A 72089-nucleotide genomic window follows, 5' to 3' on the forward strand; every position below is an offset into this window, starting at 1 on the left:
TTTGAAGATTTGAGTAAAAAGTTATGCTCAATCTACAAAAATGTATCATTGTAGGAATAACGATACACACCACACAATTCGGGGCATTGTTGGCTTGTCTTCCACAATGATTTGGACAAAACCCAAAACATGAAAGTTGTAGCTCTATGTCTTGGCTAGCTTTTTCAATTGGTCTCGTGTCGTTTGAAGATTTGAGTAAAAAGTTATGCTGAATCTACACAAATGTATCATTGTAGGAATAACGATACACACCACATATTTCGGGGCACTTTTGACTTGTCTTCCACAATGATTTGGACAAAATCCAAAACATGAAAGTTGTAATCTTATATCTTAACTTTCTAAGTGTTGTGGCCTCACACAATTTGGATCAATATCTAAATCATTATGCTAAAACCGTAAGAACCGACATATTTTCATCTTATTTCCTGGCAGTTCCATACCAACTTTCATTACACTATTTTACATACACATATTACTATCACTATTTAGACATATATTCATTCTCAATACACCATGGACAATATATAAATCATATTCAATCTTACTATATATACCTTAATCAAAACGTGAAACATAATGAACCAAATAACAATATAATAAATGACATAAACGCATCATTAATAATTTGTATGAGTAACCGGGAATTACAAGTAGTATCATGTATGGTATATTATCAACACGTCCTGATGTTGCTTACGCTCTCAGTGTTATAGACATATATCAGGCGAACCCTGGTCTAATGCATTGGAAGGCTGTGAAAGATATTCTTAAGTACCTAAGGAGGACTAAGAACTTGTTCATGGTCTATGGGGGTTGAGAATTAATATTGGAAGGCTACAGTGATTCTAGATTCAAAAGTGACGAAGATGATTCGAAATCGACCTCTGGTTTTGTATTCATGCTCAATGGTGCAGCAATCTCTTGAAAGAGTTCCAAGCAAAACACCGTTGCGGATTCCACCACTAAAGCTGAATATATTGTTGCATCTGCTGCAGCAAAAGAGCCATTTTGGATGAGAAATTTCGTCCAAGAGTTGGGCGTTATTCCTAATGGAGTTGATCCAGTCTCGGTGTACTGCGACAACACTTGTACCGTTGCACAAGCAAAGGAACCACGGTCTCATCAGCAATCCAAACATATACTGAGGAAATTTCACATCCTCCTGGAGATTGTGGGAAGAGACGATATATCAGTCGGGAGAATAACCTCTACAGATAACGTTGTTGATCCACTTACAAAGCCCTTTCCAGAACAATTGTTTAAGAAGCATCGCGAAGCAATGAGATTAAAGTTTATTGATAGTTGGCTCTAGGGCAAGTGGGAGATTGTTAGAGTAGATGTCCTGCAAGCCAATGGTTGGCTATGAAATTTATTAACTCAAGTGTAATAAACAATCTTTATTTTAATATAATTTAACATTTTTATTGTTTCATTTTGCTTTATCTGTATACCCATGCAATCAGTATAGATAAAGTCCTTGATTATACTTTAATACAAATGAATCGTAATTCGATGTTGAAACTCATTTGTAAACACTGCATAATCTAAATTCGTTCCTATTCGATTCAAATGCCTAAGACGTGGATAAAGATCGCTTGAGCTCGAGACTAGCATCTGTGATGTTGTGTACCGCGTTTCTTGGTAAGGGCATAGAGATGTCCAAACATGCAGATGGATAGTCATATGATGATTATACCGAACTACTCTCCCTTAGACTTTCCAAGTGGTTATCATTCATCGAGAGGATAAGTCTGTGGTTATGATTGTACACCATTAGTCCTTATGACTAAGGACAACACTGAGGCTCTATATACTTGGGTTGTGCTTTGACTCGTTTACCTACTCCATGAGGGTCATCAGGTTGGGAGATTTGGTACAGTTGCGACACATGTAGGAGCCAGTGCATTGTAGTTGATATTTCACCGCTCACTTATGGGTGTGGATATCCTATGTGATCAAACGAAATTATAGTGCATGGAATCTCTTGCCAAAGTATGAGATGTACGTTAGAGAAGAAGTTCTCCAATTTTACATGTGATGCCACTATTTATTCTCAAAGATGTGTCACATAGCTATCGAATTAATATACAACCCTCGATGTCGATCGGGATATATGTGATGAAGGGACCGTATTGTACGTTAATCATAAGCGACTGGTTCTTGCAGGCACTATCAGTGATACCTAGGGAATCATGTGGTGATGCTACTAGACGCTCTTACCATGATTCGATGGGTTTAATCAGAAAATGGATTCTGACATTCTCATGATCAAATGTTGGTGCATGGAATGTGGGCAAATTATGGTAAGCCCGAATAAAGGAAATTTTCCTGAATCACAAAGAGTTGTGAAGCCACGGCTAGCTGTATCCCTGAACCATTGAGGGTCACACAAGCACTGATTTGCTTGTTCCCGTTGAGATAATAAATTTAATGAGTTGAATTTATAAGAAATAAATTTGATATGATCAATCGATAAGCTTATAAATAAAGTTTATAAAAGCTTATAGAAATTTTGAACCATGACTGCTAAAACAGTCAAAGGGAGTGCACCTGCATTATTTAGACACTGGTGAGCTCGAAATTAAAGTGTGTGTCATAATAACAAACAAGTTGAAATTGTCACATCGATGATATTGAATCATCGATCGGGATTATGATGAGATTAATGTAATGGGAGCATGGATCATGGGCTTGTAAGAGTATAAACCCATCATGCAAATTTATAAAAGTTCAAATGGACTTTAATAATTAATTATATTTTAATTGAGTTAAAATATAGCCCGTTAAGTTTTTATAAAATATGATATTGATTTATGTAATATAGAAATATTCATGATACCATAATTTTAAACTTACACACAAAACAAAATAAGATTGATGCATAATATTCTCAAAATATATGTATTGATTCAAGAACCATGATTGGCATGTAATAAGAATATTTCATTAACTTAATTAATTGGATTAATTAAGTAAAAAAATAATTAGTATAAAATTAAGGATTTTTTTTCTTTAATATATAGCATGCATTCGGTGGATTTTTCTTTAAGGCAAACAAAATTTCAGCTCTCATATATGAAGTCTTCGACGACTCTAAATAATGGGTATTGAGTCTGTAAGGATTATTTTGTCCGACAGATGCCCAAAATAATAAAAGTACCAGTATATGTTGTAAAATAGAAAATTTTTGTTTTGTCAGAATTAGGTGTTGTTCCAGATGTTACAACATCTCGGACAACATGCAGCGGAAAATTATATTTTGTAACACAAATTGACTTTAAATAAATGCGATGGATGAGATTAAATTTGCACAAGTATAAATACTTGTGCGATGCCTTATGGCGAAAATTAATCACTAGAAAAACCAATCGTTCACAAAAACCTAACACTAGTGATTATGACAAAAATCAATTTGCTCAACAAGTTGAGAAAACAAATGCTTTCTAAAAACAAACAACCAGAATAAAACTAAAACAAGAAAGCAAAAACGTATTGCCAAACAGTAGATCCAAGAGAAGCAATCTTCGGCCAACTTCTTCCCATATGTTGTCTGAAGATGTTCCCAACATTCACAGCAACACGTGATCACCACCCTTCAACCAACGTTGGCTTCTCAATTTTTATTGCTCTGAAAATCTCCACTTTAAGTATATGTGTATGTTCAATATTGAAGCCGCTTTTCCCATATGCTTGACCTCTTGTTTATAGATGAAGAATCCTATCTCCATAAGGAAACCTAGCATCATAAGGAAAGTAAGAGTTTTATTAAGAGTAAACTCTATTTAAACATTGATATCATATCTCTTTAAATCATTCCAATAAATATCATATCTAGACTACTTTTGAATGATTATATCATTATCTAAGAAAGGCAAAATCACATAAAATATTATACTCAAATAAATCAATAAGGAAAAGATATTGTTAGGGAAATAATTTAAAATCCAAGGACTTATATCAATTAAATTCCGAAATAATATTTCCCTTCAATCTCCCCCTTTTTGTCTTTCTTGGACAAAAATGAGATCAAACACAATTGTCAATGTTTAGTTCACATCAACTCCCCCTGAGTTAATCAACTCCCCTGAGTTAAAGCACTTTTCTCCCCCTGAACAAACTACACACATTAAAGATGTTGTTAGAAATGTTGGCAACACTGGAGACAACATCTGCATCATTTGATTAGTAGTTGCAAGATAAACAAAGAGGCAAAATCAACACATAGACAGAACCATTAGTAAAACAAAAACAAAACTCTTAACCAAAACACTTAATTCCCCTCATCTACTTCATCCTTGGTCCCGGAAGGTCCAGCTTCGGTTTGATCATCTCCAACTCCCCCTTTTTGTCCAGGAAAGACTGCTACATCCAAAATCATCCGAAAGTGTCTAGCCAATGCTTCATAGTATGCAATATCCGCCGTGGCTTGTTCAACAGTTTGCATAGCATGAACAACAGCAGCCCTTGGCTTGCTCAATCTTTGCCTCAGCATGAGCAATGTGAGCATGTGCGTCTGGGACAGAGATCATTATATAGTCAGTGGACTGGGATGGAGCAGGAGGACTTGGCGGTGGCTCCGCAACAGGTGGTGCTTTGGGAGATTCACACCACGGAAGATCAATTCGGCGATTGCCCTTGAAGAGTGCAGGAGCAATCTTGAATTGTTCACCAAAGTCAGATAAGCGTTCTCGGACATTTCTAACAAAACCTTGGGAGACAAGAAGCCCATAGATCAGACTGGGAAATGGGAGTTTCGACGATCGCACACCACCCGCAGCATATTGAAGCACTGTGTTGAACACCAGTTGTCCAAAATCAAACACTCCATCTTGCCCGATGGAATACATAACTAGAGTTTGATGCCTGGTGACGGTGGTGGTGTTTGTAGAAGGAGTCCAATTTCGGATGGCCAGCTTGTGAAGAACGGAATAAAATGATGTCAAATTTGCAGCTGAAAGCTTCTGTGGATGGACCGGAAAGTGACTAATAACACCTCCAGTGAGGGTTGAAATAGCCAGATCAATGTCAGGGGCAAGACCATCAATGTCCAATAATGGGGTCTGGTAGAATTGATTGATGACAGTAGGGGTGAACTCATAAATCCTATTTCTTACAAATACTTTCCCATACTTGGCAGAGCGTTCATCACCAACGCTCAGGGACAGGTTGGCATAGAATTCTAACACAGGCAGTCGGGAAAACGGTGTTACCGCTGATACAGTGGGAAGAAGATGGCAGTGCTTCAGAAAGGCGAGCAAATTTTGTCTTTCGAAGAAAGCCTCATCAATATTCTTTTCCTCCAAAAATAAGTGGTGTGCATACATATTCCACTGATCAGAGGCTTGCACAGTGTAGAATTTGTTTGAGAAAGCAGTAGTGAGATCATACTCAGAACCGTCTGTGTTGTCCACACTGTTGGCAACATCTTCCGCAACATCTTCATCAGCAGAGGATTTTGCAGAGACATCAGGGGCAGATGAGGCAGCGTCATCAGGTGAATCATCAGTATGGTGAGAGGGGCCACCACATTCAGTACTAGTAGAGAGGCTTGCCGAGGCGTCTTTGATCTCGTCATTACTGGAAGCAGCTGGAGGAGTGCGAGGCGTGGGCCGAGTATACTTTTTGTTTTTCTTCAGTGTGGCCATAAATTGAGCCAGGGAGACCTCATCTTCATCTGCTTTAGGTGCAGCATGTGTTTCCTGTGGAGTGATGGGTACATTAGCAGAAGAAGAAACTGTGGTCTTACCAATAGTAGCAGTAACTACAGGGACAGGCCGTATGCGAGGAACCAGCTCAAAATCAGCATCGACAGAGTCATCCCCCGAGGTGCTATTAGGATCAATCAGTGACGGCCGAGTGGATGGCTGGCCCTTGTAACGGAAACGCTTCCCAGGTGTCAGATCAGGATTATATCCTGCCTGTCTTTTGGATTGTCTTCTAAGAAGAGAGGGTGGATCGAAAACCCTGATGATTGGTGGGTTATCGATATCCAGTGCATTTCCAGGCTCACCGGGGGCAATGACTTCCAGAGGCTCGGGCATTAGCACAGCAGGAATAATCTGCAAATTTTGAACAGGGAGTGTTGTTGCAGATGTTGCGGGAGGCGAGGGAACATCCTCTGTATGGCCCATTTCGCTTCGGATATCATGGGGATCAAAACTCTTTCCTGCCATTTTAGAGAGTGAATTACGTGAATTTTAGAGAGATTAGCTCAATTTAAGAAAAAAATCGGATAAAAATATCAGAGAACAGATTATGCGGTGAACAGTGCTAGGGTTTTCAAGGAGTTTAAATGAAATACCGATGATCGGAATTGTGAGAGAAATGAGTATAAAGTAAACAATAATAATGCACAATCCCGACAACGGTAAAAAAAATTGTAACCATCCTAATCTAACGGCTAGAAAATTAAACGCTGAAATTGAACCGTTAACCCATCCAGGTAATTACAAGGATGATTTGTGTAAAATATATTTTCAAAATTTCCAGAAATAACTCCACATCAAATTTTAGCGCCAATAGACATCAACGATCACATGAATTCGAAATACTGCAAAAATTGGATTTTTATAGAATTTTTCTTTGTTTACATACGAATATCCTTATGACACGACAAAATTCACACTGTAATGTTTATGCATGACTTATGGATGCCTAATAACAGAGTGTAACATAAATAAAAGCATGTGAGTAAATATGAGATATGTGTACGAATGAAGTGTTGTCACACATGTTGGCAACATCTTCTGACAACACGCACAATTCCAAAAACAATTTCCAATTTTTCTTCACACACAATGATTCAACAATTTTCTAAACATAGGAGTGGTAGCTCCCACACTAGAAGAACAGTCTTCATTGGACTCCCCTAGGTAGCCTTTTCCATTTTCTCCTATTTCTGTGTTAATATTTAGAAGGGGTAGCTCCCACACTTAAAGTCCAGCCTTCATTGGGCTACTTTAGGTAGCTTTTTCCATCTTTCCTGCTAAACACAGACCCATACCCATTATTAATGATTGTATTTCAATGTCTCGGGTAATTTGTCACCTTGTTTAGAGTCAAGTGACCATACTTCGAATCTTTTGTGACCAGGTTTACATGAATATGTGTGAAGTTTCTTAGAATATAGCAAGGAATTGTAAGTGCATCAGAAAATTATGCTACACAGTTTCAACACACCATATCACTGTATGAATGCAATGCAGTATGTCTAAATCCTAAAGATGCATATGAAAATGAGATGTTGTCTGAGATGTTGTAACATCTGAGACAACATCCAAGAATGATTAGGCAGAACACATGCTGAGAGATTTACTAAGGTTGGAAAACCTCTCAAAATCCAATGCTTTGGTGAATATGTCGGCCAGTTGGTTATTGGTATCAACAAAATCCATTTGAACCAATCCTTTTTCTACAAGATCTCGAATAAAATGATGTCTTATGTCAATGTGCTTTGTTCGAGAGTGTTGTACTGGATTTTTTGAAATGTTAATAGTACTTGAATTATCACAGTACATAACTAAGGGTTCACTTTTAAGCCCATAATCTTCTATCATTTGATTCTTCCACAAAAGTTGAGTGCAACCACTTTCAGCTGCCATATATTCAGATTCAGCAGTTGAAAGTGATACACAGTACTGTTTTCTACTATGCCATGATATCAAATTATTTCCAAGATAGAAACAACCACCAGAAGTACTTTTTCTATCATCCAAGTCCCCAGCCCAATCAGCATCTGAGAGCCCTACTAGATTTGTGTTGGTTTCGTGTGTATACCATAATCCTAAGTCAATGGTTCTCGCTATGTATCGTAAGATACGTTTTACGGCTTTTAAGTGAGAAATCTTAGGATTAGATTGGTATCTAGCACACAAACAAACGCTAAACATTAAGTCAGGGCGGCTAGCAATTAAGTACAAGAGACTTCCTATGATGCTGCGATATAAGGTGTTGTCAACATTTTTGGCAGCATCGTCTTTAAATAATTTTTCATTTGAGCCCATAGGTGTCTTCATGTGCTTAGAGTTCTCATTAGCAAATTTCTTTATCAGATTTTTGACATACTTTGGCACAAAAAGATGCCATCATGCATTTGTTTGATCTGTAGGCCAAGAAAGAAATGTAATTCACCAACCATACTCATTTCAAAAGTAGTAGACATGCATTCAACAAAATTATTAGCATGCTTTTGGGATGAAGAGCCGAAAATGATATCATCAACATAGATTTGACAAATAAGGATCTCACCTTTGGATTTTTGAATAAAGAGAGTTTTATCTACCTCACCTCGTTTGAATCCAATTTAGAGTAGGTATTCAGTCAGTCTGTGAAAGGATCGGTTAGAAGGATGAAAAATGTTTAGAAGGGGGGGTTGAATAAACACTTCACGAATTTTATATTCTCTTCAAAGATTTGGATTCAGTTCGGTTACAAACTGACTCTAGGTATCACGTCAGTCAATGACAATCAGTTAAACTGAAGAAAACAATTGCGGAATATGAACTGACTGAAAGAAATAATATCTAACTGAAATATAATAATTGAAGTAAAGAACACAATTGTTTCTGGATGTTCGGAGACTTGAATAACTCCTACGTCACCCCTTCTATCACGAAGATAGGATATCCACTAAAAGACTTTGATCAAATACAAGACTTGTACTGACCCACTTCAGTTTGGACTTAACACTGCCAAAACTGAAACTCTTAGTTACAAACGTTTTTACAGTCCTTGACTGAAATTAGCACAACTTAAAAGAATTAGCAGATATTACAAAGTGCTATTAAGCTCAAATGTATAGCCTGAATGCTACTGATATAACAAGTAAGCGAGAGCTTTCGATATTTGAATGCAAGTAAAGAATTTTGCATCGTAACAGCAAGCTTCAAAGAGATTGGAATTTCGTTGTAGGTTCATTCTTTTTTTTTCAGCTGCTCTCTTCAACTATTTATAAGCTTCCATTTCAACGGTAACATTAACTGTTGTTTGAATATTATATCCGTTGATATGCCACGTCGTTATTCTTCTGAAATCTGTATTCTGTGACCTCTGAAATGCGGCGTCCCACTAATAGTTGCAGACTGTAGTGGTACTATCTGTCGGTTGTTAATGACGTGTTCAGCTGAATTAATCAGCTGCTGGGCAATAAACTGGTGAGGAGAATAACTGAGTTGCGTTTCAGTTGCGTAGATCAGTTTATTATATTCAGTTGGTTCGCATAATCAGTTGGCAATTTTTCAAACGCCGTAATTTTGATTCCAACAATTTCCCCCTTTAAGGTGTTTGACAAAACTAAGCACAAAATAACTGAACAACTGAACTCATCGTAGATAACATAAAAGTTTTGATATAGAATTGAGTAACTGACAATGACTCAAAGATTGCTCTTCTTTTGTTGATCTAGCATCTCTTTAATCTCTTTCCTCTTTTTGTCAAATAAACCCATCTGAAGAGATAATTTCCGAACATCGATTGATAAGAGATTGACAGAAGAGGATATGTTAGAGACGGCAGAGAGCATTGTGGTTTGCAACGAGTCTATTTTGCTTGTTACAAGCGTCTCCAGATTTTCAACGCGTTTGCTGATAACGTCTTGAGTGATGGAGAGACTCTGAGCCAAACCTTTGTTCTTTTGAATCGCGTTCACTGACTGAGAAAGAGAGGTTAAGGCTTCTTGAATTGCTTTCAGTTTCTCTGAGTTGAATGCTTCAGAATGTTCTAGCTTCAGAGAATGTTCTAGTTGAGTATGCTGAATTTTGTACAAATCATTAATCACTCTCTGTATATTATGTTGAATGTCCTGAATCTCTTCAAGAGCAAACTCAAGATCCTTGGCAGAGTGAGGATTTGGCTGATCCGACGCTCCAGTTTCCTGAGAGAGTCGATCAAAAACCACCATGGTTCTTTCAGATATCATTGTTGCAGCAATAGTCGATGCTGGAACATCTGTTTCAGTTACTTCCGCTTGGACCAGAGGAGGTGAAGACTGAAGTTGATTAGCATTTGATCTTTCCTGCTGAATGTGACAGTTTGCAGGGTCTTCAACTAGAGGGTCATGAACTGATGCTTCTGCCTGATGATCACCTGAAATACGAGCTGACACAACAGTTGGAGGATTTTCAGAAGTAGTCAATAGATCCTCCAGATTCTCAGTAATGTGGTGATCTGGTGATTGAACAGACATCATAGCTTAATCATTTGGTTCAGAAATGACAGCTTGAACTGGCTCGTCAGTTAAGATGGGATTCTCTTCAACTGCTTGATCAGCGGAGTGATCAACTGACAAGGGCTCATTGGTGGAAGTTTCTAGAACCACTGATTGAATAATTTCATCAATATGAGCTAGTGTCAATTCAGCTTCTGAATACATCTTGGGATCATCAATAGAAGGTGATGACAAGAGTGAAGGTGGAGCAATTGAAGATGAGGAGACATCTGCTTTCTGAGAAAGGGTAGCAGTAATGTCCTTATCAGGCTCTCCAGCTGATTGTTCAGCTAGATCTTCAGTCACAATTTCTTGAGAAAATTCTGGGATGATCAGTTCTTGATCCATTTCCCACTGTTTAATTTCTGCTTGTAGTCCAATTAAATCTGCTTCTAGTTGAGCATAGACTGCTTTATCATTGAATGCAGTTGGACTTGTGGGATTGAAATTTTGCCGAAACTCAGTAACAATCTGCTTCAGCTTCTTTTCTCTTGAAAGATCAAAGAAATACCTCTTCCTCTGCAAAGCTTGATAAATTGAAGAAGCTTTGACCATCTTCAGCACTACTCTTTCTAGAGCAATAAATCTTTTCATCTTAGATTTTTTGTTGAGGTCCTTGGCAAAAACCCAAACTCTGAAATTTACCCATTCTTCAAAAACTTGGAGCTTCTCTTCAGCAAATTTATTGACCTCTTGTCAAATTAGATCAATGTGAGTTTGAATGGCATTCGAAGGTCTGGGCTCTTCTTGTATTTTACCTTTGCCCTTGGAGTCAGTCAAAATATGAGGAATGGTTAATCCAAACGTAGTTGCATCAATCTTTTCTCTGAGCACAACCCCTATTGGTCTGGCAAATGGTAAAGGGGAGTAAGGAGAAATACTAATAAGTGGAGCTTTGACTCCAGCAAGTCTGGTTTTATCATTAGATGTAGTGATTATACTCTTTGGAGGAATGGTGAACAAGGGTAACTGATCCTCAGTTGAGGACTCAGTTGGAATTGCCTTCAATGGAACAGCCTGGATTGGCTGTTGAGCTCCTGATTTCATCACCTTATCAGTTGGTATGACTTCAACTGTAGCAGTAGGTTTGGTTTTCAGTGTCCGTGGTTTCTTGGCAATTGGAGGAGACGGGGTCTTCTCTACATTAGAATCACTGATAAGCAGTTTGCCCTTTGAAGTCTTCTTCTGTGGTAGAGTCTTGGCAATTTTAACCGATTTGGGAGCAGCCTGCTGCGTCCCAATCTCTGTTTTGATCTTAACAAATTTTTCAGGAGAGATGTCCAACTTAGTTTTTGGTGGCAAAATATTCTTGGCATTGAACACCTTGAATTTAAATAATCTCTCGGAATCATCAGTTACTAACCCTTTGAATTTCATCAAATAGCTCAACTGTATTGCAAAACCTTTTGACTGCTTGGTGGAAGAGAACATATTCTTCAAGATGTTGAAAAGGAGGTGCTTCCAGTTGAGTCTTTGTCCAGCCATGATGACAGTAATGGCTTGAAATTTCTCCAAAGTTAAAGCAGCAAAGGATCCTGCTTTTGCCAATAGCCCCTTGGCTACAATGTCGGCCAGTAACTGAACCTCATGCTTCAGCTCCTTCTTTGGATCGGAAACTTTGATTTTCCGTCCATCAGCAGAAAGTAAGATTTGCATATCTTCGACATCAGATGCTTTGACATCAGCAAGTTGTGCTAACCCATCAGAAGGCAGCAAAAATAATTCTCCAAGATAATCTTCAGAGATGGTCAACAGGTGATTGTTGACAGTAGAGATGATGTTTCCATCAGAGTTGATAAATCTATTTGAGTAGAAATTTTGAAGTTCCTTTGGATAGATTTCTTGAGAGAATTGCCCTAAGAAAGTTTTCAACCCTGCTGATTCAAGCTTCAGAAAAACATTATTCACATCGGCTTCTCCGATTGATAGGGCTGACTCAAAATTGATAGCCATAGCGTTCAATAAGTGTGCAGGAATTTGATTTGCCATTTCTGGGATTTAGAAAACCTGAAATTTCACAAGACACAAGCTCGGAGTGTATGAGTTTTCTCTTGAAAGGTGATGTACGCGTAAGAAGAAACTGAAGTTAAGCGGGGAAGGGTACTTATGTACGTGACTATTCAAATTCTGGACACGTGTTAGTCCATTGAAAATTTTGAATGAAAACATGTGTACGTGTGCTGTAAGCGTGTGTACAAATTAAACGGTTAATATGCGTCCACGTTTTAAGATAAAATTCATCATGAGATAGCAGACAGTCACGTCACTTGATTTGGAATATTCATATGGTTAATTAGATAACTTATATGAGAAGATTAGTGAAATATCCAACTGAACGATCAGTTGTAAGACCGAGTTCTTTCAGTTGAGAGTTGACTAACATTTGTCTTCTCAGCTAACCTCTTAAAACCAATATTCCCCCTTAACAGATGCATATAAAAAAATTATAAGCAAGATTACTGATAAAGATTAACTGAAAAAATTAAGATAAATCAATTAATCCAAGTATATTGCAAAAATGAGAAAACTTAGTCTCAGCCAATGGTTTGGTGAAGATATCAGCTGCTTGCTGATCAGTTGAAACATATTCCAGTCTGATGTCCTTCTTCAAGGCATGATCTCTGATGAAGTGATGCCTCACATCTATGTGCTTGGTCCTGGAGTGAAGAACTGGATTGTAGGTAATAGCAATCGTGCTTGTATTGTCACAAAATATGGGTGATTATTTTGCGTCAATTCCATAATCTCTCAGTTGTTGCTGAACCCAGAGCAGTTGAGCACAGCAGCTTCCAGCAGCAAGGTATTCTGCCTCAGTTGTGGAAGTTTCTATGAATGTTTGCTTCTTGCTGAACCAAGAGATCAGTCTGTCTCCTAGAAACTGACATGATCCACTTGTACTTTTACGATCAAGCTTACATCCTGCATAATCTGCATCTGAATATCCAACTAAATTGAAAGATGAATCTTTAGAATATCATAACCCAACATTTTGTGTGCCTTTTAGATATTTTAGAATACGCTTGGCAGCTGTAAAATGTGATTGCATAGGATTTTCCTGAAATCTAGCACACATGCAAACAGCAAATACAATATCTGGACGACTAGCAGTTAGGTACAATAATGAACCTATTAAACCTCTGTAAAGCGTCATCTCAACTGATATTCCCCCTTGATCTGTGTCCAGTTTTACTGATGAACTCATGGGAGTATTTGCAGCTGAACACGATTCCATGCCAAACTTCTTCAGTAATTCCTTTGTGTATTTAGTTTGACTAATGAAAGTACCCGACTCCAGTTGCTTCACTTGTAATCCAAGAAAGAATGTCAGTTCACCCATCATGCTCATTTCAAATTTCTCCTGCATCAACTTAGCAAATTTCTCGCATAATTTGGGGTTAGTTGACCCAAAAATGATGTCATCAACATAAATTTGAACGAGTAGAATATGATCATTCATGGAGAATTTGAACAAAGTCTTGACAACTGATCCAACAGAAAAATCGTGATCAGTTAGAAATTTTGAAAGAGTGTCATACCAAGCTCCTGGAGCTTGCTTAAGACCATATAAGGCTTTGTTCAAATGGTAGACATGATCAGGAAGGTGATGATTGATAAAACCTGGAGGTTGTTCAACGTAGACTTCTTCCTGCAACTGGCCATTCAGAAATGCACTCTTTACGTCCATCTGGTAGACTTTGAAGTTTTTGAATGCAGCATAGGCAAGGAATATTCTGATTGCCTCCAGTCTTGCAACTTGTGCATATGTCTCATCGTAGTCAATTCCTTCTTCTTGCCTATAACCTTGTGCTACTAGCCTTGCTTTGTTGCGCACAACTTAACCATCTTCGTTCAGTTTGTTCCTAAAAACCCATTTTGTACCTATAACAGTTTTTGAAACTGGTCTTGGAACTAGGTTCCAGACATTGTTATGGATAAACTTATTTAGCTCTTCTTGCATTGCATTTATCCAGTTTGGATCAGCAAGAGCTTCTTCAGCTTTCTTTGGTTCTAGTTGTGATAAAAAGCTGAGTGAATGAATAGATTGAATATCTGATTTCTTGTTCTCACTGGATCAGATGGATTACCTATCCTCAATTTTGGAGGATGTGATTTCTTCCATCTGAGTTCAGCGTTTATTGCTTCTGAGTCAGCAATTGCTTCTGTGGGCAACTGAATGTTTTCAGTTTCAGTTGGAGCGGTTTCAGTTGGTAACCGAATATCATTTTTTTACTCTATCAACTGATCGTTAGGAACAGCTTCTGGTTCAGCTGGTTGATCTAATACTTCTGGTTCAGGTGTTTGGAGGCTGTTTTGATTGATATAATTGTCTTCTTCATCATCATCCTCCAAACTGATATCTGTAAATCTATCCACTAGCTCAACTGGATCAGTTGGCTTATCAGTTAGTACAGTTTCTTCAAAAACAACATGGATAGATTCTTCAACATTCAAAGAGTTTTTATTAAAAACTCTATAGGCTTTGCTCACCGAAGAATATCCAAGAAATATTCCCTCTGCAGATTTAGCATCAAAAGTTTTTAAATAATTTTTGCCATTGTCAAAAATGAAGCATCTGCAGCCGAATATTTTGAAATATGAAGCCACACTTTTTCTTCCATGCCAGATCTCATAAGGTGTTTTCATATGATTCTTATTAATCATTGATCTTTTCTCAGTATAACACGCAGTGTTTACTGCCTCTGCCCAAAAATCTTTGAGAAATACCCGAATCAGCAAGCATTGTTCTAGCAGCTTCTTTAAGGGTCCGATTTCTCCTCTCAGCTACACCATTTTGCTTAGGAGTTCTAGCTGCTGAGAGCTCATGCTTAATTCTAGTATTTTCTAAAAAATTTGAAAGAATTTGATTGATGAATTCAGTTCCTCGATCGGATCTGATTCTATCCATAACAACTGATTTTTCATTTAATAATCTTTTGAAAAGCTTGATCAGTTGTGCAGCAGTTTGGTCTTTTGTCTTGAGAAAAATAACCCAAGTAAATCTTGAAAAATCATCTACAACCACCAAGGTGTATTTCATTCCCCCTAAGCTCATGACCGGTATTGGACCAAATAGATCCATGTGCAACAGCTCTAAGCATCGGGAGGAGGATTTACGGCCCTTGTTTTTTAAAGAAGATTTTACTTGTTTACCAAACTGACATGCTGGACAAATTTTTTTTTTTGATAAAATCCATTTTGGGCAAACCAGTGACAAGATCGTGGTTACTCAGATATGCAATAGATTTGAAATTCAGGTGGTTTAATCTCTTATGCCACAACCAGTTTTGAGAAAATTTTGAAGCAACTAAACATACTGGTGCATAAGGTTGATCATTCCAACTAAATTTGTATGTATTTCCACACCGTTTGTCAGTTAGGATAATCTCATTATTTGAGCATTTGACTGAACAAGAATGTTTGTCAAACTGAACTGAGAATCCATTATCGCATAATAGACTGATGCTAATGAGATTATACTTGAGATTCTCAACTAATAAAACATCATTAATTATAAAGTTATCATGGATAAGCTTACCCTTACCCACAGTTTTACCTTTGGAATTATCTCCAAAACTGATGTTTGGTCCAGTGTACTTAACCGGTTGAGATAACAAGTTTGACTCTCCTGTCATGTGTCGTGAGCATCCACTATCCAAGTACCATATTGATTCAATGCTTGTACTTGTTACCTGCAATCACACACAAGATAAGATTCTGGTACCCTTTTCTATTTGGGTCCAAAATTGATTAGTCCTTTAGGAATCCAGACTTGGATCAGTCTAACTGACCGTCCGATTGCTGTATTCCAGATGGTCTTTCCCGATCTGTGTGTGCTTGGTGTATAGTGTGCAGAAGATACAACATGTGATTTGTCCTTTTTCAACTGATTGTTCAGCCAGTATCTTTTCTGAACTGGCTTCCTGTTATAGTAATTGGAGTAGCCATTTGAATAATTTTTGCTAAAGTTTTTTGGTGGCTGACTGCTTGAATCAGTTACCACTTTTGGGCTATAACCAATACCACATCTTTTGCCCTTGTTCATACTTTCAGTCGGCTGTTCAACCAGTTTACTTGGCTCCGGTTGTTCTTGTACCATAACTGATTTGACAAAGTGAATGTATTTCCCTTTATTCATATTCAGTTTTGGTCGAGTATCTTTGGGAGACATTTCATCTTGGTTACTGAACCCTAAACCAGTTTTATCAGTAACTGATTTCTGTGAGTTCTGTATATCAGTCAATGCAACAGATGATTTGTTCCAAGCCTGAATAAGCTCAGTTTGCTTTGATTTCTCAAGCATTAACTTTTGAATCATTAATTGATCCTTGCTTCTTTCAGTATTGAGTTCAGCAATCTCCTTTTTCAGACTTAACATATCAACTTATTCATCAGTTTTAGTCTTATTGTCTATAGGATCAGTTTTCTTTGCTCTAGCCTTTTCAAATGATAAGGCAAGCTTATGATACTCACTAACCATATCATGCAGAGTTGAAATAAGTTCTTCTCCGGTAAAATCAGTTGAGCTAAAGTCAAATACCTGTTGACTGCTGGACTCCAGTTCTGTATCACCAGCCATCAAACATTTCACTTCCTCTTCATTGTCACTAGAACTGCTTGAAGTTTCTAGTTCTGACCCCTCGCTGTCAGTTTCTGCCCATTTTGATTTGCTCTCTTCAGCCAAGAGCACTTCATGCTTCTTCCTAGAGAACTTCTTATCATCCTTGGATCTCTTTTTGTGCTCATATGGTTTCTTTCTTCTTTCAGTTGAGCCTTGACTGTCTTTCTTTGGTTTGGTACAGTCAGCAATGAAGTGACCTGATTTGCCACAGTTGTAGCAAGCGTTTGATTCTTCCTTGGAATTGCTTCTTTGATATTTATTCTGAAAATTTCCTTGATTTTTCCTCATAAATCTTCCGAATTTTTTGATGAACAATGACATGGCATCATTGCTTAGTTGATCAGCAGCTTTTTCAACTGAACCAGTTGGTTCTGTTCTAACAGCAGCTAAGGCAGTCGTGGCTGCTGGAGTAGAAGATTCTCCTTCTCGAGTTTGCAGCTCAAACTCGTAAGCTTTCAAATCAGTAAATAGATCATGAAGCCCAACTTTGTTCAGATCCTTGGATTCCCTCATTGCCATGGTCTTCACGTCCCACTCCTTGGGAAGACCTCTGATTACCTTCAATGCAACTTCTTTGTTTGTGTACACTTTTCCAAGTGCATTTAATTCATTGATGATGTAGCTGGTTCTTTCATCATATTCGTGCATCGTTTCACAAACTCTCATTTTGATATTGTCAAACTTCTGAACAGCAACAGAAAGTTTGTTTTCTTTGGTTTGTTCGTTCCCTTCGCAAAGCTGGATCAGCTTCTCCCAAATTTCTTTGGTTGTCTTGCACATTTTGATTTTGCTGAAGGTTACTTTATCCAGCGTCTTGTATAGTATGTCCTTTGCCACATTATCCAAATTGGCTTTCCTTTTATCCTCTGTCGTCCATTCTTCTCTGGGTTTTTCTATGCGGTGAGGTGCCCCATCAGTAATGGCAACAGCTGTGTTGGCTTTCAAAATCTTCATGGGTCCGTCAGTTATAACGTACCACATATCATCATCTTGTGCAGCTAAGTGAGCATGCATTCTTATTTTCCAGTCATCAAAATCCTCTCTGGAAAACATTGGAATCTTGTTAAAAGAAGACATACTGAAAAGTTTGAGTAAGATATTCTGAGACGAAATACAACTGCTCTGATACCACTTGAAAGGATCGGTTAGAAGGATGAAAAGTGTTGAGAAGGGGGGGTTGAATAAACACTTCACGAATTTTATATTCTCTTCGAAGATTTGGATTTAGTTCGGTTACAAACCGACTCTAGGTATCACGTCGGTCAATAACAATCAGTTAAACTGAAGAAAACAGTTGCGGAATATGAACTGACTGAAAGATAGAATATCTAACTGAAATATAATAACTGAAGTAAAGAACACAATTGTTTCTGGATGTTCGGAGACTTGAATAACTCCTACGTCACCCCTTCTATCACGAAGATAGGATATCCACTAAAAGACTTTGATCAAATACAAGACTTGTACTAACCCACTTCAGTTTGGACTTAACACTGTCAAAACTGAAACTCTTAGTTACAAACGCTTTTACAGTCCTTGACTGAACTTAGCACAACTTAAAAGAATTAGCAGATATTACAAAGTGCTATTAAGCTCAAATGTATAGTCTGAATGCTACTGATATAACAAGTAAGCGAGAGCTTTCGATATTTGAATGCAAGTAAAGAATTTTGCATCGTAACAGCAAGCTTCAAAGAGATTGGAATTTCGTTGTAGGTTCATTCTTTTTTTTTTCAGCTGCTCTCTTCAACTATTTATAAGCTTCCATTTCAACGGTAACATTAACTGTTGTTTGAATATTATATCCGTTGATATGCCACGTCGTTATTCTTCTGAAATCTGTATTCTGTGACCTCTGAAATGCGGCGTCCCACTAATAGTTGCAGACTGTAGTGGTACTATCTGTCGGTTGTTAATGACGTGTTCAGCTGAATTAATCAGCTGCTGGGCAATAAACTGGTGAGGAGAATAACTGAGTTGCGTTTCAGTTGCGTAGATCAGTTTATTATATTCAGTTGGTTCGCATAATCAGTTGGCAATTTGTCAAACGCCGTAATTTTGATTCCAACAATCTGCCATACCAAGCACGGGGTGCTTGCTTCAAACCATAGAGAGCCTTTTTCAACTTGTATACATGATCAAGATTATGTGGATCTTCAAATCCTTTAGGCTGTCTAACATATACTTCTTCACACAAAATCCCATTCAAAAATGCACTTTTAACATCCATTTGAAACAATTTGATTTTCATAAAGCAGGCAATAGCTAGCAAAATTCGGATAGACTCAATGCGGGCAACAGGTGCAAAGGTCTCATCAAAATCAACCCCTTCAACCTGTGTGTACCCTTGAGCAACCAACCTTGCTTTGTTTCGAATGATGTTCCCTGACTCATCAGTTTTATTTTTAAAAATCCACTTTGTTCCAATTATATTGCCATGGTCAGGAGATGGAACTAAAGTCCAAACATCATTTCGAACAAACTCCTCAAGTTCATCATGCATAGCATTTATCCAAAACTCATCTTTTAAAGTTTCGTCGACATTTTTTGGTTCAAATTGAGATACAAAGCACGAAAATCTTACCTGTGAGTACATGGTACTCATACACACTAGTCCAACCATTCTTCTATAATCGACTTTCTCTTTCTTTCTGGTTTGGATGTCTTCACGTATTCCTCCAATGATTTGAGATGATGGATGGTTCTTTTGAATTTTTCTTGGAATACACGGTCCATCATATGCTGCCTCATTATTGATGTGAGCATCTTCTTGTGGGTCGGTGTCTTCAGTATCACGTGTTGTGCCAGATGTTGCAACATCTGGGACAACATCTGTATTTTCCAGTGAGGTTTGAGTTTCCAGAAGGTCTTCAACGTCATCTTCAGCAGTTTTCTTCTTGAGATCTGCACAATCATCAAAAACAACATTAATAGATTCCATAATAGTCCTGGTTCTTAAGTTAAACATTCGATAAGCACGACTATTAGTGGCATATCCCAAGAACAAACACTTATCACTTTTTGAATCGAACTTAGCAAGTTGATCCCTGTCATTCAAAGTGTAATACACACAACCAAAAACATGAAAATATTTAAGGTTGGGCTTCTTTCCCATGATAATTTCATAAGAAGTCATGGTTGATCCACTTCTTAAATACACCCTATTTGAAATGTGACAAGCCGTGTTAAGTGCCTCCGCCCAAAAACGCTTTGCTATGTTTTTTGAAGCTAACATTACTCTTGCCGTTTCTTGCAAAGTCCTGTTCTTGCGTTCGGCAATGCCATTTTTTTGTGAAGTTTTTGGTGCTAAAAATTCGTGTGAGATACCTTTCCTGTCACAGAAGGATGAGAAAGAAACGTTTTCAAATTCTTTACCGTGATCAGTTCTGATCCTTCTTACCTTCAGGGCATGGAAGTTGGTGATTCTTGTAATCAAATTTTTGAACATCGAAAGTATCTGATTTCTCTCTAATAAAGCTAACCCATGAAAAACGTGAGCAATCATCAACACACACAAAAGAATATTTCTTACCTCCGAGGCTTTCCACTTCCATAGGACCCATAAGGTCCATGTGAAGTAACTCCAGACAGCGTGTTGTCTCAGATGTTGGCAACACTGGATGCGACACGCGAGTCTGTTTACCTTTTTGATAATCTCCGCACACATATGGTACACCAAAAGAGAGATTAGGCATACCTCTAACTGCATCGTACTTACTCAGGTTCTTTAAGGTTTTGAAGTTTGCATGGCCAAGTTTTTGATGCCAAAGGTCAAGTTCGGTGATTTGCACATGTTTTCATGAAAGTTCTTCACTTATTTGGTAGCAATTGTCTGAGGACCTTGTACCTGTCATAATGCACATGTTAGCTTCATCAAAAACTTCACAATTATGTTTATCAAACTTAAGCAAATTATCATCACACAATTGGCTAATGCTTATAAGATTTGAATTTAATCCTTCAACATGAAGCATATTGTGGAGCTTTGGCAGTCCTTCAACATTCAAAGTACCCTTTCCAACAATTTTTCCTTTAGCTCCCCCTCCATATGTCACTCTACCACATTTTTGCTCAACATAATCGGTGAGATATTCTCGTGATCCCGTCATGTGGCGTGAGCTTCCACTATCAAAGTACCAATGACCTGCAGTGTTAGTTTTCAACGAAGTATAGACAACATTACAGTGAGTTTTTACCTTTGGTACCCAAATTTGTCTTGCTTGTAGGTCGATGGTGGGAGGTGTTGCGGGAAGTGTTGGGCAACATTCGGGGCAACATCCGACTTGACTTTTGATTCATGCGATCATCCCTGAGTTTAAAACAGTAGGGCCTGATATGACCAGGCTTAAAGCAGTAATGGCATACGTACCTTCGTTTTCTTTTCCTAGGAATAGGTGCAGCAAGTTGTTTTTTCGGTGGAGAGCTTTTGGTCGAAGATGTAGTTTGTGATGGTGTACATGTTTCAGTTTTTTCTTTAACAAATACCGTAGATTTTGAAGATTCACCAATCTCAAACACGTTGTCTTTGAAACCTAAGCCCTTTTTGTCATCTCTTCCCATCAAAAGTATGGAATCAAGCTTGGATGTGCTTGAATTAAACTTGGACAAGGTTTCAGTTGCCTTTTCAAGTTCTTCTTTGGTCTTACCAAGTTCCAAATCCTTTTTACTCAAAATTACCTCAAGCTTGGCAACTACAGCTTTTAGATCAATGTTCTCCTTCATAAGACTTGAGTTTAGCTTGTTTCTTTTGGTCCAATCTTCAAATAGCTCTTCATATGTTTTTGAACACTCTCAAGAGTGATCTCTTCATCATCTTCTAATTCATCATCTACACTTGAATTTCCAGAATCTGTAGATTTCAGACAGATTGATTTTTCGTAGATGTTGCGGCCAGGTGTGGCAACACCTAGGGCAACACCTAAAGGATTCACCTGCAGGCAGTGTCTCTCTGTCAACAGTGCTTTCAAGGAGGTGTGGTTATCTTCATCATTGGATTTCTCCTCCTCATCAGATTCTTCATCGCTTAAGGAAACATTGTAGCCTTTGTTCTTGCGTAATCTGTTGGCACATTCATTGGCATAGTGACCGAAACCTTGGCACTCTCTACACTGCACCGACTCATAATTCCTTGCATTAGATTGTCCCTTGCCATCATTCCTTGGTTGAAATTGTTGCTTGGTAGGAAACCTTTGTGGCCTTTCAAGGAGTGGAAGACTTGGAGATTTCGATGGTTTTGCATGCTTCTTCTTTTCTCGGATTCTTTTCAAGTAATCACCGAATTTCTTTGTGATAAAGGAGATAGAGTCTTCGCAAAGATCAGAATCATTAACTTCTTGGGAAATTTGAAGGAGTTCATTGTATGAGTCATTCGAGGCTTGTAATGCAATTGTCTTCCCTTTGTCCTTCTTTTGCATGTCCATGTTCATTTCGAAGGTACGAAGTGAACTAATAAGATCTTCCGAAGGCATTTGAGAAGTTTCCTTAGCCTCATCTATTGCACAGATTTTTATGTTGAATCTTTCGGGCAGGGAGCGAAGAACCTTGCTAACCAAACGTTCATTGGAGATAGGGTCTCCAAGGCTGAATGCCTCATTAGCAATTTCCCGTAGGCGACGATCATAGTCTAGTATATTTTCAGATTCTTCCATCCTCATCATCTCGAATTTGGAAGTGAGCATCCTCAATCTGGTTCGTCGCACACTTTCAGAACCTTCACAGTGTCTTTGGAGGATATCCCATGCACTTTTAGCAGAAGTACAGTTTGTGATCAAACTGAACATATTCACGTCAGCAGACGTAAAGATAGCATTCAAAGCCTTTGAATTGTAATTCGAACTTTGCACTTCATCAGTAGTCCATTCAGTTTCAGGTTTTGGCAAGCTGTCACCATCTCGGTCTGTCATGCTTGGTGAAGTCCATCCATTGATGACGCGCTGTCATGCCCGTTCATCTATGGATTTTATGTAGTATCTGATTTTGACCTTCCATAGGCTGTAATTGGTACCATCTAGGACTGGTGGTCGAAGTGCTGCGCTTGCAAGTGATGTGTCCATTTGATTTATTTTCTGTCAAACAAAACAAAAACCAGAATCAGCACTTAGTATATCAAGAGTAGGCTCTGATACCACTTGTAAGGATTATTTTGTCCGACAGATGCCCAAAGTAATAAAAGTATCAGTATATGTTTTAAAATAGAAAATTTATGTTTTGTCAGAATTAGGTGTTGTTCCAGATGTTACAACATCTCGGACAATATGCAGCGGAAAATTATATTTTGTAACACAAATTGACTTTAAATAAATGCGATGGATGAGATTAAATTTGCACAAGTATAAATACTTGTGCGATGCCTTATGGCGAAAATTAATCACTAGAAAAACCAATCGTTCACAAAAACCTAACACTAGTGATTATGACAAAAATCAATTTCCTCAACAAGTTGAGAAAACAAATGCTTTCTAAAAACAAACAACCAAAATAAAAATTAAAACAAAAAAGCAAAAACATGCCAAACAGTAGATCCAAGAGAAGCAATCTTCGGCCAACTTCTTCTCAGATGTTGTCTGGAGATGTTCCCAACATTCACAGCAACACGTGATCACCACCCTTCAACCAACGTCAAGTTCTCAATTTTTATTGCTCTGAAAATCTCCACTTTAAGTATATGTGTATGTTCAATATTGAAGCCGTTTTCCCATATGCTTGACCTCTTGTTTATAGATGAAGAATCCTATCTTCATAAGGAAACCTAGTATCATAAGGAAAGTAAGAGTTTTATTAGAAGTAAATTCTATTTAAACATTGATATCGTATCTCTTTAAATCATTCCAATAAACATCATATCTAGACTACTTTTGAATGATTATATCATTATCTAAGAAAGGCAAGATCACATAAAATATTATACTCAAATAAATCAATAAGGAAAAGATATTGTTAGGGAAATAATTTAAAATCCAAGGACTTATATCAATTAAATTCCGAAATAATATTTCCCTTCAGAGTCGATTCTTCTTCGTATTTCATCTTTACGCAAAATATCTTCTAATTTTCTAGTGCAAGTTAGAAGAAAAACAAATAATCCGGTAGTGGACCTGATTCGAAGATTATAGAAGGAGATTTGAAGAAAGTTCGTAAGGATTTTCACAAGAGCTATATCCGCTAACACCGGAATAGTTGGACCTGAGGGAATTAATTAACTAAAGGTATATTACCAACTCCCTGTGTATGTTCTTTTAATTTAAATCATACAAGTGTCCAAAAAATATTTTGAATGTCAAAATAACATTTTTAAACTTCCGCTGCGATTTGAATACGAGAAAACCGATGTCCCAACACATGTGTATGGGCCGAGGCCCATGTTGTCTAATGACCCATGATCGTTAAAAAAAACGTCTTTTTTGCAACGATCATGGGCCATTAGGCTGAACCTGGGCCACAACCCGTATTGGTTCAACCTAATGGCTCATGATCATTAAAGTAAATAATGGCTATGAAACTGCAAGGCTTACGTCGTTCGAAAATGCTGCAAATGTTTTTATTGTTGCGTTGTTCTAGATTATATTGACTTCATCACTAAGACATGCGAATAATATTTTCCTTACAATGAAATTCTAGATATTATTACCAATTGCTAATAAAATCTTATTTATTTATAAGAAGGAAATACTTCAATATATTATATGGTTTTAGAGACACTGAATAGAGATGAATATAAATTTCTTTTCAAATTGGACAAGAATGTTGGAACAGAAAACAAAATGTTAACATTTGTTGTTGAATGCATTCAAAATTCCAATAAAATTTTCAAAGACGAAAATATTGCATGCACAAAAATATTAGTAGATTACGAACAACAAGAAATTGAGAGACAACGACGTCCAACAAAGGTATCAATGAAGAAAAGTAATAGATGTTGATAGCTACATGAGAATGGATACTCTCTTGCTAAAAAAATATTTTCAATTCGTCCAGCAAAAAATTCAAAGGATGAAGATATGAAAATACAAAAATAGATGATAACGTCACCGCAAGATTGAATATTGAAAATTATGAGAATCTTGTTTTTTTCACAAAGAAGAAAAAGCGGACGACGGAGGAAAAAACAGGTTTATTAAAAACAAGATATTGTTTTGCTAAGTTATATATGAAATTTTGATAATAATATTTGAAATAATTATCTCAATTATTTGGTCTCTAAAATTATATTCAAATATTAAGATCTAAATTTTGGAATAAAACTGATTTGATAAATTTGGATAGCGGAGTGTTCATTTGAAACATATTATGAAATAACATATAAAAGATATCTAAGACGAGATTATTGTGAATTGTGATGAAGTCAACCACAATATATATTGTGAAAATATTTTTTCTTTATTCAAATTTGAGAAAAAAGAAGGTGTCTTAACAAGAGAAACAATCCACATTTTTGAAAAATTTCGAATGAATTAAATTTGAAAACGAGTGGTACTTATTGAACAATCATCAACTAAAATTGTTCAAAATTTAGGCATTGAGGGTCGTCAAGTAAAGCTAATCATAATTTTCAATAATCGTGGAACAAAAATCAAAACTAACAAAATCTAAAACTGTGCACCATTAGAAAAAAATTCAATTATGATTTGTCAACTTTTGTCTTTATTTTGTATATATTTCTATAAACCCTAAAAATTGGTGGGAAGGTGTTTCTACAATAAATTACTATGACAAAAAAATAGAAAAACATATTATATATCTTATGTCTCTAAATGAATATTTATTAGATAGATTTATATAATAATTAAAATAAAAAAAATTATTTAATTAAAAATCATAAAAATTATCGTTATATTTTTAATTTTCATTATTTCAATTGCATCATAAAAATTTTGAAAGTTATAAATTAAATGTATCGTAATTTTGAGTATAATAACAAATTTATTAAAATTGTTTTAATATTATTTAAAATAAAAATAATACTCCACTAAATACTTAATATAGACTCATCCATTATATAGAGTTTATGAAATAAAAAAAAAATCAATTATACTTAACAAAATGTAGAGATAGTTTTATTATGAATTGTCAACTTTATCTTTTAGCGTATAAATTTTATAAAACACTGAAAATCGACATGAATATTTCTTTTAACAAAATAAATTATTAAAATATGACAAATTACAAACGCTCAAAAAAAAAAAACAAAATGAAAATATGGTTTCATATCATGAGAAAATAATAGATAAAAAATAAGAAAATAATAAAAATATCAAATTAATAAGAGAAGTAAAAAGAATTAAAAATAAGTATATGCTTAAAAACATATCCAATGTCTCATAAATAAAATTTAATGTGTTAATATACATATACAAACATATTTGTCATATTATCGTGAAAACAAAATAAATAAAAAATAAACATGACATTTATTCACATGGATAATTAATTTTTTTCAAAACGACTTTTTTCAACCCGTTCCTTTTTCCTAGTAAACATAAAACAAGTGAAAACTGTGAGAGATGAAATTTCCCACCTAAAATCATGCAAATCCAACAGTTCCAAGGCCCCCATTTTCTGAGTTTCAAGGACGCAGAAACCGAGAAGTACTCGAAGATTCGAAAATTCTTCTATTAAAAACAGGGTAGTGTGTATCCAACTCAAGCAGTTCTAAGATCTGTTCGGCGCACCATAGATAAGAAGAATGTCCCTCTATAATTTCAGTCACATCAACCTGTTAAATCAAAGTGAGGAGAGGCAAAGGCAGCAAAGTCAAAACTCGTGCACGGATTTGTGTCGTAGCATAATTAAATCAGTGTCATTGAACGGCATTTACATTTTCAATGCCGGGCACATCAACTGGTTGAATCCCCGCCAATCCTTGGGTGAGAAGGCTGTTCAAATATCAGAAGAATCGATACGAAATTAAAATTGATAGGAAGATGAGCCAGAATATACACCAAAAAGATAATTCTTCGTATGAGCCAACAAGTCGACTCTGCACGGTGAAATATTAAATTGTGATATCAAAAGCTTCATACTTGGCACGGAATACGATTCCGAGCATCCAGTCATTTGTAGCATATGCATTCACGTATCTCCCAGCCACCACCTGCAGAATACAGATGGTTTGATTAACCTCAAACTACAGTGAGGCACGAAGAAAAGTCACTCCTAGTGAGAAAGGTGATGTGCTTTTACCTTTCTAGTGAATTCCCAATTCACGTCCTTAATTGCTATAGGAGCTCCAAGAAGAACAACTCTTTCCACAAGTCCAGCTGACCAAATTAGGGAAATAGATATGCTTAGAACTTTAATCATTAGTGCGCAGGATACAGAAGAATGCCGAAAACCTGTGAACTTTTCGAGTGGGACAAATATATCTAATAATTAACTGTTTGGTGAAAGTCAATCATTTAAATCGCTAGCCCATATCAACTATGCTTCTGGAAAGAGAGGCCAGGGGTAGGCATGGAAGGCCAACAACTTGAGGCCTTGTTTTTTTCCATTCTGAGTAACTGTTTTCCTACCCCCACCAATAAAAAAAACGAACACTATTACTCTTGTTTATTCCCTTTTCAAAAACAAAATTCCCTGATTATTATACTGTAAACGTCCAAAAAACCAACCCACGTAAATTGCATGTATGTAAATGATTTAAATTGCATATTTATTTTATTTAATTGATTTTAAATACTTAATTGATATGTTTTTTATGCTTGAATGTTTATTAAAGTACATGATTTCATGAAATTGAATGATTTTACCCGAATATTCGATAATAGGCTGGGGAAAAGAGACTGAGGACGACCAACACAAAATAAATATTTTTTAATAAATATTTTCGAGACTTATTAATATGATTAAATTTTTCTAAAAATAATAGAGTTTAAATTATTTTACGAGACAAGTTCCATTCATCCGGAAAGCCGGTTTTGGGCAAAGAGATACTTTTAAAATATCAAATCCACTATTTTGGAAAACTAATTTTTATAAACTTTTATTTTTCAATTAAATAGGTGTTATTGTGCCTAATTTATCTAGGATGAGTAGGCTCAATTGCTCCTAAACTTGAAAGCCCAAAACTCAAGCCCATTATCATATAAATTAAAATTTATAAAAAAATAAAAACCTAGGTATTGTAGGCACCATACTAGCCGAAACACTACACACACATAACCACATACTTTTGAGAATTTAGAGGAGGAAAAACAAGGAGTCTTCGTCGACCGTTCGTTCTTCCTCGCACCCCACACCGACGATCGTATATTAGAGCATTTTAAAATGCAAAGGCACGTTTCTAACTCCCTTTGATGCATCATTCAAACTATATTATGCATGTTTTGATTATTTTTGCATGAAAAATATTGGAGTTTGAATTGCGTAACCTTTTAACGATTATTTTTAAAGTTTTGAAAATGTTTACGTATATATGAACATGATATGATTTCCAACGAGTACGCTGTCAAAATAAGATGTTTTATGGATATAACATGGACGATTTAAGGTGGAGTCGAGCCTGGCTAGCTGAGGGGAGTCCTAGGGTTTTCATGACACCTTGTCTTGGAAGGGTTCGGCTAAGTGGAAAGGGGACTTGCGGCTCGACCTGGGCTTGAAAAGGGGGTCGTACTGGCAGGGGCGGAGCTAGAATTTTGATTCAGTGTAGGCTATGATATGCTATAAGTAATAAAACAAAAAAAATCTTTTAATCATAAAACATCACGAAATAACTACTTTACAATTGTTCTTTTCGAGTCTTCATATTTTGAAACCTTTGTACAATAGATTCATTATCAACGGTCAGAAATATATCTTTCTCTACATAGACAATGAGACTATCATTCATCCAATCATCACTCATTCGATTGTGCAATCTGTCTTTCACAATTCTCATGGCAGAAAACACCCTCTCTACTGTCGTCGTTGCAACCGATAGAATTAATGCCAATGTCAAAAGCTTATAAACCAATGGGTACACCATATTTTTCTTTGACATAACTAACCTCTCTGAAAGATCACCAAGTCCTTTCAATCCTTGAAATGCTTTGTTAGAACGCATATCACATATATAAGTTTCAAGTTGATCATCAAGTGTGAGGAGATCAAATCTTGAAAAATCTTGTGGATAAAATTCAGCTAGTTGCATCAATTTTTTCTTGTCAAAAGCATAAAACAAGTTTTGTGGACACAAACAAGCTACACAAAGGAGTAACTTTGTACCTGTCTCTGAGAAACGATCATTTAACTCTTCAAGTTGCATGTCGATAACACCATAGAATAAATCCACACGATAATGATGCAAATTTGTCACTTCTGGTGGGTGCCCAACGTGTGAACATATCATCCATTTTGAGAACATCAATGTAATGTTGCTCACAAAACCGGTGAACCTTTTCTAAAAATGAATCCCAACCATCATCTCTCATTTTTTGGAGTCGGTGTTTGCATATTTGTACCAAATCCATTGCATTCACAATATCCTGATCTTTTTTTTTTGCAATGCTGTCGACAATTCACTCGAAATTCCTAAGACATGTTTCATCAAGTGTAGATTGAATGCAAAATCAAATAAAAGTACTGACTCCAATAAATTAAATGCTTCAGTTTTTTGATCAGGAGAACTTGAATCATCTTCTGAAATTATTTCAAACACATCAATGACAGCAGAGAACATGGAAATCAAGCTTATCAAAGAATTGTAATGTGACCCCCAACGTGTATCCCCAGCACGTTGAAGGGTAGTTTCTTGATTAAGTCCCCGGCCACTTGAAATCTCACCCCTCTCCAATGCCTTGACAATAAAATCTGAATGTTTCTCTCGAAGAAGATCAGAACGTTTGCAAGATGCTCCAACAACATTTAACACATCACCAACAACACGAAAGAAATTAGAAATTGGAAGATTTTTCTTGGCCACAGCTATAAGAGCTAGTTGAAGTTGATGGGCAAAACAATGTATGTAAAATGCACATGGGTTCTCCTTTAAAATGAGTGCTTTTAAACCATTAAATTTACCCTGCATATTACTTGCTCCATCAAAACCTTGTCCTCTCAACTTAGACATGCTCAAATTATATCTAGAAAACATCTTATCAATAGCATCTTTAAGTGAGAGTGATGTAGTACTGGTAACATGTTCAATCCCGATAAAGCGTTCATTTACATGTCCACTACTATCCACATAACGGATAACAACTGACATTTGCTCTTTTGTTGAAACATCACGAGATTCATCAACTAAAATAGAGAACAATGGATCACCAACATCTCTGATAATAACATTAATCGTTTCAGTGGCACAAGCACTCACTATGTCCTTCTGAATATCAGGTGATGTCAACTTGCAATTTTTAGGAGCATTTTTCAATATTACATCATTAATCTCTTTATTATGAGCACCTAAAAATTCTAATTGGATAAGAAAGTTACCTGGATTAAGAGAACTTTCAGTTTCATCGTGACCTCGAAATGAAAGCCCTTGTCGCAACAAAACTCTAATACAATCAATTGAAGCATTGAGACGGATACGATAATCATTCCGCATTTGCTTTGACTGTTTGTGCAAAACTGATTGAATGTGCTCATCTTGATTCATCAAAGTTTCACAATTCATTCGAGCTTTATGATGTTCGCTGTCATGCTGGCCAACATGAATATTTAACCTATCTTTACACTTCCAATTTGTGAATCCTTCATTAACAAAAGCCTCCCCTCCCGCTTGTTTTCCCTTAGCTGTCTTGAAGAGATAACAATACAAACAATATGCGGCATCTTTTTCTACACTATACTCCAATCAATCACCAAATTCATTAAACCATGAAGGATTGAACCGTCTACATTGGCTTACTCCAAATTTTCTTTTTGGAAATTCATAGCCTGAAGGTTGACATGGACCTTTTTGCAAATATGCCCTTCGAACTTGATCCCTAATATGAACATTATATTCACACATTGGAGTCCTAAGTCCAGGATCTGCCGGTAGTTGTGAGAAATCAAATTCTTCAACCCAAACATCTCCAATGCTTTGTACTTCTGGTTCTGGATCTTTTCTTTTAAAAAATCTATGCATTGTAAATATTGATTTCCTGATAAAATAAAAAAATTTATAATATGCAAATATAATCCAACTGGTGGCATCTTTGAAAGGCAGAAGATATAACTGTGAATATCCAATTAGCAATCCAGTTAACTTAATCTGTTTAGAGGGCTTTTAAAAAAAATTGTTTAGAGCCCCAGAATTGAATTATAACTTTTGAAAAATTCACTTCCTGTCACATTGCCTAAAATTCAATCTTCATTCTATTACTAATAAAAACAACAAAAAACCTTCATTTTTTTTTAACCTTCGAACAATAATCCGAGCCCAGATCAACAAGGCATGCAGAATGGTCGCCTCGCACCCTCAAGAAAATAAAACATAAATTTTCTAAATTTGGGAACTTAACGCTCCTCGATTTTTTTGGTTAATCTCGGAATTAGAACTCCTCTCATAAATAACATAAATATCTGGAAAATAACCACAATCATCACACTGATAATTGAACAAAAACTAATCAGCAGCTCCACAAATCCAATAAAAGAAACAACACGAACTGATATGATGAACACAACAAATTACCCACCTTTGCACCTGAATCTGAGGGCTGCTCCAACAATTCCGCGGCTGCGACTTTGTCCAAGACTTTAGAGGGCTTTTTAAAAAAAATTGGCCCACTTATATGTATAAATACTAATATTTTTTTGGCCCACATTTATAAGTATTAATTTTTTTTGGCCCAGTGTGGGCAGCAGCCCACACTGGGCCTTAATAAGCTTCGCCCCTGCGTCTGCCCACACTGGGCCTTAATAAGCTTCGCCCCTGCGTACTGGTCATGGTTAGGGGTTAGGAAGAGTCCTAGCATGACTAAGACTCTTGTACAGCCGGTAGGGGAAGAGCCCACGCGTACAAGGACTATTCCCATGCACGCGTGGTGGCGGCTGCTGAAGGAGGGTGCATGGCTGGGCTGGCGGGGGTCTAAGTTGGTCCAGTAGTGGCTAGGGAGGATGGTCAAGGGTCGGGTCAGGGGCTGGTGCATGGTGGCTCGATTGTGGCTCGATCATAAGATGAGAGAAAGTTCACGCGGCTTGGGCAGGTGCGCAGGGGCTAGTCTTGTGGCTAGGGGCTGGTGCATTGGGTTAGGCTATGTCAAAAAGGGTCCATGAGGCTTGAGTGAGGGTCTGGTCCATGATGGTCCGGGAGTGGCTCGATGAAATCGAGCCGTGGCTCAAGGGAGATAGTCGAGGGTTCGAGTATAGGGTATAGGAAGGAAGGGTTCAAACCATGGTCCATGGGGGTCGATTAATTCATAATAAAAGTTTGGGATTAAAATATTAAAGTTGGAAATAAATCGGGAATTGAACGCTTCACGAATTAGTAAATGGATGATTTTGATGAAAATATGATATTTTATGATTTATAGTAAAACTGTGCAATTTTTACTGTAAAAATATTATATTTTATGATTTATGGTAAAGCTGTGCAATTTTTACTGTAAAAATATTTTCGGAAAGTCATGATATTTCATGATTTAAAAAGGAAAAATAAAAAATATTTTGAAGGATGTAAATTGACTGTGACAAAAAGGATATATGATTTTTGGAAATATCGTGAGAGAGAAGGTTCCAAAGAGAGCCCGTTTACGGGACAAAGCCCCAGAGAGAGCCCAACGATCGTATTTCCATTTTACGTCGGTGCCTAGTGCCCGTCCCCATGCGCAATGGTGTGCTAAGACTGATCAGTCGACCAGAGGATAAAAGGCTAGTCACTTTCAAATATCAAACTTCACCCAAAATGATAAAAGATTGAAATCTTTACGATTTTATGATTTTACAATTTATGAATTATTTATGTTTAAAAGTGTTCTGAATAAAAATATGATTTTAATGCATTAGCTTGTATATGTATTATTTGTTACTCCTGTTTAAAACGTGTTGAGTCATTAGATTCACTAGATTTGAATGCTACAGGTGATGATGTTAGTGAGGGAGACGCTGATACAGTATCATTATAGTTCCCCAAAACAAAACATATATTTGATCTATCGAAAACATCGCCTAGAGCTAACAAAAAGGAGAAAATGAATGTATGAGTGAAAATTATGTTAGTAACGAGAATCAAGTCAAATTTCATTCAATCACCAAACATTATGTCGCTTGCAATCTCAACTTTAAACAGAACCCAAACATTCATGCTTACCATTAGTTTCGCTTTCAGCCAAAATCTGCAGGCACCTGAAAACAACTCTTGCTCCAAGGGAGAAACCTACAAGTGTCACCGGCCTGGAAATTTCATTAAACGTAAGTGAGGATTGGGAAAATGGCAGAACAAACGCTTCTTTAAAGCCAATTAATAATACTCTCCTACAGTTGCTTCTATATGTTGGTTTACCTCTGCCCTTGCAGCCCCTTCAGCAATACCTCAGCCAATAGTTTTCCAGCCTTATCAGATCTACATAATATGGCAGGAAATAACAATTATTTCAACAAGGATTGAAAAAAAAAAAACTCCTTTCCACACTAAACAAATGAATTTACAAAAGCGTGTACATTTGGGGGTTAGAACTGACTTAAAATATTGGGTAATGGTGTCACTAAAAACCGAGGTAGAAGGTGTAATATCCAAGCCTGGTGAACAGTACGGTTTAAGATTTCATACGTTTATTGACTACTTGGTCAAGTTTAAGTATAGTTTGGATGTTAAGAGTTTCGATTTATGATTTATAGTATGGTTGGTTATAGATGACGTGTAGTGTTATAGTAGCGGCGTTACGATTAAATTCATGATAATTTATATATTGATCCAAATGAGGTGAGGCCACTTCCATTAGAAAGATAAGACATAAGGCTATAACTTTCTTGTTTTGGGTTTTGTTCAAATCATTGTGGAAGATAAGCCAAAAGTGCCCCGAAGTGTGTCGCGTGTTTCGTCGTTCCTCCAGTGACACATGTTGGGAGATTTAGCATAACTTTTTGCTCAGACCTTCAAATTACATGAGGCCAATTGGAGATGCAAGCCAAGACATAGAGCTACAACTTTCCTGTTTACCACTTTTCCTAATTCTGAAGGAAAGAGGCGTTTCAGAAGCGATCTTTGAGAGCGGGAATAAATGTCCGCCAGGGCGGGCCTTGTTCGAAAATAATGTGTTTTGGCCGTGAGTTCCGCGCCCGAGCGGAAAAAGATGTTCGCCCGGGCGGCCAGCGATGTTTAAAAAAACGTGTTTTTGGTGTTTTAGGGTATAAAATCGGTGGAGACTTCACTTTTCTCTTATTTCCCTCATTCCTCTCCACTCTTCTCGGTTCTTCACCTCAAGGAGAAGCTAGGGTTCTCATTCCTTCTTCATTTCCTTTGATTCAAGCTTCTTGTTGGGTTGTTGAAGTGAGAGCAAGATTATTTTGGAGTTAAGGAGCTAAGGTAAGCTTGTAATCTTAGTTTTTTTTGGGTTGTGGTGTAGGGGGAAGTTATGGAAGTTGTGATTGTGTTGGTTTTATGGATTTGATGGTATGGTTAATTGATTATTAAGTTGTTGATGGTTCAATACATGGTTTATTGTTGTAGGATTTGTACCAAGAGATTAGAATCAAGCTTTCCATTGGTTGTAAATGGAATTCATCTCTTGTGCTCACATGATGAAGTATATGTATTGTATTTCAATGGTTTTAACATGTTATTCCCTTCTATTTGATTCATGTTATGTATGGATATACTTTGTTGTATAGTAGAGACTTTTATAAGTCTCAATTATAGTAAAAGGGAATGCCAAAGAGAAGAGTATTCAAAGTGCTTGTTTTAATGTCTAAGAGAGAGTTCAAATGATTTATTGGATTGATAAATTGATAGTAAGAGATTGCATGCAATTAGTTGATCAACGATCATAGGCTTATATCCCAACAGAGTAATCGATTTATATCGATGAGATACAGGTACAGAGACAGAGATACTATTTAGATATCAATCCACCAAAGAAAAGAGAAATATCATCGTTATAGTCATGTTATACTATGTTATTACATATTTCAAGAGTTAAATGGTATTTTAATGATTTCAAAGTCATGTTTTACAGAGTATGATATAAGTAGATTGTTATGTAAGAGTTCCACTTGCTGGGTTTTATACTCATTCCAGTTTTTTCATGTGATGCAGATAAGAGGGACGAGCCAGGACGTTGATTGGAGCCGAGGTCATATGTATAAAAGATGGAAGGAAGAAGAAATATATTTTGATATACATGATCAAATGACATTTTGTATTTTGATATAACACTTTATGGATCATGTATAAACATTTGATTGTATATATTGAAAATGTATTTGGGTCAAGAAAATTTTAAATCCTTATTTCCTTAAAGAAATTTTATATTCCGCTGCTATTTTATGAAATCGGTCAGAGGCGTTACATTTAGTGGTATCAGAGTAACGTTCTTCGGACCAATGCATATGACTTCGTCTACTTTCAACAGTCCGGGTATGTCTTCTTCTACATCTATTTATTGTCATTGGTTGATATGTATTATGTGAGCACATTGTAGGATTTAATGCCTCCTAAGAGAAAAGCTTCAGAGGGTGAGGATAGCTCCTCATCGAGAGTTGTCGACGAGTTCGGCAAATTATTGAAAGAGCAAGCCAAGGTTCACAGTGAGCAGATTTAACAGTTGCTCCGTTTGCAAGGTTCAGGTCAAGGTAGAGGCCAAGGGATTCAAGCAGTTGGGACTGATGGGATCTTTACTTCCTTTAAGAGGATGGATCCGCCTAAGTTTGCAGGAAGCACTGATCCATTGATGGCTGTAGAGTGGATTAAAGCACTTGAGGCGATATTTGATCATCTCAAGTATGAAGACAATGATAGAGTTGGCTGTGCAGTTTTCATGCTAGTCAAAGCTGCACGTATTTGGTGGAATGCCACTAAGGTAGGTGTTGATGTTCCGGCATTAAAGTGGCAAGATTTCACGGATCTTTTTTATGACAAGTATTTCCCGGATGCACTTCGAGCTCGGAAGGTGACTGAGTTTTTAGAGCTTCGGCAAGGAGGTATGAATGTTGATGAGTACATCTTGAAGTTCGAGGAGGGCTGTCTGTTTGCCCCATACATTGCCTCAAATGACAAAGACAAGGGTGCTCATTTTATTAAAGGACTTTGAGCAGAGATCAGGAGGGACATCAATATGTCTAAGGCGGTAACATTTAAAGAGATTGTGGCTAAAGCATTGTTAGCCGAGCAAGATGAGACGGATATTGCTAGAGAGAGACAGGCGAGGCACCAGGCTATTGCTCAAAGAGGTCAAGGTTCGAGCCAAAGAGGACAAGGCAGTTACAAGGGGAAAGGCAAGATAGAGCCGAGTTCTAAAGCACCGACAGTCCCGTTTGACCCAGAGAAGTCATTGTGTCCCAAGTGCAGTAGGCCTCATAGGGGTGAATGCAGGTTTGGTACTCACACATGCTACCGATGTGGTACTGCAGGCCATATCACCAAGGAATGTCCGAGAGGTTCGAGTAAAGAGAAGGTGCAGGGTCGCATCTTCACCATGACGAAGGAAGGTATAAATCCTGATTCTTATGTGATCTCTAGCACTATCTTAATTTCAGGCAGAGTAGCTACGACATTGATTGATACAGGTGCTACTCATTTTTTATGTCTGAACTATTTTTGAGATCTTTGGGTTTATTTCCTTCTGTTCTTCCCCTCCAGTTTAATGTTGTATTGCCTTCTGGGGATGTGCTTTGCCCGACGTCTATTATGTATGCGTGTACTGTTCAAATTGATGAGCGAGTGGTTTATGCCGATTTGATTGTTATTCCGATGGTTGCATTTGATATTATACTTGGCATGGATTGGCTATCAACTTACCGTGCAGTGATTGATTGCGTTTCCAAGAAGGTGAAATTTGTAGATGATGAAAATAAGGAAGGTATGCTCGCCAGTGCAGGTACTTCGCTGGTTCTTCCTTTTATTTCATGTTTTTTGAGGCTAAGAAGTTGTTGTTTAGAGGTTGTGATTGGTTTTTGGCTTCGATTGTTGATACGGATAGAATTGTGAAGTTGAATATTGATGATATTAATGTTGTGAGAGAGTTCCCTGATGTATTTGAGGATGATGTGTCAGGTTTACCGCCGGACAGAGATGTAGAGTTTGTGATTGATCTAGTCCCCGGAACGGTTCCTATTTCCAAAGCTCCGTACAGAATGGCCCCTACAGAGATGAAAGAATTGAAGACGCAGTTGCAGGATCTTTTGGATAAAGGTTTTATTCGGCCGAGTTCTTCGCCTTGGGGAGCTCCGGTTCTTTCGTCAAGAAGAAAGATGGGTCTTTGCGGCTTTGCATTGACTACAGAGAAATCAACAAAGTGACGATTAAGAATAAATATTCGTTGCCACGAATAGACGATCTTTTTGATCAGCTGCAAGGGGCTACAGCATTTTCGAAAATTGATTTGCGATCTGGCTATTATCAGTTGAAAGTTAGGGAGTCTGATATCCCTAAGACGGCGTTTCGGACTAGGTATGGTCATTACGAATTTCTTGTGATGTCGTTCGGTCTGACTAATGCTCCTTCAGTATTCATGGATCTTATGAACCGAGTGTTCAAGCCGTATTTGGATAGCTTTGTCATTGTTTTCATCGATGATATATTGATTTATTCCAAGACCAGAGAGCTTCATGCAGAACACTTCAGAGTTGTTCTTCAGTTGTTGAGAGAGAAGAGGTTGTATGCTAAGTTGAAGAAATGTGAGTTCTGGTTGGAGCAGATTTCTTTCTTAGGCCATGTTGTTTCGAAGGATGGTATAGCTGTTGATCCAGTAAAAATTGAGGCGATACAGAAGTGGCCTATCCCTACCACTGTATCAGAGGTACGCAGTTTTCTTGGTTTGGCGGGTTATTATCATCGTTTTATTTCAGATTTTTCCAAAATTGCCCTGCCGTTAACCAATCTGACGAGGAAGACTGTGAAGTTTGAATGTTCCAATGAATGCCAAAGTGGATTTCAAGAGTCGAAAGATAGGTTGACGACAGCTCCGATACTTGCATTGCCCAGGGGTTCAGAGGACTTTGTTGTTTTTACCGATGCGTCAAAGAAGGGCCTCGGTGCAGTGCTGATGCAACGTGGAAAGGTTATAGCCTATGCTTCTCGTCAGTTGAAGGACTACGAGAAAAATTATCCTACGCATGATCAAGAACTGGCAGCTGTGGTTTTCGCCCTGAAAATCTGGAGACACTATTTATATGGCGAGAAGTGTGAAATTTTCACGGACCACAAGAGTTTAAAGTATTTGTTTTCTCAGAAAGAACTCAATATGCGACAGAGACGGTGGTTAGAGCTTGTCAAAGATTATGATGTGACGATTAGTTACCACCCTGGGAAGGCGAATGTTGTAGCGGATGCATTGAGCCGTAAGTCAAGTTCCTCTTTGAGTTCTATGATTCAGAAGCCGTTGTTGTTAGATTTGCAACGATAAGAGATAGTTTTGGTAGTACCGGGAACTATTGCTCGCTTTTCAGCGTTGATCATTCGGCCTACATTGACGGACAGGATCCGTAGAGAGCAGGCCAATGATGCACAGTTGATAGAGATGAGAGCCAGAGCAGAAGAGAGAGGTAATTCAGAGTTTGGGATTAATAGAGATGGTTTAATGGCATTCAGAGGCCGTATATGTATTCCTACTGGTGATGATATTCGGCGAGTCGTCTTGACAGAGGCACATACCGCGCCATACTCGATACATCCAGGTAGTACCAAGATGTATCAGGATCTTCGTAGGCTCTATTGGTGGCCAGATATGAAGAAGGATATTGCCATGTTTATTTCTCAGTGTCTAACTTGTCAGCAGGTGAAAATCGAACACCAGAAACCTGCTGGGACATTGCAGTCATTGCCGATTCCTCAATGGAAATGGGAGCATATTACAATGGACTTCGTGATTGGTCTTCCCAGAACGCAGAAAGGCTATAATTCTATTTGGGTTATCGTTGATCGGTTGACCAAGTCAGCGCATTTTCTCCCAGTCAAAACGACGTATTCCATGAACCAGTATGCCGAAGAGTACATAGCAGAGATTGTTAGACTTCATGGTTTTCCAGTGACGATCGTGTCTGATCGTGACCCTAGATTTATTTCAGAGTTTTGGAAGAGTTTACACAGAGCCTTGGGTACACGGTTAGCATTCAGTACAGCATATCATCCCAGAGCGACGGTCAATCAGAGAGAGTTATTCAGACTTTGGAGGATATGCTCAGAGCTTGTACTATCGACTATCTTGGTAGTTGGGATTCCAAATTGCCTCTTGTTGAGTTCACGTACAATAACAGTTACCAGACGACGATTGGCATGGCACCGTATGAAGCACTTTATGGCAGAAAATGTAGATCCCCCTTGTATTGGGACGAGATTGGTGAGAGAAAGATGTTGGGTCCAGAGTTGGTCCAACAGACAGCTGATATTGTTGCTGTTATTCAAGAAAGGATGAGGACAGCACAGTCAAGACAGAAGAGTTATGCTGATGTAAGGCGAAGGCCGTTGCAGTTTGAGGTTGGTGATCACGTGTTCTTGAAGATTGCACCTCTTAAAGGTGTGATGCGTTTGGCAAAAAGGGAAAGTTGAGTCCAAGGTTTATTGGCCCATTTGAGATCTTGGACAGAGTTGGTGATCGAGCTTACAGGTTAGCCTTACCGCCAGATCTTGATAGAGTTCATAATGTTTTTCATGTCTCCATGCTCAGGAAGTATATTGCGAATCCTTCCCATGTTCTTTGTCACGAGCCATTGGATTTGACACCGAATTTGACGTATCAAGAGATTCCAGTCCAGATACTGGATCACAAAGTTAAAGTATTGAGAAACAAAGAGATCGGCATTGTTAAAGTCCTTTGGAGGAATCAATTGATTGAAGAAGCCACGTGGGAACCAGAGGATGAGATGAAAGTAAAGTATCCTGAGATTTTTGCGCAGTAACGTAAATTTCGAGGACGAAATTCCTTTAAGGAGGGGAGATTGTAATATCCAAGCCTGGTGAACAGTACGGTTTAAGATTTCATACGTTTATTGACTACCTGGTCAAGTTTAAGTATAGTTTGGATGTTAAGAGTTTCGATTTATGATTTATAGTATGGTTGGTTATAGATGACGTGTAGTGTTATAGTAGCGGCGTTACGATTAAATTCATGATAATTTATATATTGATCCAAATGAGGTGAGGCCACTTCCATTAGAAAGATAAGACATAAGGCTATAACTTTCTTGTTTTGGGTTTTGTTCAAATCATTGTGGAAGATAAGCCAAAAGTGCCCCGAAGTGTGTCGCGTGTTTCGTCGTTCCTCCAGTGACACATGTTGGGAGATTTAGCATAACTTTTTGCTCAGACCTTCAAATTACATGAGGCCAATTGGAGATGCAAGCCAAGACATAGAGCTACAACTTTCCAGTTTACCACTTTTCGTAATTCTGAAGGGAAGAGGCGTTTCAGAAGCGATCTTTGAAGTGGCTGCGCGCAGAGCGCGCCCGAGCGGGAATAAATGTCCGCCCGGGCGGGCCTTGTTCGAAAATATTGTGTTTGCGGAAAAAGATGCTTCGCCCGGGCGGCCAGCGATGTTTAAAAAAACGTGTTTTTGGTGTTTTAAGGTATAAAATCGGTGGAGACTTCACTTTTCACTTATTTCCCTCATTCCTCTCCACTCTTCTCGGTTCTTCACCTCAAGGAGACGCTAGGGTTCTCATTCCTTCTTCATTTCCTTTGATTCAAGCTTCTTGTTGGGTTGTTGAAGTGAGAGCAAGATTATTTTGGAGTTAAGGAGCTAAGATAAGCTTGTAATCTTAGTTTTTTTTGGGTTGTGGTGTAGGGGGAAGTTATGGAAGTTGTGATTGTGTTGGTTTTATGGATTTGATGGTATGGTTAATTGATTATTAAGTTGTTGATGGTTCAATACATGGTTTATTGTTGTAGGATTTGTACCAAGAGATTAGAATCAAGCTTTCCATTGGTTGTAAGTGGAATTCATCTCTTGTGCTCATATGATGAAGTATATGTATTGTATTTCAATGGTTTTAACATGTTATTCCCTTCCATTTGATTCATGTTATGTATGGATATACTTTGTTGTATATTAGAGGCTTTTATAAGTCTCAATTATAGTAAATGGGAATGCCAAAGAGAAGAGTATTCAAAGTGCTTGTTTTAATGTCTAAGAGAGAGTTCAAATGATTTATTGGATTGATAAATTGATAGTCAGAGACGGCATGCAATTAGTTGATCAACGACCATAGGCTTATATCCCAACAGAGTAATCGATTTATATCGATGGGATATAGGTACAGAGACAGAGATACTATTTAGATATCAATCCACCAAAGAAAAGAGAAATACCATCGTTATAGTCATGTTATACTATGTTATTACATATTTCAAGAGTTAGATGGTATTTTAATGATTTTAAAGTCATGTTTTACAGAGTATGATATATGTAGATTGTTATGTAAGAGTTCCACTTGCTGAGTTTTATACTCATTCCAGTTATTTCATGTGATGCAGATAAGAGGGACGAGCCAGGACGTTGATGGGAGCCGAGGTCATATGTATAAAAGATGGAAGGAAGAAGAAATATATTTTGATATACATGATCAAATGATATTTTGTATTTTGATATAACACTTTATGGATCATGTATAAACATTTGATTGTATATATTGAAAATGTATTTGGGTCAAGAAAATTTTAAATTCTTCTTTCCTTTAAGAAATTTTATATTCCGCTGCTATTTTATGAAATCAGTCAAGGGTGTTACATCTCAATTGGTACCAGGACTCTTGATATCAATGTACTTATCCTATAGGTCATGGGATCGAGTCCTGGGGAGGCGAAAGAAACCCCTTGGTAGGGAGGGGGAGATCCTATGAGTAACCCGTACGACGCCTATGGAAAGCCCGTGAGGGAAAAGGCCCCTTTGAGGGAGCCCGAGATCGGGATAGCCTTGGGTCGATCGGGGCAGTGGGCCGTATGGGCGGTCCACTGGACCTATAATGGGTCGTAACAATAAAAGGCCCCACTGCCCCGATCGACCCAAGGCTATCCCGATCTTGGGCTCCCTCAAAGGGGCCTTTTCCCTCACGGGCTTTCCATAGGCGTCGTACGGGTTACTCATAGGATCTCCCCCTCCCTACCAAGGGGTTTCTTTCGCCTCCCCAGGACTCGATCCCATGACCTATAGGATAAGTACATTGATATCAAGAGTCCTGGTACCAGTTGAGCCAATGTACTTATCCTATAGGTCATGGGATCGAGTCCTGGGGAGGCGAAAGAAACCCCTTGGTAGGGAGGGGGAGATCCTTTGAGTAACCCGTACGACGCTTATGGAAAGCCCGTGAGGGAAAAGGCCCTTTTGAGGGAGCCCAGGATCGGGATAGTCTTGGGTCGATCGGGGCAGTGGGCCGTATGGGCGGTCCACTGGGCCTGTAATGGGTCGTTACAGAAGGTATCAATAAGGTATGAGCCAAACCATACAACTACCCTCAACCTTGATTTAGAAAAATTATTTCAGCTTTAACTAGTTTCCTGACCGAACTGAAACTTTAGATTCAAATCTTCCAAATCCAACATATCAGGTTCAACTTTCTTTCTTGTTGAAAAACTTAGTTAGGTTGTAGTATACATATCATATTGTGTCATTTTCTTCCTTTTCTCATCATTACTATTCAACAAACAGAGTGATAAAGCACACCTGTCCACAGCAATTGTCCATTTGCTGTCAATAAAATCAGTAAGAGCAAGTAGTGTTGCTGGCCAAGCCAACGCAGTCACGAGAGTTCCTAGGACAGTCATCATGGCACCTTGCTTCATCACTTCCGTCGCAATTTCTGCAGTGAGAATGGTCGTGTTCATTACTTGCTCCGGTGGTCTTAAGTGTTAATGCATTGTGTTCAGTGTTCGAGTAAAGCACTTTACTTGAAGTGAGCCAGTCTTGAATAGCAGTGCTTACAGAAAAGAGATTCTTGGACTCCCATTGTAACGCATACCTATACAAATTGTTGCATTACAAGCATAAAAAAAAATCACTTCATGAACAAGTACAGGAAGCATTAAAACCTGTAACCATATAACATCACTCGCAATTTCTTTGAAAAGCAGGAAAGAAGCATTGTTATTTACCATCATACATCAAATGCAGCAAGGCGAAATGCAAGTACACAGCGGAGATCATTATGAGCACTTCCACGGGTTAAAAATGTTGGTAAGATGTGGCTTACCTCTCCAAATTAGTATATTGTCCTTCCCAAGGTCTTACAAAGTCTTCTTCCTCAAAAACAAATCCAGACACTGAAATCTCTACTGCCAGCCGCTGAAATTAAAAAAATAATGACACCAAAACAAAAAAGATTCAATTCTTCCAAAATAATAAGAAATAAACACAAAAAGGCTTTAGGTTGAATTGAATGGATAAATTTGGAGCCTAAATTGCAAATTAAATCAAAGTTGTATTTATTTGAAATTCATTTAACTAGTACTACATTAAAATAAAATTGGTAGAAGGTTAATTTGAAATATACTTTAGTCATAATCATCTAAAGAGCTAAAATGAATATGCAACTCAAGATTTCAAACCTGGCAATCAAACGTAACACTAGAATATTAACCCGAAAAACCTAGCATCGATAACATAGATTAACAAGATAACAATAAAAAGGTATCGATAAATGAGAAAATCCCTATTTTCATGACATCCTAATTTGGTAGAGAAAGACTCACTCCTTGGTTGTGGTTTTCACCTATAGCTTTAAACTCAAACTCCTCTACATCGCCAATTCTCCTAGCCACTTTGGTCCCTGTAAGTCCAGCTCCAGCAGCTGCAATTGCAATGTCACGAAGATATAAGAATGGATCAACACTCAAAAATACAGTCACTTTTAAGTGTAGGTGAGGAATGACAACACTCAATTGTAATTCAACACAAGAAACACAGAGAAATAACATCAATGTACATGCATATAAAAGAGCTACTTAGAAAAGCAATCAACTGAAATCGATTCATGAACAAAGACCTATATAGCTTCTTGTACTAACCACCAAAGGAAGCTGCAACTGCAACAGAACCTGCAACACTTCCTGCAGCACTAGCAACAGCAGCAAACCCACTTGCTCCAATGACAGGAATAATAGTCCCTAACGTAGGAGCTAAGGCACTGAACCAAGCAGCAATAGCTGGAGCAGCTAAACCTGGTAAAGCATGACCCACAAATAAATTCAAAGTCCACAATATATATCCTGCTGATACTTCGCTGTCTTCACCAGAAATTCTCCATTATGTTTTTACTCTGAGCAGTAGCTAAGAAAAAACTTGATTGGATACACGAGTCCAAAAAGTTACGAGTGATAAAGGTTACATACCTCCAGTAATAGCCATCAAGGTTCCTCCAGTTAACGCAGCAGCACCTATTATACCCCCATGTTTCCACTTAGCCCATGAGCTTTCTGGCGATCGTATTTCTTCTTTAGATTCTTCCTCTTTTAAAAGTGCCATTGCAGAACAAGCAACCATGGTTTCAATGGCTTCCTGCAAAAGATTTACTCAGTTTTAGAAGCAAAATGATTACGATCAATTCAAAGGGATCCAAGTCATCAGAAGAAAGATTTATCCAAAATCATTAAATGATAGACTTTCTCAATTGCGTCGAGTGCTCTAACATATATAATGGTTAGGCTTGAAGTTGATATTAATAGACGTGTAAGGCAGGAATATGAAAGAACAAAGCTGCAGTGCATCAATGTTCACTTTATCTTCCAGTGATTACAAAGATAACAGTATCCCTATACCACAGACACATTTTTTAAGAAATATCACCATTTTTATCCACTTGACATCAAGCCAGGTAGCTAGCAATCTCAATGCCACACGATGTCGGGCGTCATAACCCTTTCTCCGTCTTGTGGATTTTTTGTTGTCTTCAGGGGTATTTGCTAGACAAGCTGAGAGGAGCTCATACAGAATTGTTACTTTCCTTGGGTAACTAAGCATTTCTACTTCTTCCAATGGTTTTCCAGTAAGTTCAGAAATGGATTGTACATGGATTTGTTCGACAATAGATGTAGTAACATTCGTTTCCTGCTGAATGTTGTCAAGCAAATGTTTTTCTTCAGATTTTATCTCCGATGTAGTCTCAGGGTTTGCTAACTTTTCTCTACACGATTGTTCATATTCCCGTTGCTTTTCCTTTTTGGACTCATAGTCAGTCGGAGATGTTTCCATACTTGAAGACATAGCATCCACACCATTTGTTAAAGCAAGTTCTTTATCAGAGGCGTCTGACGATACATCTCCTCTTTCCTCTGCTAGTAACCTAAGGAACTGATAAAAAAGTAACAGTATTTGTTATTAGGGATTAATCATTTATCGCATAGCATATACTTAGCACCAGCTAAAAATATTCTCGTTAACGGTCTGCAGTCTTCAACCATGGCACATTAAATCCTCACCAAATTCTCTCTAAACAGCACCACTCCATAACCTCATGTTTCTAACAACTCTTCAGAACGTTTATTCCCAACAGTGCATGTAGAATTCATCAGGAAACAGATTCTATTCCCCGATACTAGTTCCGGTCATAGTGAGATTTACTACATTTATCCACTCTAAGAATGTGTCACACTCAGACTAATGATGTACATATCATGATTCAAGAATTAAGTAGTACACTACTGATAACAAAGATAGGTTTCCCACAAATTTTTAAGGATACAATAAAACTTCTGCTCTTTCTTACAAAATATTTCCTAGCATTAAAAATAATAATAATAATAACAACAATTATGTGAAGAATAATCAATCCCCTATTAAACAAATGTCATTGCCCATCAAATTAAACATTTGCTAAACACTGCCCAGTCTCTACTGCAACAGTCTGCATGTTCCCACTCGCGCTACCGCATCCACACTAGCGGATCCAATCGTAATTCTTCTTGTGCAGTCAAACTTCAAAAAAAGAAGTATGAGAAACGGATATGGAAAGAACTTACAGCTCCAACATGTTGCTTGGCTTCTGAATGTCCAGCAGTTTCTTCCAGTCCCGCCCATGCTTTGTCATCAATTTCTAAAAACCTATTCACAAAATTACATCTTCTTCAGAAAAATTGAACATGAAAAGGAGAAAACAAAGGCATGAAGAAATTTCATCCGCGAGGGCAGCCTGAGCTAGCTATTCACATTGCACACATAAATACATCAAAACAAACGAATAAAAACAACTTAATACCCGAAGACAGGGCGAAGGAGACCGCAGGATGGATTCACCCAAAGCTGCGGATCTTCAGATACAGAGTCAGCACTGCTGCAACTGCTGCCGCGTTCCTCGGACGGGGCGCGGCCGCTACCATTTTCATCATCGTCTTCATATGGAAAGCCCAAAGGGCGAGTTTGGTGGATTTGTGATTGGTGCAGCGCCAGCCCAAAAAGTGCCCCCGCCGCATACTTCTGAGTCGCCGTCAACATCGACGTCTACGATCGCCTCCGTTTTGTTCGTTCAAATTTTTCCTACAAAATTTACACGGGGAAAACGAGGAAATGGGCACTGATGGAAATGTTAATTTAAAAAAAATAGAGAAAATAATTTACTTTTTATCTTTTTTAAAAAATTTGTTTAAAAATTAATTTTTTTTCTTAGTTTATATAAATTTTTATTTTAATTTTATATATAATAAAATTTATAATTTAATTAAATAAAAAACTTACGCGACCCAATCAATCCACATCTTACCCAACTCAACTCAATTCACATCTCACTCTTTTCCTTCTCAATCTTCATACAAAACATCTTCTCTTCTCAAATCGCCTTACATTTTTTGTTTTGGTTTTTGGCTAACAATGAGTCTACAAGGTATTTGTCTGCAAGAAATCGTACGAGAGAATCACGTAATAGTAAGAAATCAACTTTTTATTTTGAATTTTACTGGGTCGATTCGCATCGACCAACTCGACCCAAGAGATTGGGCCTAGGTGTGAAGAGCTCGTGTGAAGAGCTAGGTCGAGCTCGACCCACCTCGACCCAATTTTTTTAAATGAACAAATACTATTAAATTTAAAATTTTGACAACTAATAACATTTTTGTTTTTTTCATATTTACTTCCCCACTAAACTTGGTAGGAATCAATTCTTTGAATGTAAGTTAACTTTAGGATCAAGATACTTTGAGATTTGTAAGAAAATTGTATCATTTTTTAATGAGAAAAAAATAGAATATTTGGTCCAACATACACAATTCAGTAATTTAATTATATGTTTTAAGGATTATAACAATTCGAATCAATTTTTATTGTTTTTTATGAGTAGACAAGCTTACGATAGTGGATGTAATGAATTTTGGATAATATATCGTAAAAGACCTTTACAGTTTTCATTGTTAGAGTATTATTTGTTACGAGCCTAAATTATTCAAACTTTAATTCGATGATGCCTGAGGAAGATGAATTTAGGTGGAGGCATTTTGGTGGAAGAGACTATATAGGTTTGGGGGATTTCATAGATAGAATGGATGAGTACGAGAATGACTCAGACGAAGAGATTGACATTGAGAAGTTGAAAATTTGGCCTTTCTTTTGTTCGTGGCTGATGTATTAGGTAGACAAAGAAAAAATAAAAATGATACAGTCAATTTAGAATGGATTATATTAGTTAATAACTTTGATAGTTTTATTAACTATCACTGGGGTAGAATAGCTTTCGAAGAAGTTCTTTATGAACTTAGAAAAGATCTTGAAAATAAGTTCAGAAGCTATGAAAAATTGGTAGCACGCCATGGGAATGATCCATATTTCAATGGGTGTCGTAGCTTCCATATAAGTGGATTTATTCATCATTTACAGATAAGTAAATATTGTTCATTATATGAAATATCCTTATTATTTTATATCATACTAATAAATGTGTTTGTTTTTTGTGCTAGATTTTGGCCTATAAATATTTTTCAGCAATTGCTGAAGTGTTCACTAGACTTCGGAAAGGTCCCAATCTACCGATACCTCGGATGTGTCATTGGTAGACCAGGAAATGGAGCAAGAACCATTCTCCTTCCATTGATGAAGTGAACAAAGCATTTTAAATGTATATATCAAGGTAAATACAAAAAATTTCATTTTATTTACTTTTTGTATTATCTAATACATTTTTTGTTAATTGTTAACTAATTTTCATGTTTAATATTAATGATTAATATATGATATTTTGGGGATCTTCATTCCCACCACGGAGGAGCTGTTGTATGCGCATTATATGACTAACGATTTTGTTGATTCTCATAATGTGGTAATCAATCGCATTACGGAGTTGATTAGCCAGGGTATTAAAGTAGTGTGCAGTCAAGATCCATTGAGCGATGTAGAGGATGAAGTAGGTGTACAGACTGAGGATCAACAGTTTCCCGACCATTCACATATACATACTCTAGATCATCTCTAGATAAAGTCCGAAAATCTTCTCTGCCATCTGGTGGTCCTTGACACATGAATCAACCGTCTCCTCCATTGAATGATCATACATATATGCATAGAGATCATACATTTGTTACAGATATGTATGACCTTCGTTTGACAAGTTTGGAGGATAAAGTTGGGACGATACAAAAGGATCAAGCCGATATCATGAATCTATTGAAAAATATGCAGATCGATATCTCGAATTTGAAGGATATGTTTGGGAGATTGCCTTCAATGAGTGCTAATTTTGGTAATTTTTATCGATATTTATATGATCTTTAAATTATCGATATTTATATGATTTTTAATTGTTAGTATGAAAAATGACAAAATTGTATGTATTATTCTCTCATATCAAGGCGAGACATCAAGGCGAACACACGAAGAGACTCCATTTATGAGAATAGCTGAGGTGGATTCAAATATTTGACTTGTGAACGATCCATCTTTAACTCGTGCTTTTGAAAAACCTTCGGGCCATAAGTTAAGATTGTTCACAGTGGAGGAAGAGTTAATGACAGATGAGGAACTGCGTCATCTTCTTATGAATGATATGATGTCTATGTCCTTTGAGAAAAGAGATAGAATGTTCGCCAATAGATCGTGGGCTCAAGTAAGTGCTGAGATTAATTCTCGTATGGAAAATACGAGGATATCTGGGCTGTACTCGTCCTACGATAGAACGTGATTTCGTGAATTGAGGGCACCTGCTTGTTGGTTGTGTAGAACCCGTAACTTAGACTACGTATAAACCATGCATAATTCTAGTATTTAAATTAAAATGATTTTTGTTGCAGGAGTATTTAAAGTGCCTTTCTTTAAAGTTAATTATTTCATTTCAGTAGTTTTAATTTTATTCTTTCAGTTATTTCAGTGAGGCCGGACTGGAATTGGAGCTTTGAGATAGAATTTAAGATTTAGAAAACATTTCCGGAATTTATTTTAGCTAGCAAGTAAGTTCATTTAAGTTAAAAAGAAAGTTTGAGGATTTAATTTAATTACTTGAGGTGAGTAGGAAAATAAGCTCATTTGAGTTACTTAATTAAGGGATTAATTCAATAAATTAATTAAGGGATAGATAAGGCTCTTAAGGTATTAATATTTAGTAACTAAACAATTTCTCCCCTTCATTTTATTGTATTTTCGGCCCCTTAATAGATTAAGCATTACCATGCCAACTCATCACCCTTTTGACCCATTCTTTTTGGTGTTAACATGCTAATCTTTCTTTTATGATTAGTCCACCTTAATTAATTAATTATTGAGCATTATCCTAGTCTAGAAAGCTTAAGATTTCGGCCCCCACCTTCTAGAGCCATCCATCAACTCATTTGATATCAAACAACAATTCAAAATTCAAAATAAGGGAGACTTGGTCTTGAGTTGCCCCTTATATTTTGCACCCACTTCCCTCACTCCCCTAACCATCTTCCCCTCTCCCTAAGCTCGAAATTCAGAGTCATTTTAGAGGCAAAAATCGTGAGGTGCTAAGGGAAAACAAGAGAGAAAAATTCAGAATCAAGCTAAGTAGCAAAGCGCTCCACCTCCTCCGCGCCGGATCGTCTCTTCTTTTCGTTTTTCTTTAAAACGAAACCAGGCATGCATATATTCTTCCTTGACTCTTCAATCAAGTCATACTATCATATTTTTATGTTTCATGATCCCCCTTTCATGTAAAAACCGAAATATATCAGCATTTTCAGAAAAGAACAACATGCAGAATTTCGGCCCCTTTCTTTTCAAGCTTCACGGTTTTCTTTGATGTTGTGGTTTCAGGTATTGGTTCGGTTCCAGGCTCCCAAGGCAACATCTAGACATGTTCTAGGATGGATTAGGATCACTTTAGTCCATTGTTTCTGCCCACATGCTTGCTGGAAATTCGAAAATGACAGCAACTCCATTTGTGTCCATTTGTGTTCGAAAATCTGATGTTGCGGTCATAAGGGAATAGATCGGATCTTGGCTGCCCTAGGGGCCTATAGCCATGATTAGATCACTTCCCTAGCATGTATAAGACGTGACTAAGTCGCCCTTTTGGTGGCTTGGTCCATGGTTAATCGGTTTTTAAATCAAACGCAAGAACAGCCCCTCCCCTTCTCGGCCCCTTTGATTTTGACAGCATGTGTTGGTTCGAGTATGGTGGAATGGTGTGGATCTTGGTTGGCCTAAAGCCCTTAGCCATGGTTCACACCATGCCCCAAGATGTCTAGGTCGTGCCATGGTCAATCAAATGATCATTGGAACAAGACGAGACAGCAAGCGAATCACAACACCACACACGCACGCATGAGTGTCCTCGGTAGGAGTTTTTGGTTGGTTGCTGGAATGGTGAGGATTGTGTCTGGCCTAGGGCCCCTAGCCATGGTTCAAATCATTCCTTGGGACGTTGGTAAGAGGTGTTGGTCGGAGGTTCAAGCCCCAATGGCCATTAGCCTTGCAAACGACGCAAGCAAACCAAGCACAGCTGTTGTATTTTTGGACAACAACTTGCTGTGATGGTTCAGTGGCTTGTTCGAGTTCTTGGTCGGCTTTTAGCCTATGGCCTTGGTCTGGACAGTGCCTCATTGAGTTAGGAAGGTCATGTTTTTGACCGTTTGTAATTCGGTTCATTTTTGAGGTCGTACGAGAATTTACGGTGCGATGTGCCAAATTGACTCTCGAAAGAGCGTTTCTTGTTTTGGCCACCACTCACCTAGATTTCGGCCCTCACTATTTTAGGAGCATTATTTTATCATTTTAGGCGTATTTTAATCATGACTACATGACGGTTCAGTGTTGGTTCGGGTTGGTTCGGAGTCATGATTAAATACGAAGTCGGTAGGCGTAATTGTCACATTTTAGAATGTTATTGCATAGTTTGGTCCTATAAATCTATTGCATATTTTTCATGACATATTTAGGTTGCAGCGAGCCTGGAAGCGATACAATCCAAGCAGTAAATTATTACAGGATATTTAATTGTGCCATTTAATTATATTACGTGCATAAATATATAAAATGTTCATTTTTGAGATTATGCGATATTGCTTGTGGCCATTTCACTATCATGGGATTATTGCTAAATCCGGTCGCCAGTTACCGGTCCGGTCGCCAGTTACCGGTCAGTTGAGTTTGTTTCACCCAGTATACTGTGGCTACAGTCTGATCAGACGTTTACTATTTTATCAGGTCGCCAGTTCCCGGTCATGGGAGCATTTTATTATCCGGTCGCCAGTTACCGGTCAGTTTCAGTGCAGGGGCCATTAGCGTATACCATAATCTCACCAAGAAAATTATTACAGGCTATTTCAGTACAGGGCTCCAAGGAGCAAACATTTTTACCATGTTATTTTCAGTTCAGTTATGCACGTATTATAATTAATCATGACACGACCCTTTTACGATATGCCTCATGACACGATATTTTTATTCCATGAAATTTTACTATAGTATTTACTCGTTATTTACGATATATGCATGTTGAGTCTTTAGACTCACTAGACTTGATTGTTGTAGGTTCTGATGATGCCGGGGCCGAGGGCGGGGACCAGTGAGCAGGCTCGAGTCGGCAGTAGTAGGACCCGAGGACCTCAGTTCAGCATTTATTTTTAATTGATGGCTCAAACGTTTTAATTATTGTTGGAAAAACTTTTTACTGTTATTTCAAAAATGTTAATTCTTCCGCTGCCACATTGAACATCCAACTTTATTTATAAGTTCATTTATGAAGGAGGCAATTTTAATTATTTAAAAAGAAAAATTTTAAATTTTCCGCAAATTTCCAAGTAAGGAGTTTAGGCGGTATCAGAGCGGTGGTTCTGTATAGGGTTGTACTACTACTGACCACGAGAAGCTCACGAAGTCACGTCTTCGGTCTGTAAGTTTATATTTACGCATTTTCTTTAGAGCATGAATTATTTTCTTAACGGCATGATTTCATGAAGCATTGTATGTCCAGATTCATTTTATTTGTTCAGTATTTAAATTTAAATAAATTATGAAATTATGCATGTTAGTTACGTATGGGTTATGTATGGAACAGTATGCCCCTAGACGCATCCTTGAGCGCCCTACTGAGGATGAGCCTCGCCAAGAGGGCAGAGATGCGTCCCAAAGAGTTTTCTGGGACATCTGACCCCATGATTGCCGAGGGCTGGATCAAGTCCTTCGAGGTTATTTTTGATTTCATGGAGCTTGGCGATGCGGATCGAGTTCGTTGTGCCTCTTATCTTTTCGGAGGAGACGCCCGCTTATGGTGGGAAGGAACTTCAGTAGCCCTTGACTTGGCTACCCTGACTTGGGCACGTTTCACGGAGGTGTTCTACTCCAAATACTTTGCTGAGGAAGTGCGCACCAGGTTGACCACTGAGTTTATGAGCTTGAGGCAAGGAGATATGACTGTTACGGAGTTCATCCGTAAGTTCGAGAGGGGTTGTCATTTTGTACCCCTGATCGCAAACGATGCTAGAGCCAAGATGATGCATTTTCTGGTGGGTCTACGGCCGATCTTGCGCCGTGATGTTAGGGTGTCTGACCCTACTTCTTATGAGGTCGCTGTCTCCAAAGCCCTAGCCGTAGAGCAGGATCAGCGTGATATCGAGAGAGATCGCTTGGGAAAGCGACCAGCCCAGGTACCGCATCGCCCTCCTCCTCAGCAGCATTAGCAGCAGAACAAGAGGCCTTTTCACGGGCCGCCTTGAAACAGAGGCCAGCAGCAGCAGCAGCAGCGGGGACGCCCAGCCCCGAGGGCTCCTGAGCGCCCAGTCTGTCCTAAGTGTTCACAGTCGCCATCCTGGAGCATGTTTGTACGGCTCAGGAAAGTGTTATAGGTGTGGTAGTCCAGACCACTTATTTCTGCAGTGCCCTCAAAGGAGCCTGCCTACCCAGGGCAGAGTGTTTGCTCTCCATGCGACGGAGACGAACCCCGATACTATGCTGATGACAGGGAGAATTTTTATATCCGGTTTCGCTACGAAGGCCTTGATAGATTCAGGGGCCACTCACTCATTCATTTCAGAGGTCTTTGCTAATTTCCTCAAAGTTAAGACCATTGGGCTAGATATAGCCTATTCCGTAGTACTGCCGTCTGGCGAGGAGATGGCAGCCACCAGTGTGATCCGAGACATAGATCTTGAGCTCCATGGCAACCTTGTTTATGCGGATCTGATCGTACTGCCGATGCCAGAGTTTGACATTATACTAGGAATGGATTGGCTACTGCGGAACAGAGTTTTGATGGACTTCCAGCGGAGATCTGTTCTAGTCCGACCGCCTGGAATGACGCATTTCTTATTTGAGCCAGACAGGTACTTTCCTCTACCACGTATTATTCTAGGAAGCTCATGCATAGAGGGTGTCGGGCATTTCTAGCAACCTTTGTATCTGTCCCCGAGGCACCCAGTCTGTCAGCCTCAGATGTTCCGATTGTTAGAGACTTCTTAGACGTTTTTCCTGAGGACGTCTCTGGTATGCCACCTGAGAGAGAGGTGGAGTTTTCCATAGAGCTTATGCCAGGTATGGCTCCGATTTCAAAATCACCGTACCGACTTACACCGACAGAGATGGCAGAGCTTAAGAAGCAGATTCAGATTCAGGAACTTCTTGACAAGGAGTTCATTCACCCTAGTTTCTCACCTTGGGGAGCGCCAGTCTTGTTTGTTAAGAAGAAAGATGGCACGATGAGGCTTTGTATTGACTATCGGGAGTTGAACAGGGTTACAGTGAAGAATAAATACCCACTTCCGAGGATTGAGGATCTGTTTGACCAGTTGCAGGGAGCTTCGATTTTCTCTAAGATAGATCTGTGTTCCGATTATCACCAGTTGAAGGTGAGAGATGCTGATGTTTCAAAGACAGCTTTCAGGACTCGTTATGGTCACTACGAGTTTCTTGTGATGCCGTTCGGTTTGAAGAATGCGCCAGCGATCTTCATGGATCTCATGAATCGCGTATTTCAGCCATACCTCGACCAGTTTGTGATAGTATTCATAGATGACGTTCTCGTCTACTCCAAGAATCGGGAGGATCACAGCAGGCATCTGGCCACAGTGTTGCAGACATTGCAAAAGCACAAATTATTCGCAAAGTTCAGTAAATGCGAATTCTGGTTAGAGAAGGTGGCGTTTTTAGGCCACATTGTATCCAGCAGTGGTATTGAGGTAGACCCAGCGAAAGTTGCAGCAGTCAGAGATTGGGTTGTGCCGCAAAATGCATCAGAGATCCGCAGTTTTCTTGGCTTAGCAGGATATTATCGGAAGTTCATTAAGGGAGTCTCTTCGATTGCAGTTCCACTCACAGCACTGACCAAGAAGAATGTGAAATTTGTTTGGAGCGAGGAGTGTCAGAAGAGCTTCGATACTTTGAAGCAAGCTCTTATCTCAGCACCAGTTTTGGCCGTGCCGTCAGGGTCCGGTGGGTTTGTTCTGTATACCGATGCTTCGAAGCTCGGTCTTGGCGCAGTATTGATGCAGCATGGGAAGGTGATAGCTTATGCTTCTAGACAGTTGAAGACTCATGAGAAGAACTACCCTACCCATGATCTAGAGTTGGCCGCAGTAGTTTTTTGCCTTGAAGATTTGGAGGCATTATCTGTATGGAGAGAAGTGCCAGATCTTTACCGACCACAAGAGCCTCGAGTATTTCTTTACGCAGAAGGAGCTGAACATGCGTCAGAGGCATTGGTTGGAGCTTGTGAAGGATTATGACTGTGACATTAGCTACCACCCGGGTAAAGCTAATGTAGTTGCGGATGCATTGAGCAGAAAAGTCGCAGTGATGGCTCATTTTACAGTGTCGAGACTTCTTCAGATTGAGATGCAGAGGTTTGATCTTGAGACTTATCCTCAAGGTAGAGTTCCCCGTCTATCTACCTTGACCATTCAGTCTTCTCTTCTGGACCGTATTCGCAGTGGTCAGTCATCAGATGAGCAGTTAGCAAAGTGGAAGCAGAGGGATGAGGCCAATGGCAGTGTCTTGTATTCAGTCAGTGATGGTATTGTGAGATACCGAGACATGATATGGGTTCCTAGCAGTGATTCTATCCGAGCAGATATCTTATCAGAAGCCCATACGTCGTCGTACTCTATTCATCCAGGGAGTACGAAGATGTACAAGGATCTGCAGCTATTGTATTGGTGGCCAGGGATGAAGAAGGATATCAGGCGATTTGTGTCCGAGTGTCTGACTTGCCAATTAGTGAAAGCGGAGCATCAGAGACCAGCAGGTTTGCTCAAGCCTCTCCCTATTCCCGAGTGGAAGTGGGAGAATGTTACCATGGACTTTGTGACCGGATTGCCGAGGTCAGCCAGAGGATCGAATGCTATCTGGGTGATTGTAGATCGTCTTACCAAGTCAGCGCACTTCTTGCCTAATAAGACGACTTTCACCGTGGTTCAGTATGTAGAGCTGTATATCCGAGAGATAGTCCGACTCCATGGTATTCCAGTTTCTATCGTATCTGACAGAGATCCTAGATTCACTTCCTCATTTTGGAAGAGTTTGCATTCGACTATGGGTACGAAGTTGCTGTTTTGCGCAGCTTTCCATCCGCAAACAGATGGGCAATCAGAGCGAGTCATTCAGATTTTAGAGGATCTTCTCCGTGCTTGCGTCATTGATTTCTCAGGGAGTTGGGAGTCGAACTTGCCATTGGTTGAGTTCACCTACAACAACAGCTTCCAGTCTTCCATTGGTATGGCCCCGTATGAAGCACTATATGGCCCCAAGTGTAGATCTCCTGTTCATTGGGATGAAGTAGGAGAGAGAGCAGAGTTGGGTCCAGATATTATTCAGCAGACTGTCGATGTAGTAGCCCGGATCCGTGATAGAATGAGGACTGCTCTGAGTCGACGGAAGAGTTATGCAGATCAGCGGAGGAGAGATTTAGAGTTTGCTGTCGGCGACCATGTCTTTGTGAAGGTGGCACCTATGAAGGGTGTCATGAGATTTGGCAAGAAAGGGAAGCTCAGTCCGAGATTCATTGGACCATTTGAGATCCTCGACAGAGTTGGGACGCTAGGTTATCGTGTGGCTCTTCCGCCAAATCTTGCCGGAGTACACAATGTGTTCCACGTCTCCATGCTGAGGAAGTACATGGCGAACCCTTCGCATGTCCTGAACTTTGAGCCGTTGCAGCTTACTCCGAACCTATCTTATGAGGAGAGGCCAGTGCAGATCCTAGACAGGCAGGAGAAGAAGCTTCGGAACAAGCTGGTTAAGCGAGTCAAAGTCAGATGGCTCAACCATTCAGAGGAGGAAGCTACATGGGAGTCTGAGTCGGAGATGAGAGATCGTTACCCCGAGTTATTCGGTGAGTTTTAATTTCGAGGACGAAATTTCTTTTAAGGGGGGAAGGATTGTAGAACCCGTAACTTAGACTACGTATAAACCATGCATAATTCTAGTATTTAAATTAAAATGATTTTTGTTGCATGAGTATTTAAAGTGCCTTTCTTTAAAGTTAATTATTTCATTTCAGTAGTTTAGTTTTATTCTTTAAGTTATTTCAGTGAGGCCGGACTGGAATTGGAGCTTTGAGATAGAATTTAAGATTTAGAAAATATTTCCGGAATTTATTTTAGCTAGCAAATAAGTTCATTTAAGTTAAAAAGGAAGTTTGAGGATTTAATTTAATTACTTGAGGTGAGTAGGAAAATAAGCTCATTTGAATTACTTAATTAAGGGATTAATTCAATAAATTAATTAAGGGATAGATAAGGCTCTTAAGGTATTAATATTTAGTAACTAAACAATTTCTCCCCTTCATTTTATTGTATTTTCGGCCATTTAATAGATTAAGCATTACCATACCAACTCATCACTCTTTTGACCCATTCTTTTTGGTGTTAACATGCTAATATTTCTTTTATGATTTGTCCACCTTAATTAATTAATTATTGAGCATTATCTTAGTCTAGAAAGCTTAAGATTTCGGCCCCCACCTTCTAGAGCCATCCATCAACTCATTTGATATCAAACAACAATTGAAAATTCAAAATGAGGGAGACTTGGTCTTGAGTTGCCCCTTATATTTTGCACCCACTTCCCTCACTCCCCTAACCATCTTCCCCTCTCCCTAAGCTCGAAATTCAGAGTCATTTTAGAGGCAAAAATCGTGAGGTGCTAAGGGAAAACAAGAGAGAAAAATTCAGAATCAAGCTAAGTAGCAAAGCGCTCCACTCCTCCGCGCCGGATCGTCTCTTCTTTTCGTTTTTCTTTAAAACGAAACCAGGCATGCATATATTCTTCCTTGATTCTTCAATCAAGTCATACTATCATATTTTTATGTTTCATGATCCCCCTTTCATGTAAAAACCGAAATACATCAGCATTTTCAGAAAAGAGCCACATGCAGAATTTCGGCCCCTTTCTTTTCAAGCTTCACGGTTTTCTTTGATGTTGTGGTTTCAGGTATTGGTTAGGTTCCAGGCTCCCAAGGCAACATCTAGACATGTTCTAGGATGGATTAGGATCACTTTAGTCCATTGTTTCAGCCCCCATGCTTGCTGGAAATTCAAAAATGACAGCAACTCCATTTGTGTCCATTTGTGTTCGAAAATCTGATGTTGCGGTCATAAGGGAATAGATCGGATCTTGGCTGCCCTAGGGGCCTATAGCCATGATTAGATCACTTCCCTAGCATGTCTAAGACGTGACTAAGTCGCCCTTTTGGTGGCTTGGTCCATGGTTAATCGGTTTTTAAATCAAACGCAAGAACAGCCCCTCCCCTTCTCGGCCCCTTTGATTTTGACAGCATGTGTTGGTTCGAGTATGGTGGAATGGTGTGGATCTTAGTTGGCCTAAAGCCCTTAGCCATGGTTCACACCATGCCCCAAGATGTATAGGTCGTGCCATGGTCAATCAAATGACCACTGGAACGAGACGAGACAGCAAGCAAAGCACAACACCACACACGCACGCATGAGTGTCCTCGGTAGGAGTTTTTGGTTGGTTGCTGGAATGGTGAGGATTGTGGCTGGCCTAGTGCCCCTAGCCTTGGTTCAAATCATTCCTTGGGACGTTGGTAAGAGGTGTTGGTCGGAGTTTCAAGCCCCAATGGCCATTAGCCTCGCAAACGACGCAAGCAAACCAAGCACAACTGCTGTATTTTTGGACAGCAACTTGCTGTGACGGTTCAGTGGCTCGTTTGAGTTCTCGGTAGGCTTTTAGCCTATAGCCTTGGACTGGACAGTGCCTCATTGAGTTAGAAAGGTCATGTTTTTGACCGTTTGTAATTCGGTTCATTTTTGAGGTCGTACGAGAATTTACGGTGCGATGTGCCAAATTGACTCTCGAAAGAGCGTTTCTTGTTTTGGCCTCCATTCACCTAGATTTCGGCCCTCACCATTTTAGGAGCATTATTTTATCATTTTAGGCGTATTTTAATCATGACTACATGACGGTTCAGTGTTGGTTCAGGTTGGTTTGGAGTCATGATTAAATACGAAGTCGGTAGGCGTAATTGTCACATTTTAGAATGTTATTGCATAGTTTGGTCCCATAAATCTATTGCATATTTTTCATGACATATTTAGGTTGCAGCGAGCTTGGGAGCTATCCAATCCAAGCAGTAAATTATTACAGGATATTTAATTGTGCCATTTAATTATATTACGTGCATAAATATATAAAATGTTCATTTTTGAGATTATGCGATATTGCTTGTGGCAATTTCACTATCATGGGATTATTGCTAAATCCGGTCGCCAGTTACCGGTCCGGTCGCCAGTTACCGGTCGGTTGAGTTTGTTTCACCCAGTATACTGTGGCTACAGTCTGATCAGACGTTTACTATTTTATCCGGTCGCCAGTTACCGGTCATGGGAGTATTTTATTATCCGGTCGCCAGTTACCGGTCAATTTCAGTGCAGGGGCCACTTGCGTATACCATAATCTCACCAGGAAAATTATTACAGGCTATTTCAGTACAGGGCTCCAAGGAGCAAACATTTTTACCATGATATTTTCAGTTCAGTTATGCACGTATTATAATTAATCATGACACGACCCTTTTACGATATGCCTCATGACACGACATTTTTATTCCATGAAATTTTACTATAGTATTTACTCGTTATTTACGATATATGCATGTTGAGTCTTTAGACTCACTAGACTTGATTGTTGTAGGTTCTGATGATGCTGGGGCCGAGGGCGGGGACCAGTGAGCAGGCTCGAGTTGGCAGTAGTAGGACCCGAGGACCTCAGTTCAGCATTTATTTTTAATTGATGGCTCAAACGTTTTAATTATTGTTGGAAAAACTTTTTACTGTTATTTCAAAAATGTTAATTCTTCCTCTGCCACATTGAACATCCAACTTTACTTATAAGTTCATTTATAAAAGAGGCAATTTTAATTATTTAAAAAGAAAAATTTTAAATTTTCCGCAAATTTCCAAGTAAGGATCGAAGGCCTTTACAGGTTGACTGAGACAGTAAGTTTTTTCTTATTTTCTTTTAGTTTATTACATTAAGTTAGTAATTAACATATTTCACTTTATCACTTTCAGCATATTCAGGAATGTTGTCGAGGGTTGCTCCAACTACAAAGGACGTACTCATATTTAATGTCACATGATGTGTCATTGATGGACGTCGATTTTCATCAGCTGGTTTCAAGTGCTTTCAATGAGAGCGGACAAAATAATATAGAATATTTGATGCCATATGTGAGAGCAGAAATTGGTGAGTGGCCATCTATTCCATGGAATAAAGCCAAAATAATTTTGATATCCTTTCATCTTCCCGGATATTGGGTTTTGTTAAAAGTTTTTCCTAACATTAAGAAGATCACAATCATGGATTCAGACCACAATGTAGATAGGTCGGGCAAGACATTGGTTAAACTTATTAACCCTTTGTCGCTTATGCTTCCACAAATGTTGGGTGTTGATGCTTCGGAAAAATGGAGTATATTTAGGCCAGATAATTTTCCTACTCAAAAAATCAGGTTAAATTTTTTTATTTTAAAAATTATTATTTCATTATTGTTTAATGTATATCAATGTACATTTTATGTTGTTTTTTCATTGCAGCGATGAATGAGAAGTTTACTGTTTAGCGGCAGCAGCTTATAACATGTTCAGAGAAATTCCTATCAATTGAACGATGAGAAGATTGAAGAATTTAGGTGAAACGTCTGCTCTTCGTTTTCTTAAATCGTACTAGAAATTTTTTTTCAAACCTCACATAATATTCGGCCGAACTACGTACAAAATTACTTAAAATATTTTTAACATCATTTTAAAATTAAACAATCAACTGCCATTTAAAAATCCAAAGAAAAATAGTTTAAATCATAAAATCATCAAACTTTTACCAAACATAAAAACCTTATTTGAAAAATATAGCTCATAAGCATAAATAAAAGTCAAAAAATATCTTTAACATAATTTAAAATCATAAATCATAAACTAGTTCGGAAAAATAGCGTCGGTCCTCGGTTTATGTGCACCTTCAGTCCATCAAAGTCAACCATCAAGACCTCCATTATTGTAACGCTCCGAAAATTTAAAGGGGCCACGCGAACCACATGCATATAAATTATTAAATTATTTTGTATTTTAATTAAATATTTTAATTGCATGAATTAATTATGTTTTGCATACTTGCATATTTAAAATATATTTTTCTACATGATTGCATAAAAATTGTATTTTTTAAGGAATATCCAAGTGACGATCGAGGAATGGGGACCGATGGCTGAAAAATAGAAAATATTTTTATTAAATAATTATTTTTAATTATTTAAAATATGGTCGATGCTTTTTAGTATTTTTGAAAATAAAGGGTTTTGAGGTGATTTTATACGCCGGGACGTAAATTTTATCGGTGTTGGTTTTTCAACTAAAATACGAACTTTTTGGCAACCCGGCTATTTAATTCACAAACTATTTTTATCAAAACCTTACTAATATATTTTATTTAATTCTAATTAAAGACTAATGGGCTTAATTGTGGCTTAATAGGCCTAAAGTCTAGTTAGTAATTTAATTAGAGTATATAATATATTAAAACACCTAAAACCCTATTCTAGCATCAAAATAATCGGCCACCACTCTTTAAAAATTGGAAAACTCTCCCCACCCCTCTTTCATACAAATTACACGGCACCCACATAATAATTCTCAAGGGAGAAGCTTCAAGTTTTTGCAAATGTTTTCTAGCCGTCGTTCTTCGATCCGTCAACGGTTTTTCGTTTGTTTAAAACGTAAAGTCACGCCATAATTCTCCTTTTACTCATCTATCATACCATAATATTTATTTAATTGAGTTTTGAATGAAAAACAAGTTGCACCCTTGAATATTTTCGTTCATGCATCTTCATGAATTTTTTTAAAAGCTTGATTGTGTTCCAAAACATGATTTGTATGTGCTAGAAGGGGCTGCCATGATTAGGATATGTTATAGGAATGTTTTACACGAGTCTAAGGGGTCCTAGAACTACACAACACGCCACAAACAATAATAGAAACAAGTCGGGACCGAAATCGGAACGTATTGATCATAGGGCTCGGTTTAAGGGATTATCGATGCATGTCCTAGCTTGGGTCACAGCTGGGTCTCGGTTAGGGGCTGGGAAGGAGTCCTAGCCATGCTAGGACTTGTGGCCAAGGGCTGGGGAGGAGTCCTAGCAAGTTAGGACTCCACCCGTGAGTTTAGGGGGAAGCATGCGCAGGTTTCAGAAGTGTTGGCAGGGAGGAGGGGCTCGGCCAGGGGGCTGGGCTGGGTGAAACTAGGTCCTTTAGGGTCTAGAGAAGGTGGTCTAAGGTTGGGGCAGGGGATGCTAGGGGTTGGTTCAGGCAGGGCACGAGAAGAAAACCAGAAACGTGAGGGATGTTTGAAGCACACAGGTTGCTGCCTTCTTCAGGTGGCTCGTGTGCAGGGTCCAGGGGCTGGGTCGGTCTGGGCTTTGTCTGGGCGTGATCCAGGGAAGGTTAGGGTCATGGGTGGTCGGTGATTAGATGGCTGGAAGAGCCCTAGGCTCGTAAAGATTCCTAGTGTAGTTAGAACTCCTCACGTACACACACATGCAAACTGGGCTGCTGTTCAGCAGTTTGTTGAGCGAGCATGGGTTAGGTTCTGTGGGGCCCTTAGCTCCTAATCGTTATTATAATGCAATCTGATTAGGGTTAACTAATTACAGCAGAAAACGAGTTTAAAATTTCTTTACAATGAGCCCAAAATATCTCTTCTATAACTTAAATACTGAAAATAGTATTTAATCTCAAATCATAAAACATGCCCACACGTAATCAAAACCAATCACATACAAACAACTCATATCCTCGGGACATGCCCCGGTATATAGATACATATACATATATACTGGGAACAAGACATAAACATAAAACCTCAGCCCAAGCTGTGGCTCCCTCCAGAAGTACCCTCTCCGGTCTCCTGATATCCTGGAGTACCTGCCATTGTCCACACACAAAGATAACAACAACCCCCCTTGGGGGTGAGCAAAGCTCCGTATGGAACAACCAATCATATATACCACAAGTATCTAAACAATGATATATAGTATGCAATGCATGTATGTCGTGAAGGTATCAGGTCAAATGCCCATCCACTGAGCACATGTCAGAATCAATCGAATCGCTATCAAATCAATGCTCGAGCTGGCACAACGGCCAATATGGGATACTCGTATGATAGCGTCGGCAAAGCGCCATCAAATCCCAAATCTCATATCCAATCATATGGGGCCACAATTGTCTATGTTTTACGGGTCATATTATACCGGCATAGCGATTGTGTTCACAAACCCCGGAATCCAATCAAATCATATCCGGGTATCCAAGGATCATAGCTCAACGTGCATGTCATGTATCGATGTATGCATAAAATGATGTGTGTTAACAAAACATTTATTTTATACATCGATATCTCAATCTCAATGTCATGTATGCCACATCAATCAACAAATAAGGCATATAGACACATAATGTCATTCCAATCAATCAAATCAATTCGACATATATCATATAATACAGATACCAGTCGTATGTTACCCAGTCGCAACATACCTCAATTCTTCGTTTCCAGTTGATGTAGCCTGAAGATATCGATATTACACTTTATCTACATCAATAACATACTCATTCCAATCAATAACATACTCCAAAATCATTAATATGAGTTTCAAATATCATTTGAAACTTCAAAAATTCATATCAAATCCAAATCATATCATAATTCAATTCCGACTTCGAATATGAGTTTCTTGTCGGTTATTCTACTACATATCAGAAATTCAACTTCAAATACATGTTATTTCAGCACTTTGATATTTAGAGCTGCTGGAACTAGAAGAAAATTACCTCAGTCAGAATCCCTCGACGCGACGATTACAAATATATAATTTGTTTCGCGTTCAGACAGTGTTTCGAAGTCGATTCGGACAAAAGAAAATCAAAATCTCTCAAACTCCCTCGAAATTGTTGAAATTATTGACGAAGGAAGGAAAGAGAAGAATTTATTCTTATCCCACCGCCTCTCGCGCTCGGGCGGTAGAATTCTCGCGCATTCTGCCCCCGGCTTTCACTAGTACCGCGCTCGGGCGGTCACAAACTACCGCTCGGGCGCGGTACGTTCTGCCCGCATACTCATTTAGCATACCCTGGCGCTCGGGCAGTCATTTTCTACCGCCCGGGCGTCACACATTTTGTACAAATGTTAACTTTTGTACTATATTGGCGTCCGGCTTCTCCACTCGAGCTCTTACAATGTCAATTTATATTCAATATTCATTTCTCAATTTCATTGTCATAATATACATCAAGTGTATAATCACATATCAAATTCATGAATTATCGATAATCATATAAGATTTACGATAATACGATACACGGTCCTTACAGGTTCAGGGGCTTGGGCTTGTTTGGTAGGGTCCCTAGATGGGTTGGCTAGGTTTTTGCTCGAGGCGGCTCGGGCGTGGCTCGAGTGAATTGGGAGATGGCTCGGTGTGTTCGTCGAAGGGTCAAAAACGAGAATTTAAGAAGTAAAAATTGATCCAAGGGTCCACAGGGGTGGCTCATGACTTGGAAGGGTAGAATAAATCTTAAAAATATTATGTTTAAAATTTGAGATCAAAATAACGAGGTTTGGATTTATTCGGAATTTAATCGCCGCACAAAATGCTAATTAACGAGTTAATTGAAACGTATAGTTTTAAGCTATATAAAATTATGAAAATTTATATTTAAGCTTAAATAATTATTATAAGTCCGAATTTAAAGTTTAGGAATTTTATAATAAAGTTTTGGATTTTTCGGGATTAAAACACCGCCAAAACAATTAATTAAAGATAAATGAAAAGTTTAATATTTAGGCTAAATAAAATTATGAAAAAATTAATTTAGGCTTAAATAATTATTTGGGACATGTTAGAGTCAATGAATTCAAGAAAATGTCAAAAACGGAAAATTTTACGTCTAGGGGTAAAACGGCCTTTTTGCACCTAGAAAATTAGTAAACATCATGGCAGTGCCCTAAATGCTTTTTTTATGATATTATGATTATTTTTAAATGTTTATGGAATGTTTATGATTAAATTATGATTTTTAAATGTTTAAGGGATTTTATGATTTAAGGAAGACATTTAAAAGACATATTACATGCTTGGTTTCAAAAACAAAATGTTATGTTATGCATGATTTTTATAAAGTGATGAGAATGTAAATGTTGAAGGAAGTGAAGTGATTGTGACTAATTCGTTAATGTTGGCGACGTCGTGAGGGTTATGGTCCCAGTGGGAGCCCGACGATCGTGTTTCCATCATTACGAATATGTGGTAACGGTTTTGTGGTAACGGAAGAATGGGAATATCGTGAGGGAAAAAGGCCCCAGAGGGAGCTCCGATGATCGTATTTCTATTCGAATAATGATAGGCCAGGGCCCAGTTGACCGGTGAGAGTGTTGCTGGTGTCCCCCGCCGCCCAGTACTGTGGTTATATGTAGATGGATCCATCGACCTTCATGTCATGATCATGAAAGTCACAATTAACGATCTGAATTCAACAAAGAAAAAGAAAAGGAAAAACAAAAATGTTTATGATCATGAAAATATTTTATGTCATGTCATGTTGAGGAAAAAGGAAAAAGGTTAAGGTTTATGAAATGCATGTCATGAAAATGTTTATGCTTAAGTTTATGTGTGTTCATGAAAATGATATTTTAAGTACAAGTATTTTTCACTGTTACATGTTGACTGTATTATGTATTATTTGTTATTAAGATTATGGTGTGTTGAGTCTTTAGATTCACTAGGTGTGATGGATGCAGGTGAGGTTGAGGGAGGTCTTGACGGATGATTTGACTGGACTAATGGCGCACACAACCCGAGGACCAGCGCTTCTACTTTTCCGCACTTACAGTTAATGGTTCATGATTTACGTTAAAGATTTTACGACTTTTTATTTATGTTTTGAGAAATTATAGTATGGGCTGTATTTCTCTAATGTATAGTGGGTTGTTTTATTTAAAAATGATCTCCAAAATATTTTATGAAAATATTTTTATGTATGGTAAGGGTTCGGCCGATTTAGTGAGGTTTTAAAAAAAAAAAATTTCTAGTACTTTTAAAGCAATAAAAAGGGCAGGATGTTTCAATTATCATATTCATAATCATTATCACCTGCATCAATCACACCAATTGAGTCTAAAAACTTAACACACCATAATCTTTATAACAAGTATTACATATACAGATCACATGCAACAGTGAAAATACTTGTACTTAAAATATCATTTTCGTGAAGAGCATAAACTTTAAATAAAAACATTTTCATAATGCATTAGCTTTAAACATAAAAATTTCCATAAACTTTTCATAAACATTTTCGTAAATATTTTCATAAACATTTTCATATCATCATAAACATATTCATATTTAACATGTTCATATTCATATCAACATATTCATATCTGTATCAATATATTCATATTCGTGTTTGTTGAATTTAGATCGTGATTGTGACTCGTATTCTTAATCGTATTGGGCAATGGATCTATCTACATAAAATCATAGTACTGGACGGCGGAGACATCAGCAATACTCTCACTGGTCAACCGAGTCCATGGCCAACGTATTAACATATCAACGTATTCATATTCATATCACGTATTCGTATTCATATTCGTATCAATGGAAACACGATCGTCGGGCTCCCACTGGGACCATAACCCTCACGATATTTCCAACATGTCATCGTATTAGTCACAATCCCTTCACGTTCTTCAACATTTCGTATTTCCATCACTTAATAAAAACATGCATATAATATTGTTTTTCTTTAAAACCAAGCATGCAACATGTCTTTTAAAAGTTCACGTTAAATCATAAAAATCCATATACATTTAAAAATCATAATTTAATATATTAAAAATCATAAACATCCATGAACATTTTAAAATAAACATTTTAACATCATAAACATTTAAAATAAACGTTTTGAAATATTAAATCATAAATATTTAAAATAAACTTTTTAGCATATTAAATCATAAAAACATTCATAAACATTTAGAACCAACATTTTAACATATCATAACATTTAAAATAACATTTTGACATATTAAACCATAAACATATTAACATCATAAAAATTCCTAAACATTTAAATTTGACATATTAACATATAAAAATCCATAAACATCCATAATCATTGAGAATAATCGTATTAGCATATAAAACAGCATTAGGGACACTGCCATGACGTTTACAAATTACTAGGTGTAAAATGATCGCTTTACCCCTAGACGTAACATTTTAAGTTTTGACTTTTCTTAATTTCATTGACTCTAACATGTCCCAAATAATTATTTAAGCTTATATGAATTTTCTCATATTTTTGTTTAGCTTAAATACATGACTTTTAATTTATTCTTTAACTAAGACGTATTATTGCGTTTTAATCACGAATTAAACCAAACCTTAATATAAAATTCTTAAATTGAAAACTTAGACTTTTAATAATTATTTGAGCTTAAATATAATTTTTCATAATTTTATAAAGCTTAAAACTAGACTTTTCAATTAATTCCTTAATTAGCGTTTCGTTGCGATTAAATCCCGAATAAATCTAAAACTCGATATTTTGAACCCAAACTTTAAACATATAATTTTTAATATTTATTATACCCTTCCAACTTATGAGCCACATCCGTGGACCCATGGATTAAATTTTAGTTCTTAAAATCTCGAAATTGACACCTTTACGAACCACCCGAGCCATCTCCAAATTTACTCGGGCCATGGTCAAGCCAAACCCGAGCCAACCAACCTAGACACCATACTGAAAAGCCCTGACCCCTGGACCTAGCCCTTAACTCGCCCAAACCCTGCTGGAACTAGCCCCACGTTTCTGCATGTGTGTGTGTCTTGTGTTCTAGTTGTACTAGGACTCCTAGCTAGCCTAGGGCTAATCCAGCCGAGCCGCCACCGAACAACCATGACCATAACTGACCCTAGACCACGCACAAACCATACCCAGACCAACCCAAGCCTTGGACGCCATGCAGCGAGTCACTAAACCAGCCCAGCAGCCTCGCGCGTACACATGCTGCTTTGTGCTTCCTCATGTTTTGCTCGATCCTGTAGCCACCCAAGCCGCACCAGGCCCTAGCCCAGCCCTTTTGCACCCTCCTAGGACCCTAAGGACCTAGTCTAGCTCAGCCCAAAGCCCCCAGGACGAGCCCCTTCTTCATGCACAACAACAACACCTGCGCTATTCCCTTCAAGCTCTCGGGTAGGAGTCCTTGTTGGATAGGACTCCTCCCAGCCCACTTAACTCGAGTCCTAGCGTGGATAGGAATCTTCCCTGACTCAGACCATGGCCCAGCCCTGACCCCAGACAAGCCATGCAAGGCCTAGCCTCTTATTCCCCAAAACCGAGCCCTCAAAACACCCCACCACATGTTTCGGTTCCTGCTTGTATTATTCATGTTCGTGCAACTTTTAGGTTGTGTTTTAAGAACCTAAAGCTTCGTGTAAACATCCTTAATTATACTCCTAACATGGCAGCCCCCTTAACCACATAATAACATGAATTTTGAATAAAAAAACACAAATTTGGAACACGTATACATATAGTTACGAAAATAACAACTTTGCGTGGCATGTTTTCCTTCAAAATATGCTTAGATAATTACTATGGTGTGATAGATCTTTGAAGGAAGAAATATGACGTGCCTTTACGTAATTTACGCACGAATATACGTTGACGAATCGAAGAACGGCGACAAACGATCATGGCTTGAACTCCCTTGAAGCTTTTGAATTTTTCTTCAAATTATTGAGTGTGTGCCGTGTGATGTTTTTGCGAGGGAGAAAGAATTTGTATTGCCTTGGAGATTGAGGCGTCGGGTTTTAGGAATTATGGGGTGAACTTAGCATATCATATATTAATTAATCTACTAACAAGGCTTAGGCCCATTAATCAACTTAATTAAGCCCATTTAGCCTATTAGTATTTAATTAAAATATTTAAAATAATTTTACTTAAATAAGTTTGTGAATTTATTAGCCGGGTTGCCAAAACGTTTGTATTTTTGTTGAAAATCCAACACCGATAAAAATTACGTCTCGGCGTATAAAATCACCTCCAAACCCCATATTTTCAAAAATAAGAAAAAGTATCACCCATAATTTAAATAATTAAAAACAAATAACCAATAAAAAAACATTTTCTATTTTTCAGTCCTCGGTTTCCATTCCCGATCGCAACTCGAATAATCTTTAAAAATACATTTTAATGAAACAATGTAGAAAAATATAATATAATCATGTCAATATGAACAACATAATTAATTAATGCAATTAAAACAATTAATTGAAATACACAAAAAATTTAATAATTGCATGCATGTGGTTCGCGTGGACCTTCAAATTTTCGGGGCTTTACAATCTCCTCCCCTTAAATTGAATTTCGTCCTCGAAATTCGCTTATCCATGATAACCCAAAGTTTAGATTCGATTCTAGTATCCCAAAAATCCACGTTTTCACTGCGCTACTCTGATCAAACATAAGTTCTAGAATGTCCTTACATCTCCTTGATCTCAATTAATTTTACCTTCTAAATCCTTATTTGCAAATCACAACTTAAAAAGACCTATAATGATTTAGTGCTATTACTATTGTAACATCGAATTTCAACTTTTCTTACAATTCCCAATAATAAAAGATGGATGACCATACTTATCGTATATTACTTTTCTTATTTTATACCCAAAATATTCATAAACTTATCAAATTTCAATCTTAAAATCCCAAACACATCCGCTAACGCTTAGATTTTCAAGCTTAATATTGATTCATCCTTAAAAACCCTTAATTAACATTCCTTATAACGTTATAACCAAAAAAATTTCAAGGTTCTAAATATCCTTATAAGTCTAAATCATCAAAAATTCTTATCATTTAACCCATTTAATTCTCACTTATTCCTAAACTAGTCCCCAAATTCCTTAACAATTGCAAAATCAATTCTTAATTTCCTCAAAAATTATCCAACCGGTCCTAAATTTCGAAAATCCTATGATTAACCCATAAGTTCTTGTCATTCTTAATTTTCTTCTACAGATTTCTCATAACATAATTTCAAAATTTTAAAACTTATTTACCCAAAAATCAATTTTTATAACTAATCTTACCTTTCATCAAACTTAAAATCTCAATTTATACATTTTCTTACTCCCAAAGTCATTGCAAATCCTCGAATCATCATTCCTTATGAGTAATTCACAAAATTAATTCAACTAGTAACCATGAATCATAAATATTTTCTTAGAAAATCTACGTGTTCCAAAAGCATTCATAATATTCACGATTAACTTATGACCTAAAAAGCAGAACATCAATACTAAAACCCTAAAATCAACATAGTTCAATTCTACCACGAAGTCAACATGCGTTAAAATCAAATAATTTCTTATTTCATATCGTATCACGTAAAAATTCTAAAGCATATAAATCATATATCCTCATAGAGCTATTAAACATGTGATGTGAACATATAATTCATTTAGTCATGCATGTAACAACATCATATTAAATCATATAAAGCATGTAAACTTACAATTTGAGGCTTGATGACAGATCTTTGTAGCGCTGATTGTAAGGTCCAAAATTAAGACGACGTAATCCAAGTGCATACTAATCTAGAAAATATAAGTAATTAATTGATTTTAATTGCTAATTGATTATGTGACATAAATGTTTATATGTTAAATATGATTTTATTATCATCATGCATAAAATTGTATTTTTAAGGAATATTCAAGTTGCGATCGAGGAACGGAGACCAAGGCTGAAAAATGTAAAATGTTTTTATTAAATATTTATTTTTAACTATTTAAAATATGGTTGATGGTTTTTCATATTTTTAAAAAATAAGGGGTTTTGAGGTGATTTATACGCCGGGACGTAAATTTTATCGGTGTTTGTTTTTCAACTAAAATACGAGCTTTTTGGCAACCCGGCTAATAAATTCACAAATTTATTTAAACCAAAACTTTGTTAAATATTTTATTAAATCCTAATTAAGACTAATGTGCTTAATTTAGTGGCTTAATAGGCATAAGCCTAGTTAATAATTTAATTAGCTATATAAAATATTAAACACCTAAAAACCCTACACCTTCCACCTCAAACTCACGGCCACACACTTTAGAATTCAGAAAATTCTCTCCCAAAAGCACAACACACACGGCACAAACTCACTGCAAAGTGGAAGGAATTTTCGAAGGGGTTAAAGGAAAAGCTAGCCAAGGTTTCACTCCGTTCTTCGACGTCAACTGTTTTTCGTGCGTATATAACGTAAAGGCACGCCATACATCTCTTTTTTTCATCCATCATATCGTATTATTGTTTTAATTAATGTGTGCATGAAGGACATGAAGCTATTTTTCTGTATTTTCGAAATATTGCACTTATAAGTGTTAAATTCATGATTTTTGGATCCAATAAATTGTTTCTTGCATGTAAGGGGCTGCCATGATGTTAGGATGTGATCAATAGATGTTTTTTTTTACATTATTTTAAAGGTCCTAAACTCACACCAATCGCTGCACCACAAGCTGCGCACAGAATTCGTTTTTCTGTCATGGGGGTTTTGCGGTTCGGCATCCATGTTCCAAGGGGAGGGCTGGCCTGGGCTTGGGTCCATGGTTGGCCTAGGGTCTGGCTGTGTCAAGGGGAGAGTCCTAGCCAAGCTAGGACTCGGTTTAGTAGGGCTGGGAGGAGGCAGGGTTCGCGCAGCTTCCAGCAGGTTGAGGGCTCGTCCCAGGGCTCAGGGGCTGGGCTAGGGCAAGTCCTTAGGGTCCTAGGTAGGTGCACTAGAGAGCGGTTCAGAGTGTGGAGCGTCGGATAGGTCCATAGGTTCACAAACTTAGAATCCATGCAGAATAGTACTCTCGGCCAGCATAGGTGGGGTGTTGGGGAGCTTCGTTTTTAATTTAGGAATGGTTTCTAAGTGATCTAAGGGTTCAGTAGGGTACACTATAATGTTTGTCAGGGTTTGGATCAACTTGGCTTGGGGGTGACTCGTGAAAATCGAAAGTTGGCTCGGGGTCGAAGTTTAGGTGTCATATTAGGGTTTCTAACTAATAAAAAATTGAAAAAACGGCTCACGGGGGTTGAGTCGTGGTTCATAAAGGCTAAAATAATATAAAAAGACTAAATTTTGAATTTAGGAATTTTATATTAAAGTTTGGGATTTTTCGGGATTAAAACACCATCAAAACAATTAATTAAAGATAACTGCAAAAGTTTAATATTTAAGCTAAATAAAATTATGAAAAAATTCATGTAAGCTAAAATAATTA

General features: G+C 37.8%; 1 protein-coding gene and 1 pseudogene across 1 annotated transcript; both read right to left on the reverse strand.

Annotated features, from left to right (window-relative positions):
* Positions 1 to 26210: 26210 nt before the first annotated feature.
* Positions 26211 to 46376, reverse strand: LOC142531830 (transmembrane and coiled-coil domain-containing protein STS1-like). The gene is made up of 15 exons (XM_075638106.1): positions 46068 to 46376; positions 45832 to 45913; positions 44660 to 45163; positions 44206 to 44371; positions 43882 to 44034; positions 43567 to 43664; positions 43068 to 43159; positions 42766 to 42836; positions 42542 to 42677; positions 33232 to 33291; positions 33040 to 33122; positions 27006 to 27082; positions 26846 to 26916; positions 26641 to 26698; positions 26211 to 26538 (listed from the first exon to the last, which is right to left on the reverse strand). The coding sequence occupies exons 1-15, from the start codon at positions 46301 to 46303 to the stop codon at positions 26389 to 26391; spliced, it is 2037 nt and encodes a 678-aa protein (XP_075494221.1). The 5' UTR covers positions 46304 to 46376; the 3' UTR covers positions 26211 to 26388.
* LOC142531840 (uncharacterized) lies at positions 27089 to 32153 on the reverse strand (annotated as a pseudogene).
* Positions 46377 to 72089: the final 25713 nt, after the last annotated feature.

This window comes from Primulina tabacum, chromosome 2, assembly GCF_025594145.1.
Source record: "Primulina tabacum isolate GXHZ01 chromosome 2, ASM2559414v2, whole genome shotgun sequence".
NCBI classification, from domain to species: domain Eukaryota; kingdom Viridiplantae; phylum Streptophyta; class Magnoliopsida; order Lamiales; family Gesneriaceae; genus Primulina; species Primulina tabacum.

Bases quoted from the DNA above. Each gene is read 5' to 3' on its own strand.
- LOC142531830 (XM_075638106.1), bottom strand. From the start codon at position 46,303: ATGTTGACGGCGACTCAGAAGTATGCGGCGGGGGCACTTTTTGGGCTG. The intron at 27,083-33,039 runs GTAAGCATGAAT...TAATTTGGTCAG, and splicing joins GGCTGAAAGCGAAACTAATG to CTGGACTTGTGGAAAGAGTT. The intron at 26,917-27,005 runs GTAAAAGCACAT...TGTATTCTGCAG, and splicing joins ATTGGGAATTCACTAGAAAG to GTGGTGGCTGGGAGATACGT.